Here is a 72,089-nt window from a genome sequence, read left to right on the forward strand (position 1 = left end):
CTTGCCATGTTTCTTGGTCATCTTAAGTTTTCAGAACCGATACCATTGTTCCTTATCTGCTTAATCATATTACATCAAAATCATGACACAAAGAAATGAGTAAAACAACATCAAAAGTTTTTAATTCCAAGATTCGAGTTACATTTTTAAAATAAATAAAAAAAGAGTGTTATATGCAATAAGTTATTAATAATATATTGGTATAGTACTAATATGTTACACGTAAAGTTTAAAAAAATTGACATAATATACACACCTGCACGGATGATACAGTTCCACATGATGATGGGATAGCTACAAAAAAGGATTAAAATGATCAACATAAAAGAATCATCTAAAAAGAGGCTTAGAATATTCTATATGCGGAGGTTGAAGAGCATCTATGGCTTCCAACAAACTACCTCCCTTAAACTTGTATTATAACAACCAGAAAAGCAATCGAGCATCAGAAGGAGGTGCAACCAAGTTTTGATTTTCCATTGCACTCATGGGGACCCACGTGACATTAGAATCTCTAAAATTACAAGAACGAAGAAAAACCCCAAGTTGAAGTTTAATATTATCAAACCTTTCCTTGGAATATTGAACAACGTCCATTTTATTGATAAAAACAATGATTTGATCAACACCAAAACTTCTAATCAGTTGTACGTGCTCCCGTGTTTGACCTCCTGCACTATTGCAGCATTTACTTGTGTTGCCCCTGATATCATGTTTGGGACAAAATCTTTATGCCCTGTTGAATCCAGCACCACAACATGGTAACTTAGCCTCCTAATATATTTGTCCCAAAAGGTGTAGCAACCTTCCTGAAAGTGTTGACTTTCCAGAATCCACATGCCCAACCTGCAAATGTCAAATACAAGTTGTTAGCAACTTAGCATCACAATAGCAAATTTTTTATTATTATGTGAACCAACAATAAAAAGAAGGATTAAAAGAATGGATGGTATTAATGTATTATACCTTTGCTATTGCTACCAAACGATGAACTGAAGGCAATTTGAAAGATTGGATAGATGTGTGTGTGTGTGTGTGTGGATTCACCTGAAAGTAACAAATAGGATTTAATACAACTACATAAATACATTATAATAATAATTAAAAAAGATTCAGATTTTTTGAATATATGCAAGTGCCCTGCATATTTGCACCAAAAAGTATAAAAAAGATTCAGATTTTTTGAAATTGGAGATACATTCTCCTGTTATGTTTATATCATTAATCTGAAAATAATTATGTCCTATATATTACCATAAATAAGGTAGCACATGAACATGCCTGATAAGTAAACAATTTGACATATATCAATGGCATTCATTGGTTCATCCTAGTGTAATGTGTTGCAGTTCGACTAACAGTTTCTGTAACAAAATCAAGAACAAGATTGAGGCAAAGCTCCTCTTTTTCAGTGGTTGAAAAGAAAGAGTGCTTCAATGCCACAACATTTGGATGATCCAACATTTGCATAACTTTTAGCTCTCTGTTGTTGTAATGTTTGTCTTGAAGAACTTTCTTGATCGCCACAATTTCCCCTGTCTCTCTGCATTTAGCCTACACCAATATTACAAAAAATGCATCAACTTACTAGAGACTGAATTAAACCACCACCATGTTTATAGCATAATAGCTAAGTTGGCATACATTAAATTCGGTGTCATGGTGACGAACTAATGCTTCCACATAGTATCCTAATCCTGCAGCGGTTTTACATAATTTATATAAGTTGAGTTTGGTATAAAGCATCACAAGGAGGGCATTTACGTCTTTTCACAGACAAACCTGGTTCAATGGGAACGGAGGTTGTTAAAGTGATACTCAACCTATCTGAAATGACCTCAGCTTCAAGTAATCGCCCAACATCAGAAGGTTCAGGAGCATAAATAGGTTTTGTGGCACCTAAAAAGTACAAAATTTAGATGACTTTTATAAAAAATAAAAATTAATCCAAAAACATAATCTTAATACCTGAATTAAGAGCCTTTTTCCACCTTCAGAAGCCAAAAGATACCATTGGATAGAACATTCTAGAAGCTCTGGGACTTCATCAAAACATGGATGAATCTGCAAATATGAACCTAAAGATTTTGTGCCATCTAATTCAAATCAATAGGGTCTATTTTTCTCTCCCTGTTTGCTCATTGCCAACAGAATACAAACAAACAACAAAAAATAATAAATGAATAATAATAATATAAACAAAACATCTATGATAAATAATTAAGACTGATTATTAAAATTATTTAACCTCTATCTGGAGCTTCAGTGAACAATTAGACTTATCTGCTAGTTGACTTCGTAATGCCTGGAGCTCATGTTCCATATCCATAACCTGTGAGAAGATGATATTTAAAACTAAACTCCTAAAACATAAGAAACTAAATAAATGAAAAGGTCAAAATTAATAATAATAAAAAATGCACCAAAATCAAATGCAATTAGCATGGTGTACCTTACTAGGCTGATGCAGCATCTTGATCCTTCTAGCCTCTTGTACTTCCTTCATTAGTTCTTCCACATCCTAAATATATACAACACATATAGATATAGTCACAATAAAACTATATATATAAATAGTATAATGGCTTTCAAATCATCATCATGAATTAGCAATATAACTCTATAAATATCTTGACACTCAAAAAGAACAAAAAGAAAAGATGGTAAAACTGATAGTAGCCATATAAAGTTTGTCCAATATTAAAGTGAAACTAAATTTATGCTAAATTGCCTTGATAGTTCGTTAGTGTGCAGTATGTTGGCCAAATTTGATTGTCCATATTCTAATTCCTTTACCCAAACATTATGATAATCACATACCAAAATGGTTGGTTAACAATTGGGTTCCCATATGAGACGAATTCTCTGTTCTTCAAATATCACTAGTGAAATCAAAATCCATATGTGCCTGATTTCATTAAAAAATGTGAATCGCACATATCAAAGCATTTATGAGAAGAAAACAACAAATAAAAGGTAAAAGAATTTGTTGACAAACCTAGGTCGGTGGAGTAGAAACCTAGGTCACAATTGATTTCCATTGTAGGCTTTTGTTACCAGAGTATGTCGAGTGCGAGGAAGAACAAACCTTGTATCACCAGGAAACATAAGTCGGTGCCATCTAGGGATCGAATGGTTCATAAAAAACTGATGTAAGCTTGAATAAAAGTAGAATCGATGAGAAAGTAGACTGCCCAAATTAAAACCTTATCCAGTAGAATCGATTTGAGAGAGAGTGTTGGATTTCTTGCTTCCCTTTCCTGATTTGCTTACCCTTCGGTTACCCTAGTCGATCGATTCAAGATTTCACAAAAAAAAACCCTAGGTCGCGACTGATAGAGACAAGAAGGATTGTTCGAAGGTAGGATTGGATCCGATTTCAAAGAGTAACAGTAATTTCACTAAAAACCCTTTCCCGGTTCGTTTGACCTTTGATTTACCTCAGTCGATCGATTCAAGCTTTCAATATAAACCCTAGGTAGCGACCAAGAGAGACAAGAAGGCTTGGGCGATGGTAGGATTGAATCTGATTTCCAATAGTAACAATAGATTTCAAAGAGGACTTGGAAATCATAGAGCTTGAATAATTAGGTCAAAATATGGAAAGACAGTGGGTGGAAACAATGGAGAGGAGAACATGAGGCGGGGTTTTTAATTTTTTGGGAATTCATTTCCCCTTAGCTGTTAAAAACGAAGCACGCACGTTTAATGAAAAAAAATTATAAAACAACATTCTTAGACGATACGCTTATATGATAGGTGCCCTCCGTGTTTTTTATTTTTATTATTTTGACACTAAATTTAGGGGCACGCAAAAATGCGTGTCCCGAATCCCTCAACTTTTGGGAGAGATGACATTATTTTTAGGGTACCCACTATTGCGTATCGTGAAACAGTGCGTGTCATGGATTGCGCGTCGTAAAATGTTGTTTTTCTAGTAGTGAACGACTTTGAGAATTGCAAATATCACAATTGCTATCTACTTAAATTCTACTTAGTGAAAGAATTTCCTCACCATCATTTTCATGAATTGGAGAGAAACCTTATGACACTTAGATTTTATGGTGTATGTGTTCTTATCCATGTGAATTTGTCAAACCATAAAATCACAAGACTAGGTTAGTGACAAATCCTAACCCATATGGATTGAACTTGTGCAATCTTAACTTCTTGCCACCTGGAAGCTTAAGGGCCTACCATTGCTTCCAAGTAGCTATGCAAACAACTGAGAACATGCAGAACTCAAATGTATAGCCAACTTAACTGGAATGGGCACAGAAATGTCAACACGATAGGTTATAAACCTCTAGTTGTGTGCTAGTGATGAAATACAGGTTTTATTCTTGATTACTTCTTGAAACCCTTTCAGGATCTTTTAGACTCCCACTGTCTCCTTGACTTATAAGACTTTCTTGCCAAATATTCAAGAGATAGTGTGGATTCTAATCAAGACAAACACTTAATAGAATTGGCCTAAGTTGGTCTTTATTTTATCCAAAACATCACAACTTACCAAATTCAAATGTACAAGAGTAGAAAACCTTTTACTCTTACATTTCACTAGTGTCAATAAACCTTCTTTAAGATGTGTCACTCAAGTTACATTTGTGGTGGGCTTGATCAGTGCACAAGAATGTTTACTCGATCCCTTAGTCCTTTACTTGACTCACACATCCATGTGAACAAGTAATTAGTCTTAATTTTCCAATGCTTGAAAGTTCTCATTCATCATACTATATAACTTGCATGATTCCAAGTTTCTATCCAATTGAAACTTGGGTGATGAGAATCTTTCCTTATTTGGAAAATTTAGACACTACCACAAATGAAAGAATCAAATTCATATTTCCACTCTTGCTATTAATGGAATCATATAAGCAACAATTTTTTTCCTTTTCACAAATGCCATTGTAAGGATATTTTAAAATAAATAAAATCAATTTTTTTCCTTTTATTTAAAAAACTTTGCGGAAAAACTTTCCTTACAATGCAAAAGCACATGAAAAACTTTGTTGTTATCTATTCCTAAGCAATATATGATAACTCCTAAGCAACCGCTCAAAATTCTGATCACAGAACCATACGATCGAGATCCATCTTCGCGATCAGAATCAGCATATACTTCCTTTAAGTTTCTTCACTTTTCTTTGATTCTTAAAACATCAACATGTGACACAGTCACATCATGTAACAAGAATCTCATAATAGAAACTTAACAGAGTTAGATAGTGGACTTCACCTGAAGTAGAGTCAATCTTCTTGACTTGATCAACCTTATGATCTTTCAGGTAAATAGGCAGCTTCGCAATCAATGCCCCTTCCTTTGGCAAGAGAAACATATGGACTCACTGGGAATGGTACATGGGACTATCGCAGACTTAGCCTTTCTCTTTACCATTTGGTCAACCTAGTTGACTATGGTCAAACCCTTTCTTTGGGATGAGAAGGCTTTTCTAGATATCCAATGTTACCATTGGCAATTTACATTGAGAAGTTGATCTCCTAATCAATTTGATTTACTAGTCCTCCAAATCATTGTTGATTTAGCAGCACCAAGCAACTAGATAAGATCATTAAGGGTCATGTCACAATCTGTTTCATAGTAGTCCCAAAGGGACTCACTATGTGACTTAGAAAGTGATTGAACATCCAACTTTCTCAAGAGTTTGACACCCAACTCTCCCGACTTGTCAATATGTGACTTCATCTCCAAGATGCGATCACACATAGACCTTGCTTGCCAATAGGGCTTGAGTGACCTTGAACTTCTGGGATAGGGAGAATAATTGGAGGAGGTGGAGGAAGTGAAGTTCCAAGAGATTTGGGAGGATCATAGATGTCTAAACTAGACATATTTTGGGAGATATTCAAGATAGTTGATCTAAAGTCCTTCATATAACACCCAATATGGAATATTAAGGCTAGGACCCTACAAACTATTTTATAACTTGGAAGAGGGATACCGTAATCCAAGCTATAAAATATTTGAAGGTAGGTGAATGACGATTCACTAATTTCCACCAAGATAAACCAAATGTATTATTAGGTTTTAATTGGTTTTGAAACTCCTAGATTCTTTTGAGTTTCATTGAACTTTTCAAAGGCATGTTTCAATCTCGAGTGTGCCCCTCAGGTTTTGTGACTGGGATGCCGAGGATCACAAAACAAGGTTTGAATAACCATGCAAATATACTTGGTACCCTTAATATTTACCCCTAAATCGATGTGCCGGTTAACCACACACGATCCACCGATACTATGATAAACATTAAGTTACCATTTGCCTACCTTGTTAAATTAAGCTAGTGTGCCGGTTAACCACACACGCTCCAGTAACTGACTTAAGCAAAGTGCAAAGTGTAATTTCATGGGTTAGCACCAAATTCACATTTTCCTAAGTAACTAAGATTGGGTTTAGTTACTTAGTATTTATCATTAATACTTTTAATGAAGGGAGAATTATAGTCCTTGTCCTACCCGTTCGACTAATGACCCTCCACCAGTCAATGAAGCGGTGGGTGAGAGTGGACACCCATTAAACTGCCATTTTATAGGCAGTAACCTTATACCCCCTTATAGACCGACTTCGTGAATGAGGTCTACTAATGGTAAGACGACTTTACTCTTATACATATATATAAATATTATTAACTTGTAATATTATAAAGTATAAGGGTTGAATTTTAACTTTTAAAATTCTAAGGGTTTAACTTGGAATTAAAGTATTCATAAGTGAAAACTTTACAAATTCCAAAACTTGAGGGCAAGTTTTTGAAACTATTCAAAACTTTTCATTTCATAACTTATGAGTTTAATGGTTCATTAAAATGAAGACTCTTCATTTTTTATGCAACCTCTTATTCTTTAATAACACTTTTAAAGAAGTGACTATTAAACATCCATAACTTGAGGACAAATTATGGAGTCATAATACCATTTAATGAAAAAGACTCTTCATTTTTTTTATGTAACCTATAGCACTTTTATGAGTTTTAAGATTCATAAATGTGACCTTTTATGTAACTTGAGGACAAGTTACAAAAACACATTTTATGAACTACCTCTAGATTAATTAGGATTGAAAAAAACTAAAACACAAATTTTTTTCCATTAATCTAAACTAACTCATAAATCAAGGAAACATAAAACTTTTGGTAATCCATAACTTATGGAGTTAAATGCTTGTTTTATGATGAAACTTTTCATGTTCCATAACTTAAGAATAAGTTATGGAATTCTTTAAAACATTAACACCAAATTTTGTAACTCCATAAAAACTTTGAATCAATTTTTTTTAAAACCTTTTCATATCCATAACTTATGGAGGTTTCAAAACACTTAAGATCACAACTTTAAAAAAACTTTTGAGCTGCAAAATTTTATGACAAAATTTGTAACTCCTTAAAACATTTAGATCAAAATTTTAAAACTAATAAAATAATCATATCATTTTATCTTTTACTAAATTTGACCTAATTCAACTCATATAGCAAATGATTCAAATTTTACAAATAATTAGTTTTTCACAAAACAAGTAATTATCTTAAAATTTGACAAACTTCATGTTTTTTTTTCTTTTTTTTTTCAACTTTGAAAATCAAACATTTGCATGAATATAATAGAAAACACCCATGACTCTGATACCATTGTTGGGTTTTAGTATACTACAACATCCTATGGTGCACATACAACCCTAAATACCTTGGATCTATGTTTTCTCTATTATACATGCAAATATGAAGTTTCCAAGATATTACCCTATACTAGCATACAAATATCATATACTTGGGTAATAAAATAGATATAATACATAACTTTTTTATGTAACTTGGCTTCATGAAGCTTGAGTGCCTAGTGCCCCAAGTGTGGCACGTCAAATGGTTCACACAACACCATGAACACTTGGAATAACCTTGAGAATAAGGATACTTTGGTTCTCTCTAGTGAAATCGGCCTTGCCCTTTTGTGTCACACACTAGTGCCAATTTCACCAACCAAGGACATCTTTATATAGTGTGGAGATTAGGGTTAAACCCATGACCCTACATTTCATATGATCCATGGGTTAAACACTCCATGGACTATCCATGAAAGCTTAGCCTAACCTAAATGAACTTGGCCCATCACACATATATATCTAAGAGTCCATATTTAATTAGTTCCTTTTGATCACTTAATTAATTATAAATTAATTCTTGATCAATACTAATTAAATAATATGATTATATATATTAATATATTAGAAATTATAATATATTAATATAAATCACTAGTATCTTTTTTTTTTCTCATCTTGTATATCCAATTGTCTCGATGCCATGCAACCCAAATGGAGCATGTCGGGTCAGGTCAAGTACATACGAAATATAGTTATGGACTTAGACACTAATCCAACAATAACTTGAATCTATGTTTTCTCTATTATACATGCAAACTTGAACTTTCCAAGGTATTACCCTAACTAGCATACAATCATTGATACTTGGGTAATATAAACAAGCTAGAAGACATACCTTTTCATGTAGCTTGATTCCATGGAGCTTACGAGCCTAGTGCCTCAAGTGTGACACCTCAAATGGTTCATACAACATCACTAACATCTTGGAATAACTTGAGAGAAAAGGTTCCTATGCTCAAATCAGCTAGCCCTCATGTGTACACACACTAGTGCCAATTTCTTGAGCCATGGGGTCCTTATATATGATGGCTATTAGGGTTACACCATGTAACTCATGTCTTTCCATATTCTTCATGCTCCATGGGTTAAAACCTCCATCGAGTATCCATGGGTTAGTCCTTGGATTTAGCCCAACATGAAGAACTATGGATCATAAGCCCACATATATAAGAATGAATGATTTACACAATCAATCCCCATATATTTAATTAGTCTCCTTTTGATCACAAAATTAATTCCAAATTAATTCTTGATCAATACTAATTAAATAATATGATTTCATCTTAATATATTAGAACTTATAATATATTAAAAAATCATAATTATCCTTTTCTCACAAAAGTCTATCCAAATTGTTCCGATGCCATGCAACCCAAATGGACCATGCCAATCGGGTCAAGTACATACCAATTATAGTTATGGACTTAGACACTAATCCAATAGTCTCCCACTTAAATAAGTCTAAAACTATTATTGCGTATGACTTCAAAACCCAACTAGCAATCGTAGCTCTTAAAAGCTGCTGTCAAACTCTGAACAAATCATTGACGCGTCCATTAGATAAGGGATCATATATTCCTCCATTCTAGATATCATATGGACTGAGACATGGATTATAATCATTCTCTCTGTCCATTTGTTGTTTACTGATTTCCGATTTATGACGACCGACTAATTGAACAAATCAAAACTGTAACATCCCGGAAATTCAGAAGTATAGTTGAAGGGATAAAAGTGTAAATAAGAAGGTATACTAGGCGAGTCGATGGGTAGACTCGGCAAGTCGAGTCGCGTTACGGGTTGCGTGTTAAGTGACCAACTCGGCGAGTCGCATGGAGGGACTCGACGAGTTGGTGCTGTATGGAGAAAACCCTAATCTCGGGGGTTGTGCCCTATATAAAGAACATATCATCCCTTCTTCAGTCTCCTTACCACCCTTGAGAGCCTAAAAACTCTAGAAATCGAGTGGAACTCCATTGATAGTGAAATTGGAGCTTTAGGAAAGGTAATCTTGAAAAGGGGAACTTGAAGACTAAGGGATTCAGCAAGGAAGTGGTAGGTCTACTTCAATGGGAGTTTGCATTGGAGGTAATAGATCTGTTCTTGAGCTTTTGTGCATTTGGATCTATCATTTGTGGGGTTTTTGGGGCATGAATGAGGTCCATCTCGAGTTTGGTGTGAGATCTGAGGTTGCTACCTCAGATCTAGGTTTGTTATGACCCAAGGAGCCATAAAGTCTATGTTCAAGAGATGTAGGGGAAGTTCTTTTGTCCCAAACCTTAGCCCAAGAGTGCTTTATGCTTAGATCTCTTTGGATTCACATAAAGTTTGCCACTTTACGTGATGGATGGGTTGTAGGGGAGTGGATCTATGGTTTGGAGCCCCTGCATGGCTTGGAAAGCCACTGTATGAATTAAGAACTAGAGGTACTCGGCGAGTCACATGGGTGAACTCGGCGAGTTAGATGAAGATGGGCAGGAACTCGACGAGTTGGAAGAACAACCCGGCGAGTATGTTGAATGTTGCCTTGGACTCGGCGAGTCTGTTCTTGGACTTGGCGAGTCTGGTTGTGGAGTCCTAACCTTTTTGGGATGAGCTGTGAATCGGTGAATCGAGGGATGACTCGGTGAGTTGAGTGGGAAAAGACTCAGAGTTTGTTGGACTCGGCGAGTCTTGGGGCGACTCGGCAAGTTGAGTCGTGGATTGGGAGTTCTAAGTATAGGGACTCGACGAGTCAGCGGGTTGACTCGGCGAGTAGGGTCAGTCAGGAAGGTTGACTTTGGCTGAGGACTTCGACTTTGACCAAGAGTTGACCAGTTGATTTCCAGGGGTATTTTTGGTAATTGTTGGCATTTATTTTGAGTTTATTGATTTGGTGTTGGCTAGTGGTGGAGATCGTGTCAGTGGTCGGAGCAGCTTGCTCTTATCTTTTCAGTCGACAGTTGCAGGTGAGTTATCCTCACTATATCAACAGGGTCTACGGCACCAAGGCCGACCCTTTATCGGATTGTAATCCGGGCATCGTTGTTATGTTATTTCTTTGCTATGTTTGCATCCTGGTAGTTAGGATGGTATATGTTAGAGACCTGGTTAAGGTCGGTATGCTGGTATATAGGATGATGCTATGCTAGTGACCGGTTAGGTCGGTATCCTGGTTAGGATGATGTTATATTATGTGATCTGCTAGATTGGTTTGACTGGATGTGAATTGTTAAATGTCTGTATGTTATGTGCACATGGTTGTTCGACTGGGGTTGGGTTGAGGCGGGTCCTGCTTTGTGCTGTAGGCCAACATACCCAGGGAGGACCGGTTATCCCGAAGGCCCATCGAGCAGTCCGGATAGGTTGTAGGCCCCAAGAGGGCGGACCAGACGTTCCGAGGCTCAGAGAGTAGACCAGGCCGACTGAAGGCCCGGTGCGGGCGGACCAGTCATGCTGCAGACTCAGAGAGTGGACTAGGTGGATTGAAGGCCCGGTGTGGGCGGACCAATCACACTGTAGACTCGATGTATATGGCTAGACTCGGAGGGTGGACTAGGTGGACCAAAGCCTTGGTACAGTGGACCAGTCACACAGTAGACCCGAAGCGCATGGCTGTTCTGTGTTCTGTTATGTGTATGGTATATGTGGTTGGTATTTTGGGGGTATCTCACTAAGCTTTCGGGCTTACAGTTGTGATTTAAATGTTTCAGGTACTTCAGGAGACCGTGGCAAGGCAAAGGCGTGATCGTACTGATCCTCATGTTTATGTTTTTATGATGTGGTTCTGGGAAGACTCTGATAATAATTGTATTGAAAACCTTTTTGTAATAACTTAACGAAACTGGGTTGTTTTTGAAAAGTTTAAATTTGTTGGAATTTTTAGAGCGTTGCAAGTTGGTATCAGAGCCTTGGTTTGAGTGAATTAGAGGAACATTCGTGTGAATCCAGTCTCAAATCAAGGAGAGTTTTCAAAAGAGAATTTAAAATGATTTTCAAAAATGAGGAAAGGAGGACGCGGAGGTACGATCAGCCGGAGCCAGTAAGTAACCCCAAAATACCATACAAGTTATCTGTTTATGTGATATGATAGAACAGCAAGCTAGTACTAGGCTAGGGATCTTCAGGAATTACATGATAGAGTTGCTTGAATTATGATGCCTGCTAGCCTAGTGTTTTCTTTCTATATGAGATTTCCAGTGTTCCTCTAGAAGTGAGGGTTAAGTGCTTGTTATGTATGATCACCACTAGGGTGTTATGGTGATACTTGATATAAATATGGGTAGGTGTGGAAGGTAGTATGGGCCCATACTACTAAAAGCACAGGACCCATACGCATATCAAGGAAGCCACAACCTCTAGGGTGGGGTTGGGAGTTAGTTCCCGGGGTACTGGGAGAGTGCCTGATGTTTTGCGATATTTTCAGTATGGTGGTTACGTGGCATGATGGAAGCGGATCTGGATCGGGATCGGGAGCAGGAGAGGGCGGTCAGGGTGGGTCAGTACCGCCCGAGGTTATTGGTCAGATGAGCACAGACGAGTTGGATGCTAGGATTCGTGAGATCCTTCATGATGAGGTTGCTGCGATGTTTCGGGCGGAGTTGCCAAAACTGTTTGGGTCGATCAAGACCGCTATGGTTGAGTATTTTTGTAACACCCCGAGATTCAGGTGCATATCTTTCATCCTTGTTCTTTATTGTATTGTCATGTTTAGTCCTTTAGTGGAGAATGTATAGCAAGTGAGTATGCTGGGCGTACCAAGGGGGTACGCTGCATGTACTCACGCGCTTAATTTGGACGTGGAGTCGGCAAGGTACGCTGGGCGTACCTAGAGTTACGCCGGGCATACCCGACCCAGGTGCAAAAACCCTAATCCTCCTTGTGCACTATTTAAAGGGTGTTATGGCTCATTCCTTAGCCTCCATATCAGTGAGTGAAACCCTAAAATAGAGCCCCATTGTTCTTAGTGTGTGAGAGTGTTGATTTGAGCTTGTTGGTGCTTTAGAGGCTTGGTGAAGAAGAAGGAAAGGAGAACTTGGAGGCCAAAGCTTGAGGTGCCATTTTGGATCTGAGATCTACAGAGGAAAGAGCTACTCTTGGAGGTGTAAAGTTCAAAACTTTCCTCTTCTTTTGTTTGTTGTTGTATGTGTCATTTTTAGGGCTAAAAACCCCAAAGGTGGAGACTTTATGAGTGTAAAGTACTCCATGGTCCGAGATCTGTCCCTTTTCAGTGTTATCAGTGATTTAGAGCCGTAAAGTTCCCTTCTTGGATGTTACTTTGGAGTCATGCATGTGTTTTAAGCTTTCTAGAGTTGAAGGTTGGATCATTTTGGGAGTTAGTGACTTGTTTAGCCATGCAAAGGCTTAAAATCATCAACTTTATGGATTAAGGGGCTTAGAAGGGGTCAGATCTAAAATATGGACGTAGGTCTTAACTGATTAAGACCTCAAGAGCAAGAGGGCTGATGAAGGGGAGTACGCCGAGCATAATTCCTAGTACGCGCCGCGTACTGGGAGGCACTCCCCGATTCTGTGGTGCAGCCGGGTATGCCCAGCGTACACATTTGGTACGCGCAGCGTAACCTGGAGAGTTGACTTTTGGTTAACTTTTAGGGTATGGTCTATTGTGGGGCCTTTGAGCTATGGGAGGGGTAAAATGGTCTTTTACCCTTCTGAGAGTGTCATAAGAGAGCATAGTCTAGCCTTGAGAGTTATACTAAATAGAGTATTATTTTTATATGATTAGACGGAGGCTAGGCCAGCATTTACCGAGTCAGAGATTTACCGAGATACCCGAGGTGAGTCTTCTCACTATACTTTACCTAGTGTGGTAACAGAGTTAAGAGACAGAGTATTATAGATTTATATACCAGTGTGATTGCATGTTATTATGTGTTGTGATTTATTGTGATATGTGATATGCATGATTCAGAGTTATAGAGTTGGGACTTTCGGGTCCCTAGAGTTAGGGCCAGAGGGCCCACAGAGAGTTGGGGCTGGAGGGCCCCACTGAGACACATTGACCAGAGGGTCAACAGAGTTACAGCCTCGAGTGACTATTATGTGATTATTGTGGTATTTTGGGGAAACTCACTAAGCTTATGCTTACATTATTCAATGTTATGTGTTTCAGGTACCAGTGATGACCGCGGGAAGGCGCCGGCTTGATTCGTACACACATATGGGAATTGGATGTATTTTGATCTTGGGAGACATTGTGATTTGAAAACTTGATGTTATGACGTTTTGTGAACGAATTGTTTAATTAAAAATGTGTTTTCAAAAGTGAAAAATTGTTTTAATTTTTACGGTGCTACAAGTTGGTATCAGAGCCTAGGTTTGAGGGATTCGGGTGCACCTTCTGTCGTATCTGAACTCAAACCGAGGATTTGAGAAAAATTTTGATAATAAAACAAGTTTTCAAAAGAAGAACTTGCGAGATAAAAAGAGCAGAGTCGTGTGTACGAACAGCCAGCGCCCGAACGGTGATTTCCCAAAATACCATCATTATAAGTGTTATAATATATGATGTAATATGTTATCTGATGAGCTATGATATGCATGCTAGAGTAGACTAGGTATTCTTATTAGGACTAGAGTGGCCTGATATGTGATGCTTGAGTCTAGGAGTCTTGCTGCTATGAATATTTCAAAGTGGTTAGGTAGCAGCGAGGAGATTTTGAGAGATCTGTTGCGAGTATCATATGATTAGAGAGAGTACAGTGCTTGGGACTTGGGACTCTGGGAGGAGGACTTGGGGTGGATGCTGATGCGGTGTGGACGGTAGTATTGGGCCCATACTACTGAAGACACCGGGTCAGTGCACAGTCCAAGTAAGAATCTTTGGATTACCAGGGAACAAGTAGGATGGAGTACTCGAGTGTGAGTATACTCAAGCGAGTCCCTGATATTATTCTTATGTTGTATTTCAGAGAAAGAGAGATCATGGTTGGGACTCGCCAGACATCAGGGACCAGTGACACGAGGGATGAGGAGATCCGTAGGATCGTCCAGGAGGAGGTGGCTACGGCCATCAGGGCAGAGATACCAGAGATGTTCGGGTCTATCAAGACCACGTTGATAGAGACATTTGATGAGAAGTACGCTGCTCTTTCTGAGGCTGCTGTTGCTGCAGCCATAGCTGCGACGAGGCCGCAGGGTGGTGATGCGTTGCTGTTCCGAGAGTTCAGCAACACGAAACCACCAGAGTTTGACGGGACCCAGGACCCGATTGTGGTGATGAGATGGATTTCAGACATAGAGGGGTGTTTCTTCACTTGCTCATCTCCTGAGCATTTGAGAGTCTGGTTCGCGCTGAACCAGCTTCGCTTGGGGGCAAAGGACTGGTGGAAATTTGTGACGGCGCACTATACGCTTGCTGAGCTTGCAGTAGTGACCTGGGAGAGGTTCACTGCTATGTTCCAAGATGAGTACATTCCCCAGGTGGAGAGGGAGCGTTTGGCCCATGAGTTTCTGACCCTCAAGCAGGGCACTGAGTCTGTTACTGTGATCACGAGGATGTTTCATGAGCGGGCGATGTTCTGCCCAGAGCACGTGTCCTCCGAGCAGGCACGTATGAGTCGATATTTGAGTATTCTGAGGAGGGACATACGTGAGTTCGTGGCGAACTCGACATACCGGACATTTGCCGAGCTTCAGGAAAATGCCCGGAAGAGGGAGATAGAGCTGGAGACTCAGGCTAGGGAGGAGGCTGAGTCTCAGGGGATGGATCGGCAACCGGCGTAGTCCCAGTCGGTAGCCAAGCGGGCCAAGCCCGCCGATTCGAGATCAGGGAACTAGAGGGGCCGCACTTATGGCAAGTGCGGCAAGAGCCACGACGAAGTGTGCAGAGTAGGGTCTTGCTACAAATGTGGCAAGGAGGGGCATATGGCCAAGGACTTCCCAAGGGGTTTGCAGTATGTTTTGACTGCAACCAGACCGGACACCGGAAGGCAGAGTGTCCGCAGTTGCGAGGATCAGCACAGGGAGCACCTCAGGGATTTGCCACTGCCGCCATCAGAGCTACCGAGAGTCGGACAGTGAAGGCCGAAGCGCCGAGGGCACGAGGGAGAGCCTTTCAGTTGACCGCGGAGGAGGTCCGCGCAGCGCCCGATGTCGTGGCTGGTATGTATTCTTTCATGTATTTATTTTGATGTTGAGATATTGTGCTTATATTATGTTATGCGTAGGTACTTTTCTTGTGAATTCTGTACCTGCCTTGGTGTTATTTGACTCGGGTGCGAGTCGGTCTTTTGTATCTTTGGCTTTTAGTCAGCATATCAGTGTTAGTCGTGAGGCGTTGAGCCGGCCTCTAAGAGTTTCCATAGCTGATGAGAGGGTGATTTATGCCACAGAGGTGATCCGAGAGTGTGTATTCGAGATTTTCAGTGTTGAGTTCCCGCTTGATTTGATTCCTATTGCGATGGGTGATGTCTGTGTCATTGTGGGCATGGACTGGTTGAGTAGATTCGGTGCGGTTATCGACTGTGAGCGACAGCTGGTGACCATACGAGACCCTAGTGGGGGAGTTCTTACAGTGTACGGCGAGGGTACACGTTCTGGGTCAGCGTTTTGTTCGGCCGCTAGGGTGAGTCAGTGTCTACAGCAGGGCTGTAAGGGCTTTGTGGCGTATGTGATGGATACGCGGGTTGATTCAAGGAGACCGAGGTCAGTTGAGGAGGTTCCGATAGTGCGTGAGTTCCCGAATGTATTTCCACAGGAGTTGTTGGGTGTGCCTACCGTGAGGAAAGTGGAGTTTAGTATCGATTTGGTTCCGGGGGCCGCGCCTATTGCCAAGGTGCCCTATCCTTGCACCTCCAGAGATGCAAGAGTTATCCTCGCAGCTTCAGGAGCTATTGGGGAAGGGGTTTATTCGGCCGAGCAGCTCGCTGTGGCGAGCGCCTATCCTTTTTGTCAAGAAGAAGGATGGTTCACACCAGATGTGCATTGATTACCGGGAGTTGAACAAGATGACGGTCAAGAACCGTTACCCGTTGTCGAGGATCGATGATTTGTTCGATCAGTTGCAGGGAGCATCTTGGTTCTCCAAGATCGATTTGAGGTCGAGGTATCATCAGGTAAGGGTGCGAGATGAGGACATCCAGCATACAGTGTTCATGACTCGTTATGGGCATTATGAGTTTGTGGTGATGCCTTTCGGACTCACGAATGCCCCGACAGTGTTCATGGATCTCATGAACAGGGTGTGCAGGCCAATGTTGAATCGGTCGGTGATTGTGTTCATCGACGATATTTTGGTGTATTCGAGATCCAGAGAGCAACATGAGGAGCATTTGAGGGAGATCCTCGGAGTTCTGAGATCGGAGAGACTTTACGCCAAATTCTCCAAGTGTGATTTCTGGTTGCGAGAGGTCCACTTCCTAGGACACCTCGTTAACCAGAAGGGGATTTTGGTCGACCCGGCCAAGGTGGAGGCAGTGATGAGTTGGGAGGTGCCGAGGTCACCATTCGAGATCAAGAGTTTCTTGGGGTTGGCAGGCTATTATCGGAGATTTATCAGGGATTTCTCCAAGATCGTCGTGCCACTCACCAGGTTAACCCGAAAGGGTGTTGCTTTTTCATGGGGACCAGAGCAGCAGACCTCCTTTGAGACGCTTCGCCAGAGGCTATGTGAAACCCCAGTGTTAGCCCTCCCGGAGGGGATGGAGGACTTTGTGGTGTATTGTGATGCATCGATCTTGGGGTTGGGAGCAGTGCTGATGCAGAGAGGGCATGTGATAACATATGCATCGAGGCAGCTGAAGCCTCATGAGACGAGGTGTCCCACCCACGATCTTGAGTTGGGGGCAGTGTTGTTCGCCCTCAAGATTTGGCGTCACTATCTGTACGGGGTTCGGTGTACGATATACACGGACCACAAGAGCCTGAAGTATTTGATGGATCAGCCCAACCTAAACTTGCGACAGAGGAGGTGGTTGGACGTGGTCAAGGATTATGATTGTGAGATCCTGTACCACCCGGGCAAGGCTAATGTTGTAGCTGATGCACTGAGCCGCAGGGCGGAGAGCACCCCGTTGCGAGATGTATGTTTGAGATTGACCGTGATAGCTCCGGTGTTGGACGCAATTCGTGGGGCACAGGCTGAGGCTGTGCAGCCTGAGATGCAGAAGAAAGAGCGAGTTGTTTGGTTGGTATCGGAGTTCGTTACCGATGGCCGGGGGCTTATGACTTTTCAGGGGCGTATCTAGGTACCGTTTGTGGGAGGGACGCGTACCATTTTGATGGAGGAGGCTCATCGGTCGAAGTTCTCGATCCATCCTAGGGCCACTAAGATGTATTTAGACCTGAGGAGGGAGTATTGGTGGCCATGTATGAAGAGGGATGTCGCAGGGTTAAGGCCGAGCACCAGAGACCGCATGGTAAGCTGCAGCCGTTGGAGGTTCCTGAATGGAAGTGGGAACAGATTACCATGGATTTTATTACCAAATTGCCAAGGACTGCTAGGGGAGTCGATTCAATTTGGGTGATTGTGGACAGGTTGACAAAAAGCGCCCACTTCCTTGCTATCAGTGAGAGCTCTTCCGCAGAGAAGTTGGCAGAGATATACATGAAGGAAGTGGTATCTCGGCATGGAGTGCTGATCTCGATTGTCTCAGACCGAGATGTGCGTTTCACTTCCAGATTCTGGAAGAAGTTTCATGAGGATTTGGGTACTAGGCTGCATTTTAGTACCGCATATCACCCCCAGACTGATGGACAGAGTGAGCAGACAATTCAAACACTCGAGGATATGCTCCGGGCGTGTGTGTTGGATTTCGGGGGGAGTTGGGACACGTATTTTCCCTTGGCAGAGTTTTCCTACAACAACAACCATCATTCGAGCATTGGTATGCCACCCTTTGAGCTGTTGTATGGGAGGAGGTGTCGGACTCCCATTTGCTGGGGTGAGGTCGGGCAGCGTGTTATGGGTAGTACAGAGATTGTGATGCAGACGACTGAGCAGATACAGCAGGTCAGGCAGAGGTTATTGACCGCTCAGAGTCGTTAAAAGAATTATGCGGACAGGCGCCGGTCCGAGCTCGAGTTCCAGGTCGGCGACTTTGTACTCCTGAAGGTCTCTCCTTGGAAAGGAGTGATCCGATTCAGGAAGAGGGGCAAGTTGGGGCCCCGTTATATTGGTCCTTTTCGGATAATTGCAAGGGTAGGCAGGGTAGCCTACCGGTTGGAGCTACCTGCAGAGTTAGGTCAGATCCATGACACTTTCCACGTGTCGCAATTGCGGAAGTGTATAGCCGATGAGTCGGCAGTGGTACCATTGGAAGATATTCAGGTGGATGCGAGCGTGAATTATGCTGAGAGACCGGTGGCAATCAGAGATCGGAAGATCAAGGTTTTGAGGAACAAGGAGGTGCCTTTGGTTTTGGTTCAGTGGCAACATCGGAAGGGATACGAGATGACTTGGGAGTCAGAGTCGGAGATGCGAGGGCAGCATCCAGAGTTGTTCGAGGAATGAGACTTCAAGGACGAAGTCTAGTTCTAGTGGGGGAGAATTGTAATACCCCGAGATTCAGGTGCATATCTTTCATCCTTTTTCTTTATTGTATTTTCATGTTTAGTCATTGAGTGGAGAATGTATAGTAAGTGAGTACGCTGGGCGTACCAAGGGGGTACGCTGCACGTACTCACGCGCTTAATTTGGACGCGGAGTCGGCAAGGTACGCAGGGCGTACCTCGAGGTACGCCGGGCGTACCCGACCCAGGTGCAAAAACCCTAATCCTCTTTGTGCACTATTTAAAGGGTGTTATGGCTCATTCCTTAGCCTCCATATCAGTGAGTGAAACCTTAAAAGAGAGCCCCATCGTTCTTAGTGTGTGAGAGTGTTGATTTGAGCTTGTTGGTGCTTTAGAGGCTTGGTGAAGAAGAAGGAAAGGAGAACTTGGAGGCTAAAGCTTGAGGTGCCATTTTGGATCTGAGATGTACAGAGGAAAGAGCTACTCTTGGAGGTATAAAGTTCAAAACTTTCCTCTTCTTTTGGTTGTTGTTGTATGTGTCATTTTTAGGGCTAAAAACCCCAAAGGTGGAGACTTTATGAGTGTAAAGTACTCCATGGTCCAAGATCTGTCCCTTTTCAGTGTTATTAGTGATGTAGAGCCATAAAGTTCCCATCTTTGATGTTACTTTGGAGTCACGCATGTGTTTTAAGCTTTCTAGAGTTGAAGGTTTGATCATTTTGGGAGTTAGTGACTTGTTCAGCCATGCAAAAGGCTTAAAGTCATCAACTTTATGGATTAAGGGGCTTAGAAGGGTTCAGATCTAAAATATGGACGTAGGTCTTAACTGATTAAGACCTCAAGAGCAAGAGGGATGATGCAGGGGAGTACGCCGAGCGTAATTCCTAGTACGCTCCGCGTACTGGGAGGCGCTCCCCGATTCTGTGGTGCAGCCGGGTATGCCCAGCGTACACATTTGGTACGCGCAGCGTAACCTGGAGAGTTGACTTTTGGTTGACTTTTAGGGTATGGTCTATTGTGGGGCCTTTGAGCTATGGGAGGGGTAAAATGGTCTTTTACCCTTCTGAGAGTGTCATAAGAGAGCATAGTCTAGCCTTGAGAGTTATACTAAATAGAGTATTATTTTTATATGATTAGACGGAGGCTAGGCCAGCATTTACCGAGTCAGAGATTTATCGAGATACCTGAGGTGAGTCTTCTCACTATACTTTACTTAGTGTGGTAACAGAGTTAAGAGACAGAGTATTATAGATTTATATACCAGTGTGATTGGATGTTATTATGTGTTGTGATTTATTGTGATATGTGATATGCATGATTCAGAGTTACAGAGTTGGGACTTTCGGGTCCCTAGAGTTAGGGCCAGAGGGCCCACAGAGAGTTGGGGCTGGAGGGCCCCACTAAGACACATTGACCAGAGGGTCAACAGAGTTACAGCCTCGAGTGACTATTATGTGATTATTGTGGTATTTTGGGGAAACTCACTAAGCTTATGCTTACATTATTCAATGTTATGTGTTTCAGGTACCAGTGATGACCGCGGGAAGGCGCCGGCTTGATTCGTACACACATATGGGAATTGGATGTATTTTGATCTTGGGAGACATTGTGATTTGAAAACTTGATGTTATGACGTTTTTTGAACGAATTGTTTAATTAAAAATGTGTTTTCAAAAGTGAAAAATTGTACGGTGTTACAATTTTGATGAGCGTTATGCAGCTCTTACGGAGACGGCTGCCGTGGCAGTTACAGCAGCTGTAGCAGCGGCAGGGGGAGGAGCCCGTAGAGGTTTTCAGTAAAGGGACTTCGATAATATGAAGCCCCCTACCTTCGATGGAGTTCAGGACCCGATTGTTGCTATGAGATGGTTGTCAAACGTGGAGGGGTGTTTCTTCACGTACTCATGCCCTGCTTATCAGAGAGTGAGGTGTGCTCTGAACCTGTTGAGGCTCGGGGTGAAGGATTGGTGGAGATTGACCACGGGGTCATATCCGGATGCGCAGAGGGCTGCAGTTTCTTGGGATCAGTTCCGGGAGATGTTTAGCACTCGTTATGTTCCGTGGGTTGAGAGAGAGAGGTTGGCTCAGGATTTCTTGGAGCTGAAGTAGGATTCGGAGTCGGTGACGGAGATCACCAGGATGTTCACTGAGAGGGTGTTGTTTTGCCCTGAGTTTGCTTCGGAATAGGCTTAGATGTCCCAATATCTGAGTATGCTCAAGAGGGATATCAGGCAGTTTGTGTCTACGCAGAGGTGCGAGACCTTGTTAGAGTTGCAGGAGGCCGCCAGGCGGCGTGAGTTGGAGATTGAGTTGCAATTGCGAGAGCAGAGGCAGGCTCCGGTGCAGTCGCAGCCAGAGCCGAAACGGTCCAAGACCGTTGATTTTATATTGGGAGATTAGAGCAGCCGTGCTTGTGGGAAGTGTGGGAAGGGTCATACCGGAGTTTGTAGGTCCGGTGGTGCATGACGCAAGTGTAGGAGAGAGGGGCATTATGCGAGGGATTTCTGTCAGTCAGCCCCAATTCAGAATATGAGGATTTGTTATCATTGTCATCAGGTTGGTCACATGAGGGCCAACTGTCCACAGCTTGCTGCAGGACCGGTGCTGGCTCTAGCACCGGCCACTTTGAGGATTGCGAGTGGAGGTCAGGGTGGAGCAGAGCCCCCGAGGGCTCAGGGGTGTGCTTTTCAGCTTATAGCAGAGGAGGTCAAGGCAGAGCCAGATGCAGCTGCGGGCATGTTTCCTTCTTGATATCTTGTTATCTTATGGTTGTTATGGAGTATTATATCTGCTAGTCTTGTTCACATAATGTATGGTATTATATTCGTTCGATCTTTCGGGTTTATGGTATTACTGAGGGTTCGGTAGTTAGAGGTTGAAATCAGTTAGCATCAAAGGGATTGATGGTCAGAATTTGGTTGATTGGTCTTGTTGTCGGGTATAGCAATTGTGTTTTGACAAGTGTTCAGCGAAGAGTCGAACTCCCTTAGAGTCCGAGATGTGCGATGTCGGAAGAATGATTTTGTGGAGGTTGCTCGTTTGAGAGGGAATCAGTTCATGGATAAGCGGAATATGTTGTGTGGGGTTGTTTAAGTGATGCCGGTTGGGTCACCGGTGGTTGGTAGCCAGTTCTCTAAGTGTGGAGAATTGGAAAATTCTCAGGAGGATCGACAAGTATTTGAGGTTGATTAGCTGATTGGAAGTCAGCGGTGTTTCAGTTAGCCAAGAGTGTGGGCTGGTATGAGTAAGTGGCAGACTAGTGGGGGCAGGGAGCAGACCATGGATTCAGGAAAGATAATGCTTGATGTTAGGCCTGGGTTAGGCCATGGAAAGGATTCTGGGATCGGAACGAGAGTTCGGAACCCCTAAGGGGCTAGAACAGTATGAACGGGAAGGATTTCCTGTAAGGGTAGTTGGACTGATGTATGATAGTTGAGCAGACTAGGAAGACTGAAGGCCAGAAGGCGTACCAGTCAGGTCGAGGGCTCGAGGGAATGGTCTAGACAGGTTGAAGGCCCGGGGAGGCGGTCCAGACATGTTGAAGGTTCTGAGAACGGTCCAGACAGGCTGAAGGCCTAGGAGGGCGGTCCAGACATGCTGAAGGTTCCGAGAGTGGTCCAGATAGGCTGAAGGCTTGGAGGGACGGTCCAGCCATGCTGAAGACTCTGTACGTGTTAGTGGATCGGTATGAGGAGAATGAGGAAATACGTCTCCAGGGAATGATGATTGATATGGTCTGGCCCCAAGTGTTGATCAAGTTAGTGGAAAGTAGTGCATAGACTCGAGAGTCCTTGCGAGAAGATTCAGAGCATGTGCGATGCACAGAGTAGCGGTTACTCTAAAAGGGATAGTGTAGAGTGGGGTGTGAGCACTGTGACACTTTTCTGAAGTGGCAAGGTTGGCAAGTAAATTTCCTTGGATGAGGAAAGAGAAGGATACATAACTCCGGGAGGAAGTGTTAGTTCACGGAAGTGAAAGCCGTAGTGAGAATGGATGATTGAGAGTATTTCAATTATGGTTGTTAAGCATTGTGATGATACCAGCGGTATGCGAGCACATCCGGATTGGGTGTCTGTTGAGGTTGCGGATGAATTCCCGGTGGTATAGAACCAACGGAGTTCGGAGGGGAGGCAAGGATGGAGCCTTGGAATTTCAGTATGGTTGTGATCAGGAGGTTATGTATGTAGCGGTAATTCATCCTGGGGATGTTTGGAGGTATCGTCAGTGTGTCGGGTTTTCCAGCCCAAGGATGTTAGAACAGGTTCATCATGCGTATGTGATTGCAGAGGAGAGCTCATGGGAGTTGCTCAGGAGCTGAAGGATGTGTCATCCTGTTAGTGCGGAAAGAAAAGAGTTGGATTTGGAATGGAAGTGGGATGAGTCCCAGAAATGAATTCGATAAAGGTTATGCTAGTCGAGGAAAGGGATAGCAGTTTGGTACCGGGTCTGGACCCGGTGGTTCAAGGTGATGCCTAGCTTCGTAAAGGGCAAGTGATGGTTATGATCTGGGGTGGTGAATGTATCCTCGGGTGATCATTGGTTAAGGAGGGTTGTTAGCAGAGAAAGAAGTCGGTGGTCGGCTTGAATCAATTGTTGTGACTCTGTAAGAAAGAGTTGGTCTTTATAGGGGTTTGATAGCAGTGTTTGGAAGAACCTAAGTTGATTGAGATATCGGAGTCCGCAATGCGAGGGTGTGTTCTGAAGTGTATGCAGCGGTAAGCTTCGAGGACGAAGCCTAATTTAAGTGGGGGAGAATTGTAACATCTCAGAAATTCAGAAGTATTGTTGAAGGGCTAAAAGTGTAAATAAGAAGGTATACTCGGCGAGTCGATAGGTAGACTCGGAGAGTCGAGTCGCGTTACAGGTCGCGTGTTAAGTGACCAACTCAGCCATTCGCATGGAGGGACTCGGCGAGTTGGTGTTGTATGGAGAAAACCCTAATCCCGGGGGTTGTGCCCTATATAAAGAACATATCATCCCTTCTTCAGTCACCTTACCACCCTTGAGAGCCTAAAAACCCTAGAAATTGAGTGGAACTCCATTGATAGTGAAATTAGAGCTTTGGGAAAGGAAATCTTGAAAAGGGGAACTTGAAGACTAAGGGATTCAGCAAGGAAGTGGTATAGACTCGAGGTCTACTTCAGTGGGAGTTTGCATTGGAGGTAATAGATCTGTTCTTGAGCTTTTGTGCATTTAGATCTATCATTTGTGGGGTTTTTTGGGGCATGAATGAGGTCCATCTCGAGTTTGGTGTGAGATCTGAGGTTGCTACCTCAGATCTAGGCTTGTTATGACCCAAGGAGCCATAAAGTCTATGTTCAAGAGATGTAGGTGTAGTTCTTTTGTCCCAAACCTTAGCCCAAGAGTGTTTTATGCTTAGATCTCTTTGGATTCACGTAAAGTTTTCCACTTTACGTGATGGATGGGTTGTAGGGAAGTGGATCTTTGGTTTGGATCCCCTGCATGGCTTGGAAAGCCACTGTATGGATTAATGATGTCTCACATAAAGATATGATATTGGACCAGTCTTTTGCTATGATATTTCTATTTCTATTTGCCATGTTCTCATAATTCAGATTATGAAAAGGGATGCCGTAATCGTAATCGAATTTTAGAACGCAAATAATTTTCCCATATATAGATCTTCCTTATGTTGAACCATTCCAACAAAACATTCATATACATACTTGACTTAATTTGATTAAAATCTCATGATCTAAGCTTTTAGATTTGAAATGAAGTACAATTTCATCTCCCTTAATTATAGTAAAACAACTTTTTCCCAATTGAAACCTTTTGTTTTCTATAATTAACATTGCTAACTTGCAACACTTATTATAATTATCATGCTCCCATTTGCATGATGATTATTTGCATAACACTTATGCTCCCACTAGATTTGACACGTACTCAAAAATTAGCTGGACTTCTAGAAATCAATACTTTATTGACTTTCTTACCAAAGTTCAGATTTTTTATACGAGATGCTTTGATAAAACTTTATCAAAATCTGACACCTTTCCTTAGATAGCTCTCATGTGTGTCTAAACAATTTCAGAACTATGAAAAAGGGATGATGTAATCATAGTCTCAATTGTTTAGACCTTTGCCATTCCCCACAAGTCCATGTTAGTGTGCCGGTTAACCACAGACGCTCCACTAACGACTTTGAGAATGCAAAAATCACAATTGCTATCTACTTAAAATCACTTAGTGAAAGTGTTTCCTCACCACCATTTTTATGAATCAGAGAGAATCCTTATGACACTTAGATTTTATGGTGTATATGTTCCTATCCATATGAATTTGTCAAAACCATAATCACAAGACAAGGTTAGTGGCAAATCCAAACTCATATGGATTGAACTTGTGCAGTCTTTACTTTTTTGTCACCTCAGAGCACAAGGGCCTTCCATTTCTTCCAAGTTGTTATGAAACCAATTGAGAATGCTCAGAACTCATATATAAAGCCAACTTTAACTGGAATGGGCACATAAATAGGAATATGTCAACACGATAGGTTATAAACCTCAAGTCGTGTGCTAGTGATAAACTATAGGTTTTTCTTCTTGATTAGATCTAGAAGTTTTTACAAGATCTTTAAGACTCCCAATGTCCTCTTGACATATACGACCCACTTGCAAAATATTCAAGAGATAGTGCAGATTCTTTATCAAGACAAACACTTCACACAATTGGCCTTAGTTGGTCTTTGTTTTATCCAAAACATCATAACTTACCAATTTCAAATGTACAAGAGCAGAACACATTTTACTCTTACAGTTGACAAGTGTTAATAAACCTTCTTTAAGATGTGTCACTCAAATTACAATCTTAGAGTATGACTCTAAGACTTGTTTTGGAACGAAGTATGACTCATCTTCTTGATTTAACCATTTCAACAATTCACGATTCCTCTTCTTAGCCATAGGAATGCACTATGATTTTCTTAGAGAACCAATTGTGACATGGTTTCTTAATCATTAAGATGATCATAAAACATGATACTAAAGTACTCTCCCATCTTTTTAGATTTGGGAAACTTTTATCTTTCTGCCTAATTTGATTCTTCTCATTCGTTCTGCCATACATCGAAACTTTTACAATGTTTCAGAATTATACTTAAACTTGTATGTAGAACCATATCTACGAAACTTTAGTAAATCATGACGAATAGTCTTTTTGATATTTTGTGGTGGACTTGATCAGTGCACATGAATGTGTACTCGATCCCTTACTCCTTCACTTGACTCACATATACATGTGAACAAGGAATTAGTCTTAATTTTCCAAAGCTGAAAGTTCTCATTCATCATACTATACAACTTGCATGATTCCAAGTTTCGTTCCAATTGAGAACTTGGGTGATGAGAATCATTCCTTATTTGGTAAATTTAGACACTACCACAAATGAAAGAATCAAATTCACATTTTCATTATTTCTAGAAGCATACAAATATAAATTTTCAATAAAAGCCCTTGCAAGGAGATTTAAACTAAAATAAAATCAAAATTTTATTTATTGATAAAATGTGGAAAAACTTTTCCCTTACAATGCAACTTCAAATGAAAACTATGCTATTACATATTTCCTAGCAATCTATCATAACTCTTAAGTAGTAGCTCAAGAATCTGATCTTCGAACCATGCGATTGAAATCCATCTTCACGTTCAGATTCAACATACTCTTCTTTTAAGTTTCCTTCCCTTTGCTTGATCCCTCCATACATCAAAATATATTAATAATACCCAAATATGAACTTAATTGAGTTAGATAGTGGACTTACCTAAAGCAAAATCAAACTTTTTGACTAGACCTTCTCTCAGATCTTTCAGGTAGTTAGGGCAGCTTCGCAACCAATGCCCCTTCCTTTGGCAATAAAGCCATATGGACCCTTTGGGAATGGTACACTGGACTATCTCAGACTTAGCCTTTCTCTTTAACATTTGGTTAACCGAGTTGACAATAGCCGATCCCTTTCCATTGGGAAGAGAAAGTTTTTCTGGATATCCAATGTTACCATTGTCAATGTCTATGGAAGTTTGGGAAGTTGATATTCTAATGAAATTTTTTTTACTAGTCCTCTAAATCATTGTTGATTCAGAAACACCAAGCAAATGGTTAAGATCATTAAGGGTCATGTCATAGTCTTTGACATAGTTGTCCTTAAAGAACTCACTATGTAACTTAGCAAGTGACTGAAGAACTTAGTCAACATCCAACTTCCTTAACACTTTGACACCCAACTTTCCCGACTTATCAATATGTGACTTCATCTCCAAGATGTAAGCACACATAGACCGTGCTCACCAATAGGGCTTGAGTGACCTTGAACTATTCAAGAACTTGTGGGTTAGAGAGAATAATTAGAGGAGGTTGAGGGAGTGAAGAGTGATTTCCGGGACATCATCTTCATTAGGAAAGCTTGTTCTAAGATTTTTAGGAAGATCATAATTGTGTGAACCAGACATCTTTTGGGAGATATTCAAGATAGTTGATTTAAAGTCCTTAATATAACACCCAATATGAAATATTAAGGCTAGGACCCAACACAATATTTTATAACTTGGCAGAGGGATGTCGTAATCCAAGCTATATAATATTTGAAGGTAGGAGAATGACGATTCACCAATTTCCACCATGAAAAACGAAATAATTTATTAGGTTTTAATAGGATTTGAAACTCCTAGATCTTTTGAGATTCATTGAACTCTTCAATGGCATGTTTCAATCTCGATTGTGCCCTCTCAAATTTTGTGACTGGGATGCCGAGGATCACAAAACAAGGTGTGAATAACCATGCAAATATACTTGGTACCCATAATCTTTATCCCTCAGTCGGTGTGTCGGTTAACCACACACACTCATGATAAACATTAAGTTACCCTTTGCCTACCTTGTTAAATCCAGGTTAGTGTGCTGGTTAACCACACACGCTCCACTAATGACTTAAGCAAAGTGCAAAGTGTAATTTCATGGGTTAGCACCAAATTCACATTTTCCTAAGTAACTGAGATTGGGAATTCATAATACTTTAGTTACTTAGTATTTATCATTAATACTTTTAATGAGGGGAGAAATCTAGTCATTTTCCTACCCGTTCGGCTAACGACCCTCCACCAATCAAGGAAGCGGTGGGTGAGAGTGGACACCCATTAAATTGTCATTTTATAGGCAGTAACCTTATACCCCCTTATAGACCAGATTCGTGAATGAGGCCTACTAACGGTAAGACTGAATTTGTTCTTATATATATATATATATATATATATATATATATATATATATATATATATATATATATATATAAATATTATTAAGTTATAATACTATAAAGTATAAAGGTTGAATTTTAACTTTTAAAATTCTAAGGGCTTAATTTGGAATTAAAGTATTCATGAGGGAAACTTTACAAATTCCAAAAACTTGAGGGCAAGTTTTGAACTGTTCAAAAACTTTTCAATTCCATAACTTATGTGTTTAAAGTAGTTTTAATGAAAAACTCTTCAAGTTCCATAACTTGAGGTCAAGTTATGGAAGACTTTAAAGCATTTAAAAATGAGACTCTCCATTTTCATAACTTATGGAAATCTTATGACTTTTAATAATCATAAATGTGACTTTTCATATAACTTAAGGACAAGTTACAAAAACACATATTATGAACAACTTTTAGATTAATTTGGATTGAAAATATATTATCACATAACTTTTCTATTAATCTAAATGAACTCATAAGAACAAGATAATTCAAATCAAACAATTTTCATGTAGTTAACCTAACCATTAAACTAATACCAAACATGAATCTGTTGACAATTATCTATGTAATTGGATTAGCATGAACATTACCACATCAAAAACAAGTTTACAAGTTTAAAAACAGCTAGGGTAATGTTCCTAGTTCAATTCCAGCCAAAAAACATGAAAATCTGCAAACTGGAAGCACAACTCGTTGAGTTCCCCCAAGGAACTCGTCGATCTCATGCCTTATCACATGAACTCGGTGAGTTTTTGGCCAGAACTCGTCGAGTTTACCATTTTGGGCAGTTTTCGGTTTTGAAAAACAAGTTTGCATAAAGTATAAATAAAAACAAGCCTAGGCTCTAATACCACTGAAGGGTTTTGAGCATTCTAACACTCCTATGGTGTAAATGCAACCCTAAATACCTTGAATCTATGTTTTCTCTATTATATATGCAAACTTGAACTTTCCAAGGTATTACCTTAACTAGCATACAATCATTGATACTTGGGTAATATAAACAAGCTAGAAGACATACCTTTTCATGTAGCTTGATTCCATGGAGCTTAAGAGCCTAGTGCCTCAAGTGTGACACCTCAAATGGTTCACACAACATCACCAACATCTTGGAATAACTTGAGAGAAAAGGTTCATATGCTCAAATCGGCAAGCCCTCATGTGTACACATACTAGTGCAAATTTCTTGAGCCATGGTGTCCTTATATATGGTGGCTATTACGATTACACCATGTAACTCATGTCTTTCCATATTCTTCATGCTCCATGGGTTAAAACCTCCATGGAGTATCCATGGGTTACTCCATGGATTTAGCCCAACATGAAGAACTATGGATCATAAGCCCACATATATAAGAATGAATGTTTTACACAATCAATCCCCATGTATTTAATTAGTCACCTTTTGATCACAAAATTAATTCCAAATTAATTCTTGATCAATACAAATTAAATAATATGATTTTGTATTAATATATTAGAACTTATAATATATTAAGTATTAACAAATCATAATTATCCTTTTCTCACAAAAGTCTATCCAAATTGTTCCGATGTCATGCAACCCAAATGGCCATGCCAATTGGGTCAAGTACATACCAATTATAGTTATGGACTTAGAAACTAATCCAACAAAACCTCCTATCACACCACAACCTCGATCTTGATCGGGTCGACCAAGATACCTTTTTGATTGACGATGTACCCTAGGAACTGCACCTCGCGCAACCAAAAATCACATTTGGAGAATTTGGCATAAATCTTCTCCATCCTCAGGGTCTCCAACACCTCCTATAAATGTTACTGATGTTGCTCCTTGGTCTTGGAGTAGACCAAAATATCATTAATGAATACTATCACAAACCGATACAACATTGGCCCGTAAACTCGATTCATGTGATCCATGAATGCTGCTGGTGCATTGGTGAGCCTGAATGGTTTCACTACGAACTCGTAATGACCATAAAGAGTCCTGAAGGTTGTCTTCTATACATCACCAAGATGCACCTTGAATTTGATCAAACAAATCACCAATCCTCTGAAGTGGGTAACGGTTCTTCACCGTTAGCTTATTCAACTCCCAGTAATCGATGCACATTTTGTGTGAACCGTCCTTCTCATAGAATCGGTGCTCCCTACAAAGAGCTGCTCGGACGAATAAAACCCTTGTCTAGCAATTCCTGAAGCTGCATAGACAACTCCTACATCTCTGGTGGTGCCAGGCGATATGGTGCTTGTCTATCGGAGCCACACGAGGAACCAGATCAATTTGAAACTCAACCTTCCTCTCAGGAGGCACTACTGGTAATGCTCAGGAAACACATCCGGTAAATCCTGAACAATGGGCACCTCGTTCATCGTTGTAGAGCCCTCAAATCAAGTGTCTGCGACATTAGTTAAGAATCCAAAACAACCCTGCTGAAGATACCTCCTGGCTCATGCAGGTGAACAGAGATCCGGTCCATGCAAGGTTCCATCTCCAAGAATTACCAATCCCCCCACTTGGGGTTCGAACCCTCACTACCTGCCGCTCGCAGTCAATCATGGCCCCATTGGGTCCCGACTAATCTATACCGATAATAATGTTTGATATTCTCAAAGGAATCGACATCAACTCAATAGAGTATCTCTCACTAAACAGATTCAGGACACTCCTGCGATGAACCCTTGACACACTCACGGTACGATCATCCGCAACCTCAACCTCTAGTGGAAAATCCAAAGTCCTGGGAGCATCAAGAACTTCTTGCTAAGTGTAAGAGATACAAAATATCGGGTAGCACCTGAATCAAATAGAACATGAGTAGTCATACCATTGACCAAAAAGGTCCCTATACAAGATCAGAATAGTCATAAGCATAAATAACGGAAACAATAAAAGATAAAGATAAGTCACATACTAGTAACCACATCTGGCACTGCATGAGCCTCATCAATGGTCATCTAAAATGCCCTGCTCTTCACCACAGAAGCCTCTGCCTTGCCCTGGAGGCCATTAGTAATCCTCAAGGTGGCTTGCACAGGCACCTCGACTGCTCCTCCTGACAATCTCAGACAATCGGCCTTTTTATGGCCGATCTAATTGCAATGAAAGCTCATCAGAGGACTCCTGGCGAAGTCCCTACTCATATAGCCCGATTAGCATAACTATAACAACCTGAACTCGCCGCTTGGCATGACCTACTATGTGGCTTGTCATACTTGTCGTAATGGCCCCGTCGTAGCTGGCCTTTGGTACGTGCATCGGAAGTCTTGGGACTTTTAGCATGACCCATAGCTGTCTATACCTACTGCGGCTTCCACTTCGTCTGAAACTCCAACTCAATCTCTCACTCACGAGCCTTCTCGATCATATCATTCAGTGTCTTGCACCCCAAAAAGCTCACAAACTCCTTGATATCCTCTCTCAACATGTCATGGTATCTCGTCTTCCCCATCTTCTCATTTGCAGCATACTGCGGGACCAATAAAGACCTCTCCCTGAATTTAGCAGTAATCTCCGCCACAGTCTCAGTAGTCTAGCGAAGGTCCTAGAACTCCCTCACCAACTGCTGAACCTCAACATCTGGTGCAAACTCCTTGTGGAATCTCTAAATAAAATCCTCCCAGGTCATGACTGCCAGTGCCGTTGACCACACAGATTGGCTAACCTCCTTCCACTAGTCTTGTGCTTGATCTCTTAACAGGTAGGATGCAAATCCCACCTTTTCCCCATTAGGGCAAAAACTTGACCGCTGAGCATTCTCCATGTCAGTGATCCAACATCGACTAGCAATGGGGTCCTTAGCCCTAAAGAACTTAGGAGCTCTACAGACCTTGAACTCATGGAATGAGGGAGTTCGGGCTCCTATCTGACTTATAATAATCTCAGCTCGAAATGACCTCAGCCTCTCATCTATCAGCTCCATAATCCCCTCCTTGATTGTACCGAACAACATAGGAGTAGGATACAAGATGCCGCGAGTAATCTCAGCCGAAATAAACTCGTGCATTTGACTCATCAATTGTCACACCCCCAAACCGGAATGGTGGAAACGTTTGGGGGTGGAGGAATTCATGTACAATATCACAACAATTAAACAATAGTAATCAAAGTAACATTAACCATTGCATTGATAATATAGTGTTTACATTTTGCTTGCAACATTGTTTGTATTACATCAAAAAGTATAGCAAAAACTATAGATGTGACACCATGAATGCTTCATCTTCTAAAAAACCTGTAATATACCTATCTACCGGTTCCATGAGAATACAAGTGATTTTGAAAGTGTATCAACATTTTAGTTGGTGAGTTCATAAGCATTTTTGTTTTAGTGACCGATCTCTTTTCTTTGATTATGTCAGTGTGTTCCTCCATAAATTTAATATTTTCTATTATAATTGAAAATGTAGTCTTAGACCTTAAGACCAATTGTACGTTTGTTACTAAACTCTGAAATATCATAGTGTAGTCTTATTATTAAATAAAACCATATCAATGAATGTTTCCCAAAATTGTATGATATACTGTATTAAGGAAATAGTGTACTGCATTGAGAAAATAGTGTATTGTATTGTTTTTGTATGCAAACTCTTTGTATGTATGTGCCTAGAATCCACCAGCTGAACTGGAAAGTAGTGTATTGTAATGCAGTTCTATTATAAAAATAAAACCTTTGAAGTAATGTTAATCCCGTAAACAATGTTTGAGTTGATACTATTGTGAGTTTTTTATAACCATGCTAAAATGACTAGTGGCCTCCACGACGTTTTTTAGGCGTCGGAATGTTATGACATTTGTCACCCCAAGCCTGCCGGCCTAACTGTAGTTAGCAGTTCAGGTGCGGGATTGTCAGTCCCATATAGATCTATACACAAATTCACGCTCTCCCTCAACGAGACACTGGTTATAATTTATAGGATTTTAACCTATACTCTAGTGGCTACAATGAAGTATTGCCACACAATCCTGTATTAACTAGTTTACATATAGTGTTATAGTGTTCCCTTGTACTTGAAAATGTATGTATTACCTTGTAGTAGTGTACTTGTAATGTAAAATGATTATACTTAAATAATTATTTTAGTAGAGTATCCTTGAAATAGTGAAATAGTATGTATGTTCCATAAACTATACATGTTATAGTTTATATAGTTATTCCTGTATCGTGTTCTTGAACTTAGTAGAATAGCGTAGTGTTTTCCAAACTATACCTATTATAGTTTGTATGTAAGTTCCGTGTGTACTTAAATAATTATGAAAATAACCCTTTTGCTCAGCATGTTACAAAAGGGTTCAAGTTTTATACTCACATATAAAACATATATTATTGTAATTAAAAAGAAAGTCAGACAAGTGAATTTTCCCTAGGCCCACAACCAAACAAGGAACATGAGTTAAGGTGAAAACACCAGTCCTAAGTCTGTTGAATCATATATATATATATATATATATATATATATATATATATATATATATATATATATATATATATATATATATATAAACACCAGTCCTAAGTTTGTTGAATCACACACACACACACACACACACACATATATATATATATATATATATATATATATATATATATATATATATATATATATATTTGGGTGAAACAATAGTTGAAATAGTTGAAATAGTTCAAGTTAGCTCGTAACAATTTAAAATAGCTTGAAACGGTTTTGAAATCGTTTGAATGTTAACACAAGATTTCTTGTGTTTTACTTGTATTCCCCCCCCCCCCCCCCCTAAAAACATTGAAAAATAGTGAAAAAGTAGGGGTATGAACTCACCTCGAATGTAAGCCTGTGTTTGGATGTGAAGTGGTAGCGATGATCCTCGGGTTAGAACCCGCGTGTGTAGACATGTCCTAATAAGAATTATACACGATATCGTATTTAAATTAATAAAATATTAATTTAAATAATATAAATTAGAAATTAAGTGTTAAACACCACTTAACTATATAAGAAATACTTGCAAAAAGTGCTAGGAATTAATCGAGGGGTTTCTTAGCTTTCGGTGTTCCTGGGGGTCTTCGTTGTGCTAGGTGTTTTCGATGTGCTTGAAGATTTAAAGATTATTGTTGGTGTTCTTGGTGAATTTATGAAGATTTGAAGATGGGATGATGATTTCGGTTGAAGATTTGAAGGTCTTTGGATGGTACTTGAGAGCAAATGGGAGTGTTTAGGGTTTGGAAAGTTGAGAAATGAATTGTGTTCACGATTGAACACATTTATATAGAAGAGGATTTTTGTCTAAGATCCACCGGAATCAAGGTGATTTTGGTCTAAATCCTACCAAGAACAAGGATGTTTTCGGTCCTTAAGGTTCAATCAACGATGAGATTTCGGTGAGGGTTTGTGGTCCGAAGGTGGGACCTTGTGAGGGTTTTCGGTGGGGATAATTTCGGTTCACATGAATTCATTTTTGGTGATTTCGGCCAAGGTGTTTTAAATCTCAAATACTTAAAACATTTATAAAATAATTTCTAGATATTAAATTATATTTAAACCTTGTAAATTTAACCAATTGACAAAATGACTTTTATTTAGCAAGATTGACTTTTATTGTCTTGAAAATAATGGGTTGTTACATTATCCCCCCGTTAGAGGGAATTTCGTCCCGAAATTCTTTATATATAGATCACTCATGGACTAGGGAAAAGATGCGGGGATTTTTTGTTTCATCTGATCTTCTCGCTCCCAAGTGAATTCAGGTCCTCGCCTGGCATTCCATCGGACCTTCATTATTGGTATGCGACTTTGTTTCATTCATTTGACTTCGCTATCCATGATTTCTACTGGTTCTTCCATGAATCGCAGACTCTCATTTACCTCAATTTCTTCGAGTGGAATCGCAAGAGTCTCGTCGGATAGACACTTCTTTAGATTTGACACGTGGAAGACAGGATGTATTTTATTAAGTTCTTGAGGTAGTTGGAGTTTGTAAGCTACTGGGCCAATTCTAGAAACAATCTCGAACGGCCCTATGTACCTTGGATTTAGTTTTACACGCTTTCCAAAGTGTACCATGCCTTTCCAAGGTGAGACCTTTAACAGAACACGGTCACCCACCTGGAATTCCAAGGGTTTTCGTCTCTTATCTGCGTAGCTCTTTTGTCTATCTCTAGAAGCTTTCAGTCGTTCTCAGATTTGAACAATCTTCTTAGTCGTTTCTCTTATGATCTACATGCCAGTGAGAGTGCTGTCAGGAACTTGCCCTCTAGCCAGTTACGTGTCACCTACTTCAGCCCAGCACAGAGGGGATCTGCACTTGCGACCATAGAGGGCTTCGAACGGGGCAGCCTTGATACTAAAGTGGTAGCTATTGTTGTAGGAGAGCTCAACCAGTGGAAAATGGGTATCCCATGCTTTACCAAAGTCGATCACACATGCTCTCAGCTGTTAGGATTTATACAAACAATCCTATGTGTGCATGCAACCCTAGTTGGATCTATGTTTTCACTATGAGACATACAACTTTATGAACACAAAATAAAACCCTGGCATGCTTCTATATTTTTCGAAAATCACATAGAAGTGTAGTAAACATACCTTTGTTGTTATAAAGCAATAACAACTAGTTTCCTTGATCTCTTGAACTCTCTTGAACTCTTGAAAGCAAGCACCACAATTGTAGTGCCTCTAATGGCTCACAAACACCTTGAAGCAAGAAGGCAACTAAGAGAGAGAAGGGAATGATGCTAATTTCGGCCCTAGGGTTTCCTTGGAATCAAGTGGCCTTAAATTGAAGCATAGGGCATGTATTTATACTATAGGGTGCTAGGGTTTTAGTCAAAACCCTAATGGACAGCTTAGCCACCAAGCAGCCCAAGGAACCTTATGGAATGAGGCCTTGGACGAAAATATGATGATCCTTCATCATAATTTCGTTCCCCCTTAGTCCATTAGGTTTCCTAGCCCAAAACTCAACTATCACACATTTGACAGTTTATACCCTTTTATTTAATTAATCTCTTTTAGTCACCAAATTAATTCCTAATTAATTTATGACTAATACTAATCAAATAAATATGATTTCTCCTTTAATATATTATTCTTATAATATATTAATAAATCATAATATCTCCTCTCTCATATCAAATTACCTTGTCAAGTTGCTTTGGTGAAGGCAACCCAAAAGGACCATGCACACTCGGGTCAAGTATATACCAAATATGGTTACTGACTTAGACACTAATCCAACAGTCTCCCACTTGGATAAGTCTAGTAACTATATCTCACGTATAATTTCCGTACCCGATAGCAATCGTAGCTTTCAATAGCCGCTGTCAACTCTGACCAATAATCTGTCCTTTAGATAAGGGATCGTATAATCCTCTGTTCTAGATATCATGCTAACAATACTTATTGTCTAGCATTCTATTTCTTGATTTTTGATTTGTTCGACATAGAACTCAGTTGAACACATCAACTTTATCCTGACCGGGCCCGGCACATAAGTCAAACCAAATCATCAAGTGGCCGAGATATCGCTTTTATCCTCACAGAATAAAAGGAACAGAAAACGTTGACTAATATGCCTTTATCATTTACTAGTTAAACCACACACAATAATACGTTTTATAACATCAAGTTACTGATGCGTTTTCGCATTATCAATGTATAATCAACTAATAAACAATAACCATATCTCTAGGTTTAAAGATTATATGATATTATCATCTTGCGATCACTTGTGATAACATTCATGAAGTAATACCAGCAAGTGTGGGTCTATTTCAATGCTCAATACAGATTTCATAAGCACTCATAAACTTTGCAGCAAACCTTTGCTATGTCTAAAACTTTTCAGACAATCCACAAACAAATTTATGACAATCTTCCTTCATATCTACTTCCAACATATGAGCGATTGTGAACTGTTCGAATAATCTTATTATTCAGGAAGTCAAAACATGCAAAATCGACACAATAGATAAATAATCAACACAAGATAGAAACTTTCTTATAAATAACACACCTTTATTTAATCATCATTTGTTGAATATGACATTATCTATTACAAGTTTTTCTACCTATCTAATCTAAACTAATATCGTCCTTCAGCCCTACGCTCCTAGCGTGCTGCAAATGCTTGACCCTACTCAGTCCCTTTGTAAGGGGATCTGCTGGGTTATCTTCTGACGATACCCTCTTCACAACGAGGAGTCCCTCTTCTACCCGATGTCTAATAAAGTGGTATTTCCTGTCGATATGTCGAGATCTGCCATGATCCCTTGGTTCCTTGGTTAAGGCAACCGCTCCTTCATTATCACAGAAAATTTCCACGGGCTCTTTTATGGATGGCACAACTCCAAGGTCTCCAATGAAGTTCTTCAACCATATAGCCTCCTTTGACGCTTCGCTCGCCGCAATATACTCTGATTCGCACGTTGAATCAGCTACGGTCTCTTGCTTGGAACTTTTCCAAGTCACTGCTCCTCCATTTAGGGTAAAGACCCAGCCTGACTGCGATCGGAAGTTATCCCGATCCGTCTGAAAACTAGCATCACTGTACCCTCGTACCCTTAAGTCATCACTCCCACCGAGGACTAGAAACCATCCCTTGGTCCTCCGAAGGTACTTAAGAATATTCTTAACCGCAATCCAATGTGCCCTACCAGGATTCCCTTGATATCTGCTGACCATGCTTAAAGCGAAGGCCACATCAGGGCGAGTACAAGTCATAGCGTACATGATAGAGCCTACTGCGGAAGCGTAAGGTACTCGGCTCATATCAGCTATCTCTGTCTCTGTACTCGGGCTCTGAGTCTTACTCAGCTTGGTATTGCTTTGGATTGGCAACTCCCCTTTCTTGGAATTTTCCATACTAAAACGCTTTAGTACCTTTTCCAAGTATGTATCCTGACTGAGTCCTATCAGTCTCTTTTCCCTGTTTCTTACTATTCTTATTCCCAGAATATAAGCGGCTTCTCCGAGGTCCTTCATAGCGAAGCATTTCCCAAGCCAGGACTTGACTTCCTGCAAGGTTGGGACATCGTTTCCTATGAGTAGTATGTCGTCGACATACAATACGAGGAAGCTTACTATACTCCCACTGGCTTTGACATACACACAAGATTCATCTTCGCTTCGCAGAAAGCCAAACTCTTTAACCTTCTCGTCAAAACAAAGATTCCATCTGCGAGATGCTTGTTTCAATCCATAAATAGATTTCTCAAGCTTGCATACTCTATTCGGATGCTTCACATCGACAAAACCTTCTGGCTGATTCATATAGACATCCTCAGCCAACTTTCCATTAAGGAAAGCGGTTTTCACGTCCATCTGCCATATTTCATAATCATGAAACGCAGCTATGGCAAGCATCACCCTAATAGACTTTATCTTCGCAACTGGTGAGAAGGTCTCATCATAGTCAACTCCGGGAGTTTGAGTAAAGCCCTTCGCAACCAATCGCGCTTTATAAGTATGCACTTTCCCATCCATGTCCGTCTTCTTCTTGAAGATCCACTTGCACCCGACTGTCTTACGACCCGGTACATTATCAACCAAATTCCAAACTTGGTTGTCGTACATGGACTGAATCTCGCTGTCCATAGCCTCTTTCCATTTTGCAGACTCCGGGCCTGCCATGGCTTCCTTATAGCTGCTAGGTTCATCCAAATTTACCAGTGTACTATCACTAATAAATGTATCCCCTTCAGTAGTAATATGAAAACCATAAAACTGGGGTGGAACACTAGCCCTAGTGGAACGTCGAAGAGGTAAGGACACGTCAACAGGTTCAACAGGAGTTTCCTCCTCAAGTTGAGTGCCAGTGTCAGAGGTTCCTTCATCGCTTTGATCTTGAATTTCTTCAAGTTCAATTTGCCTCCCACTGTCTTCTTGGCCTATCAATTCCTTTTCTCGGAAAACTCCTCTTCTAGCAACGAAGACAACATTGTCACTCGGTCTATAGAAAAGGTAGCCAAAAGACTTTTGCGGATAGCCGATGAAATAACACTTCTCACTGCGAGGTTCTAGCTTGTCGTGAGTCTCTCGTCTTACGAAAGCCTCACAACCCCAAACCTTGATATGTGCTAACGAGGGAGCCTTCCCTGTCCATATCTCGTGAGGAGTCTTGGAAACCTTCTTAGTGGGAACTAAGTTAAGTATATGGGCGGCAGTCTCTAAGGCATACCCCCAGAAAGCTATTGGTAACGAAGTCCGACTCATCATAGAACGAACCATGTCCAACAAGGTCCGATTACGTCTCTCAGCCACACCATTCAATTGTGGCGTTCTCGGAGGCGTCAATTGCGAAACGATTCCACATTCTTTTAGATAGTCGTGAAACTCAAGACTTAGGTACTCTCCTCCTCGGTCTGACCGAAGCATCTTGATTTTCCTGCCCAGCTGATTCTCCACTTCATTCTTAAACTCTTTGAACTTTTCAAAGGTTTCCGACTTTTGCTTGATCAAGTAGATATATCCATATCTGCTATAATCATCTGTAAAAGTCACGTAGAAGCGGCAAGCATCCCTTGTGGTGGATCTAAAGGGCCCACACACATCGGTGTGTATGAGATCCAATAAACCCTCACCCCTTTCACAAGTACCAGTAAAGGGTGACTTGGTCATCTTCCCAAGTAAACAAGACTCACACGTGTCATCGTCCCTAAGGTCGAATGACTCCAACACTCCATCCTTTTGGAGTTGGGCTATGCGTTTCTTGTTGACATGGCCAAGACGACAATGCCACAAGCATGCTTTGTCTAGACTAGTAGACGAATCAATATTCAAAACATTATTTCCAAAATTATCAACAATCATCACTGATTCATAAATCCCATTACAAGGTAATGCATTGAAATAAAAGACACCATTCAAATAAACATTAATAGAACCATTACTATTATCAAAAGAATATCTGAAACCTTGTCTAAACAACCCATGAAAAGAAATAATGTTTCTTGCCATATCTGGCGAATAACAGCAATTCTCTAAATCTATTCCTAACCCATTACTTAACACTAAAGAATAAACACCGACTTTGGTCACAGGCGACGATCTTCTGTTTCCCATAATCAGGTTCATCTTCCCATGCTCCATCTCCCTACTTCTTTTTAGGCCCTGTAAATCAGAACAAATGTGGTAACCACATCCTGTATCAAGAACCCATGAAGTAGCAAATGATGAGTTATTAGATTTAATAGAATACATACCTGCAAATGTGGGCTTGATCTTCCCATCTCTTATGTCCTGCAGATATTGTGGGCAGCTTCGCTTCCAGTGGCCCTTTTGGTGGCAATAGAAGCACTCGTTGAAGTTTGAACCATCAAATGTCACTTTCTGACACAAGTTCATCAACGAGAATGACCCAGAAGCGTTGTTGTTGTTGTTGTTAGCAGACATCTGAAAAAGAAAGGGACAAAGCTTGATTAGAAATGAATCCCTAATTAAACACCCAAATGAGAAATTAGGGCTAGGATCCAACAACATTATTTACAACTTAGAAAGGGATGCCGTACTCTAAAAGTAAATAACTTGAAGGTAAGTGAATGACGATTCACTAATTCTCACCATGAAAAACGAAAAAGCAATTTAGGTTTTAAATGTATTGAAAACTCCTAGATCTTTGAGATTCATTGAACTTTCAATGGCATGTTTAAATCTCGATATGCATTTCACATTTGCGACTGGGATGCCGAGGATCGCAAACAAATTTGTGAATAACCATGCGAATTAACGTGGTGCACTCAACGTCACTATCACCTAATCAATGTGCCGGTAAACCACACACGCTCCATTGATCTATGACAAACATCGAGTCACCCTTCGCTACCTATGTCATCCCCAAATTGATGTGCCGGTTAACCACACGCGCTCCATCAACGTTTGACAAGGGTACGAAGTGTAATTCCATGGATTAGCATCATTTTCACATTTTACCCTAAAGTAACTAAGAGATGGGAATTTGTAAAACAATGTAGTTACTTTAATATTTCCATTATACTTTTAATGAGGAATTAAGTGCCCTATCCTATCCGTTCGGCTAACGACCCTCCACCAGTCAAGCAAGCGGTAGATGTGAGTGTACATCCATTAAGCGCCATTTTATAGGCAACAACCTTATACCCACCTTATAGACCGACTTCGTGAATGAGGCCTACTAGCGATAAGACTAGCTTATTCTTATACATATATAATAATTAATCTTATAATATCATAATCGTATAAGGGTGTATTTTAAAGCATTTCAAAATACTAGTATCTTAATGTGTATTTAAAATTTTCGGATATTAAGGCTATTTAATTTAAAAAATTTTAAACACCAAGAAAACTTTGATTTAATAATTATCAAAATTAAACAATTAATTTGAACTATTAAATCTTTCAGGTTTATCATAAAATTAAATTATTAATTTAATTAATCCTTTTATCCCCTAGATTTTTAAATATATGGAAAGGATAATACAAGATCTTCAATTATCTAGTTTAAACAATTAAATGGATAATCATAAAGATAGCAATATCCAAATCCCTAAAATCTTGGGATCTTATCTTGGGGGGCAAGGGATTTTCGAAATCCTTAGGGTTTCTTAACCCTAATTTTCGAAATATGGAGGCTAGGCAAAAGAGTTTTAAGAACCCTATCAAAAATCGCCAACTAGGGTTTTGCAACCCTAATTTGCGAAAATCACCAAGCCTTAGGGTTTACTTGCCATAAACCCTAATTTGTCAAATTCATAATATGCATCAAATCCAATTGAAAACAAAAAAACAATGGCTCTGATACCACTGTTAGGATTTATACAAACAATCCTATGTGTGCATGCAACCCTAGTTGGATCTATGTTTTCACTATGAGACATACAACTTTATGAACACAAAATAAAACCCTGGCATGCTTCTATATTTTTCGAAAATCACATAGAAGTGTAGTAAACATACCTTTGTTGTTATAAAGCAATAACAACTAGTTTCCTTGATCTCTTGAACTCTCTTGAACTCTTGAAAGCAAGCACCACAATTGTAGTGCCTCTAATGGCTCACAAACACCTTGAAGCAAGAAGGCAACTAAGAGAGAGAAGGGAATGATGCTAATTTCGGCCCTAGGGTTTCCTTGGAATCAAGTGGCCTTAAATTGAAGCATAGGGCATGTATTTATACTATAGGGTGCTAGGGTTTTAGTCAAAACCCTAATGGACAGCTTAGCCACAAAGCAGCCCAAGGAACCTTATGGAATGAGGCCTTGGACGAAAATATGATGATCCTTCATCATAATTTCGTTCCCCCTTAGTCCATTAGGTTTCCTAGCCCAAAACTCAACTATCACACATTTGACAGTTTATACCCTTTTATTTAATTAATCTCTTTTAGTCACCAAATTAATTCCTAATTAATTTATGACTAATACTAATCAAATAAATATGATTTCTCCTTTAATATATTATTCTTATAATATATTAATAAATCATAATATCTCCTCTCTCATATCAAATTACCTTGTCAAGTTGCTTTGGTGAAGGCAACCCAAAAGGACCATGCACACTCGGGTCAAGTATATACCAAATATGGTTACTGACTTAGACACTAATCCAACATCAGCATGTCTTCCAAGGTTTGAATAATTCTCTCACTCCGCCTGTCGGTTTGTGGATGGTAGGCTTTACTCATGTCCAACCTAGTTCCCAGATTTTTCTGTAGCAACTGCCAAAATATTAAGGTGAATCTACTGTCTCTATCAGACATAATAGAGATTGGCATGCCATACAGTCGTACAATCTATTTGATGTAAGTTCTGATAAATTTCTCCATCTTGTATGTTTCTTTTATTGGTAGGAAGTGGGTGGACTTTGTTAATCTGTCGACGATCACCCATGTGGTGTCCTGACCACCCGAGGTCTTGGGCAACTTGGTTATGAAATCCATTGTAATCCGCTCCCATTTCCACTCAGGTATCTCTGGTTGTTGCAATAGATTTGAGGGCTTCTGGTATTCTACCTTAACTTTGGCGCAAGTTAGACATTTTCCTACATAGGTAGCAATTTCCGCATTCATGTTCGGCCACCAATAGAGTTTCTTTAGATCCAAATACATCTTATTTGAACCCGGATGAACAGAGTATTGAGTCTTGTGGGCTTTGTTCATGACAACTTCTCTATAGCCACCAAACTTCGGTGACCAGATCCGGTTCATGAGATAATGAACCCTGTCACCCTTGATTTCTAAATTCTTCTCCATTCCTCTTAAGGCCTCATTCGCCACATTTTCAGGATTTAAGGCTTCTAGCTGAGCCTCTTTGATTTGTGTGGACAACTGTGAATTAATGGTCATGGTTAGTGCCTTTACTTCGCGGCCTGAATACTCCTTTCAACTAAGGGCATTTGCTACTACATTGGCTTTGTCGGGATGATAAAGAATTTCAAATTCATAGTCATTAAGTAGTTCTACCCATCGTCTTTGTCTCATCTTAAGTTCCTTTTGGTCAAGTATGTGCTGAAGACTTTTGTGGTCGGTGAAAATAGTGCACTTTGTACCGTAGAGGTAGTGCCTCCAGATCTTCAGAGCAAACACTACTGCTCCTAACTCAAGATCTTGAGTGGTGTAGTTGACCTCATGCGCCTTTAGCTGTTTCAAGGCATAGGCAATCACCTTTCCTCGTTGCATAAGCATACAGCCTAGCCCCTGATTGGATGCATCGCAGTATATTACAAAATCTTCTGTCCCTTTAAGAAGAGACAATACAAGTGCGCTGCACAGGGCTTGCTTTAGCGTTTGGAATGCAGTGTCTTGTTTTTCTCCCCAACTAAAAGTTACGCCCTTCCGAGTCAGGGCAGTAAGCAGTTCAACGATTCTGGAGAAATTATATATGAACTTGCAGTAGTCGCCAGCAAGTCCTAAAATTTGGCGGATCTCTATTGGCGTTCTAAGTGCTGACTAGTTCTATATTGCCTTTATTTTGGAGGGGTCCACGTGTATTCCTTCTTCTCTAACCACATAGCCAAGGAAATTTACCTTCCTAATCCAAAACTCGCACTTTGAGAATTTCGCATAAGGCTTTTTCGCCCTCAATGTTTCTAAGTATATCATCTATGAATACTATCACGAATTTGTCTAGGAAGGGACTGTTGGATTAGATGTCTAAGCCCATAACTATTATTGGTATGTACTCGACTCGAGAGTAGCATGGTTCATTTGGGTTGCACTTCACATGAACAAGTTGTATGGATAGTCTTTTGAGAATAGTATGTCTATGGTTTATTAATTTATTCTAAGTTATAATATATTAATATGAAATCATATTATTTAATTAGTATTGATCAAGAATTAATTTAGTGATCATAAAGGAACTAATTAAATATGGACTCTTATATATATATATATATATATATATATATATATATATATATAAAATGGGCCAAGTTCATTTAGGATGGGCTAAGCTTACATGGATAGTCCATGGAGTTTTTAACCCATGGATCCTATGGAAATGAAAGGTCATGGGTATTAGGGTTTACATAAATGTAACCCTAATCCTCCATACTATATAAAGAGGCCTTTGACACATGAAATGGAACTAGTGTGTGAGTGAATACGAGTGGGCCAATTTCTAGTGTGATTACTATTCCCTAAAGTGTTCCAAGGTCTTTTGGTGATTTGTGATTCCACTTGAGGCATCCACATTATTGGTGCTAGGCTCTTGAAGCTCCAAGGAATCAACCGGAAGAAAAAGGTATGTCATCCCACTAAATTTTATATTACAAGTACCCCATAGTATGTTAGTTAGTATGAGAACCTTGGAAAAATCATATTTGCATGTGTAATAGAGAAAACATAGATCCAAGGTTTCTAGGGTTGCATGTACACCATAGGAGTGTTAGAATGCTTAAAACCCATCAGTGGTATCAAAGCCTAGGTTTGTTTTCAATTATACTTGATGCTACATGTTTTTCCAAAGTTGAAATTCTGCCATTTTTTGCATCTGGTTGCTCACCATGATGTGGAAGTCTTTACCATGACGTGGTGATGCCCCAGTATGCAGAGTTTCAAGGTTTTACTTGGTATTGGATGAGGACCATTACCCTAAACTATTTTTTGAACCTAGGAACCTGTTTTTCAAGAAGGTAATGTTCTTGCTTGTCCAATTGAAAGGTGATTGTCAAAATTTCATACTTTGTTATAGTTTATATGATTAATCTAAATTACATGGAATTTGTTTGATTTGAATTACCTTAATCATATGGGTTTAATTTAGAATTTAAACATTCTTGTTGGTTGAATTGTTGTTCTTGATGATTTTAATGGACTCCATAACTTGTCTTCAAGTTATGGAATTCCAAAAGTTTTCTTTTAAATGGATCATTAAAAGTCATAGGTTATAAAAATGAAGAGTCTCATTTTCAAGAACCATTAAACTCATATGTTATGAAGTTGAAACATTTTTCAATAGTTTCAAAACTTTCCCTCAAGTTTAGGAATTTGTAAAGTCTCACACACACTTTAATTCCAAACCTTAGAGTTTTAAAAGTTAAAATTCAACCCTTATACTTTATAGTATTATAAGTTTATATATATATATATATATATATATATATATATATATATATATATATATATATATATAAGAGCAAGTCAGTCTTACCGTTAGTAGGCCTCATTCACGAAGCTGGTCTATAAGGGGGTATAAGGTTGTTGCCTACAAAATGGGTATAAGGCCTCATTCACCGCTTCCTTGATTGATGGAGGGTCGTTAGCCGAATGGGTAGGATAAGGACTATAATTTTCATTAAAAGTATAATGATAAATATAAAGTAACTAAACCTTTTATAAATTCCCAATCTTAGTTACTTTAGGAAAATGTGTAGTTGGTGCTAACCCATGAAATTACACTTTGTACCTTACCAAGTCTATGGTGGAGCATGTGTGGGTAACCGGCACACTAACATGGACTAGTAAGAGTGGATAAGGGTGACTTAATGTTTATCATAGTTCGTGGAGCGCGTGTGGGTAACCGACAAATGGATTAGGTGATAAAATAAAGGGTACCAAGTTAATTTGTATGATTATCCACACCTTGTTTGTGATCCTCGGCATCCCAGTCACAAACTTGAGAGGGTACAATCGAGATTTAAACATTCCATTGAAAAGTTCAATGAATCTCAAAAGATCTAGGAGTTTCAATCCAATTAAAACCTAATACCTATTTCGTTTTTCATGGTGGAAATTGGTGAATCGTCATTCACCTACCTTCAAATATTTTGTAGCTTGAATTACAACATCCCTCTTCCAAGTTATAAAATATTGTGTTGGGTCGTAGCCTTAATATTTCAAATTGGGTGTTCTATTAAGGACTTAAATCAACTAACTTGAATTTCTCCCATTGTAGATGTCTAGTTCAGACAATTATGGTTTTCCCAAATCCCTTGGAACAACCTTTCCTTATGAAGATGATGTCCTGCGATTGGATCATGGAAATCATACTTTTCTTCATCCACTCCCTCCAATTATTCTCTCTGACCCACAAGCTCAAAGACTTGAAAAATTCAAGGTCACTCAAGCCCTACTTGCAATGAAACATGAAGATGGAAGGCCTATGTCTTCTCACGTCTTGGAGATGAAGTCACATATCGACAGGCTGAGAGTGTTGGGTGTCGAAATCTCAAGGAAGTTGGCTGTTGACTGGGTTCTTCAATCACTTCCTAAGTCGTATAGTGAGTTCATTAAGAACTACTATGTGATAGACCACGACATGACCCTTATTGATCTTACTTATTTGCTTGTTGCTACTGAATTAGAAATGTTTTGGCGCACTGGAAAAGTAAATTTAGGTGGCCAAGCCTAAATTTGATGAATAAGTACAAGCGAACGTTGACATATGTGAACGCAACCAATAACTTGGTTGTTATAAAACATATTGTAGTGTGTAATTTGATGAGTAAGTACAAGCTAACATTTGGGTCGAAGTTTATCCATTCCTTTTACCCATGGAAGGATAAAAGAGATATATGTAGGCCCCTCGATGATTTAGTGATGACACCCCTAAGTGCTTGGCCAAGCCTGAAGTGATTTGATATGTTCAGTTAGTTAGTCGTCATAAATCGGAAATCAGGAAACAACAAATGTACAGATAGAATGATTATAATCCATGTCTCAATCCATATGATATCTAGAATGGAGGAATATATGATCCCTTATCTAATGGACACGTCATTTGACTAGGTCAGAATTCAGCAACGGCTTTAAGAGCTACGATTGATATTCGGGATCTTGGAGTCATACTTGAATAATATTTTTATACTTATCCAAGTAGGAGACTGTTGGATTAGATGTCTAAGCCCATAACTACTATTGGTATGTACTCGAATCGAGACTAGGATGGTCCATTTGGGTTGCACTTCACCGGAACAATTTGTATGGGTAGTCTTTTGAAAATAGTATGTCTATGGTTTATTAATATATTCTAAGTTATAATATATTAATATGAAATCATATTATTTAATTAGTATTGATCAAGAATTAAGTTAGTGATCATAAAGGAACTAATTAAATATGGACTCTTATATATATATATATATATATATATATATATATATATATATATATATATATATATATATATATATATATATATATATATATATATAGAATGGGCCAAGTTCATTTAGGATGGGCTAAGCTTGCATGGATAGTCCATGGAGTTTTTAACACATGGATCCTATGGAAATGAAAGGTGATGGGTATTAGGTTTTACATGAATGTAACCCTAATCCTCCATACTATATAAAGAGGTCTTTGGCACATGAAATGGCACTAGTGTGTGAGTGACTAAGAGTGGGCCGATTTCTAGTGTGATTACTATTCTCTAAAGTTTTCCAAGGTGTTTTGGTGATTTGTGATTCCACTTGAGGCATCCACATTATTGGTGCTAGGCTCTTGAAGCTCCAAGTAATCAACACAAGAAAAAGGTATGTCATCCCACTAAGTTTTACGTTACAAGTACCCCATAGTATGTTAGTTAGGATGAGAACCTTGGAAAAATCATATTTGCATGTATAATAGAGAAAACATAGATCCAAGGTTTCTAAGGTTACATGTACACCATAGGAGTGCTAGAATGCTCAAAACCCATCAGGGATAGCATACCCGATTCCTGAGATCCATGAATATCGCGGGTGCATTTGTTATACCGAAGGGCATTACTACAAACTCGTAGTGACCATAACGAGTTCGGAATGCTGTTTTAGGAACATCATTTTCATGGACTCATAATTGGTGATACCCTAATCTTAGGTCGATCTTTGAAAAGTAGCTCGCTCCTTGGAGTTGATCAAATAGATTGTCTATCCGCGGGAGAGGGTATCAGTTTTTAATGGTAAGCTTGTTTAGTTCACGGTAGTCTATGCACATGCGAAACGATCCATCTTTCTTTTTCACGAACAAGACCGGTGCTCCCCAGGGTGAAGAGCTCTTTCTGATGAATCCCTTACTGAGTAGTTTGTTTAATTGGTTGGATAATTCCAACATCTCAGCTGGTGCTAGGCGATACGGGGATTTTGCTACGAGGGTAGCTCCAGGAATCAAGTCGATTCAGAACTCGATTTGGCGTTCGAGAGGAGCTCCTGGAAGATCTTCGGGAAAGATGTTAGGAAATTCACAGACTTCTAGAATGCTCTCAATGTCTTTACTTCATGCTTTTCATTGACTATTTGAGCCAAGAATGCATTATATTCCTTGCGCATATATTTTTGGGTTCTGAAGCAAGAGATGATGCGAAGGTTCGTACCGGGTTTATCGCCATAAACGACGAGCGTTTCACCACTCGGCAAATTAAGGTAAATGGCCTTTTCGTAGCATAGGATATCAGCACGGTGGGGACTCAACCAATCCATGCCGATGATGACGTTGGAACTTTTTATTGAGACAGGCATGAGGTCGATTTGAAAAGAATAGTCGTTTAGAGTGAGGGTACAACCTATGTATACGTTGTTAGTGATTTCTATTTTCTCGTTCTCCATCTCGACGGTGAATGTTTCGTTTAGTGATTGTGGTTTTTTTGAGTAAATGTTTAAATTTATGGCTTACGAAACTCCTCTTAGCACCAGTATCAAAGAGTATGCATGCAAAAGAGTTATCGAGAGGGAACGTACCCGTGACTACCTTGGGATCTGCTATGGCTTCTTCCTATTCTATAACTAGCACTCTTCCCACGCCGCCCACATTCTTTGCTTTCGGGCAATCCCTCTTGTAGTGTCATGTTTCGCCACACCCATCACAAGCCTGGCTTACTCCTCCGTCGGGGGTCTGGGTGGTAGGTTGAGCTGGTGCCTTATAGAAACGAGCAGTGTGCCCCTTTATGTTGCAGTTATTGCAATGTAGCTCCCGATAGGATCCGTGATGATGAAAATTGCATTTGCTGCACTTCGGGAGATTCCCAACGTATCGACTGGGAGGTGCTAGAGTAGTAGGAACTGTAGCAGCTTTGACTTCCCCAATTTGTTTTTTCTTTAAGGGCACTTGAGATGACTTCCACCTAAAAACATTGAAAAATAGTGAAAAATTAGCGGTATGAACTCACCTCGAATGTAAGTTCGTGTTTGGATGCGAAGTGGTAGCAATGATCCTTGGGTTAGAACTCGCGTGTGTAGTCGTGTCCTAATAATAATTATACACGATATCATATTTAAATTAATAAGCTATTAATTTAAATAAAATAAATTACAAATTAAATGTTAAACAACACTTAACTATGTAAGAAATACTTACAAAAAGTGTTAGGAATTAATTGAGGGGGTTTCTTGGCGTTTTCGATGTTCTAGGGGTTTTCGGTGTGCTAGGTGTTTTCGGTGTGCTTGAAGATTTGTAGATTGTTTTTGGTGTTCTTGGTGAGTTTATGAAGATTTAAAGGTGGGATGATGATTTCGGTTGAAGATTTGAAGGTCTTCGGATGATACTTGAGAGCAAATGGGAGTGTTTACGGTTTGGAAAGTTGAGAAATGAATTGTGTTCACGGTTGAACACGTATATATAGAAGAGGTTTTTGGTTTAAGATCCACCGGAATCAAGGTGATTTCGGTCTAAATCCCACCGAGAATAAGGCTGTTTTCGGTCCTTAAGGTTCAACCGAGGATGAGATTTCAGTGAGGGTTTGTGGTCCAAAGGTGGGACCTTGCGAGGGTTTTCGGTGGGGATAATTTCAGTTCGCATGAATTCATTTTTGGGGATACTTAAAACATTTATAAAATAATTTCTAGATATTAAATTATATTTAAACCTTGTAAATTTAACCAATAGACAAAATGACTTTTATTTAGCAATATTGACTTTTCTTGACTTTTATTGACTTGAAAATAACGGGTTGTTACATCAATCGGTTCTGTGCCTGAGCCAGAACCTGAACCTGATCCAGAGCCAGAACCTGCTCGAGTAATCTGCACCATCGTCAAACTGAAACACAACATACAAACAATCAACATATGACTCGAGGGGATTTTCACTACAAAGGCCACTATAGAGTTCCCATGCCCGTTATTGTCTCAGGTACAAATCTTGTGCTTCCATTAGTACACGCACAATACTAACTTTCATACCTACCTATACCTTCCTCAAGAGGTGGCCTGATTCCTCCAAGTCACCATACTAACAATGTAACAATCTTATGCTTAACAACATACATATCCTAGACTCTCCTAGGAAATCTCAACTTTCTCCGCTTGTAATACCAAGAACCTCAATTAACACTGTTGGTTGCCTTATGCATGCAAGTTATACACAACTAGAATCACATAGACTGTCAAATGATGGCTCTAGCCTAAGTCCATAACCAAACAAGGAACTGGAAATGAGGCAGAATCAATCATGCTAGGGCTATATAATCCTAGTCGTATACAATTTTGAAAGCATACACTTAGCAACTAACTGAGCCGATATCAATTCCAAGTAATGCACAACATCAAATTCCTCTAAGCTATAAGGCATCAAACAATTTAGACAATTCTATAATATGATTCCTGAAGGTATCCTTAGCTCTAATCTAGCGTGTAATTCTCATATCAAGCATACTACTCATAACACTTAAGTATGGGTAATCTTGGGAACCACTTACTTGAGCTCGACTGATTACACGCATCACACCCATTTTCTTAGTAAAAATCTTTTTAGAGGTTCAGTTTCATTTATCTTTAAAAAGATTATCATTTCCTCAGTTTGAACTCTGATACACCCAAACGTGTGCCCGAATCCCTCAAACCAAACCTCTGATACCAACTTGTAACGTCCCAAAAACAGTGATAAAAATTTTCATTTGGACGTTTATCAAATCGTACATAAATTGTTCAAAATCAAACACCTAGTTATAATATTCAAAAGATCAGATTACAATTATTCAAAATGTGGAAATCATGAGGGGAGGATGTTGTGCCATCATGTCGGTCCCTTCCCTTTCAAATCGGAAATACTTGAAACCATAAACATAAACTATAAACACAAAGCTTAGTGAGTTCCTCAAAGTAACATACACCAATACATACAAGTTCCATGGGCAACCCCATGGTCTTTCCTTATAATGCTGACGGCTAAATCCCGGTCTTATATACAATTGTCCGAGCCCAAATCCTGGTCTTTCATACAGTTGCCATGGGCCACATCCTGGTCTTTCATATAATTGCCAGGGGCCAGATCCTGGTCTTTCATGAAAGTATCACACATACAACTAGCATTCTACATAACAAAGTAATGGGCTGGCATTGGTGCCTTCGACCCACGGATACAGTGAGAAAACTCACCACATATACATATAAGCAAACTGAATAGCACACTACTCTGAGATCAACTCTACCAGTCACCTCAATGAATTCAGTGACATAATCTTAGCATACAGATCAAAATACCTAAAATATCCCTATGTTAAACCCTAGTCAAAATCCAGGTTAAAGTCATTAAGTCAACCGAGTTGACTTAGTGAGTATGTTGGGCGTACACAACACGAATGCGGGGCATACAATATGGTTAACCAAAATCGGGGAGCTGACCACGTACGTGCAACGTACCCCTTGGTACGCCCAGCGTACGCAGCTACCTTGAACGTTATCCATTTAGTTCTTAATCCTTAAGCACTTATGTCCAAAATCTAGATCTAGACCCTAAAAGGTGATCTTAACCATAAATTTTCGAACTTGATGGTTTTTCATGGCTATTAAGACCTTAATAACAAAAACCCTAACTTCTTGAACCATTAAGACAACCTAGACCATGAATGGGAAGAATCCAATGTCCAAGATCACATTATTATGAAATAACACACACTAAAATATCTGAAAGGAAAACTCAAATGTCTTGGAGTATTCCATACTCATACAGATCAAGATTAGGACAAACATGTGCCAACTTTAAGCTAAAACTAGATCTAATTGAAATACTCCTCAAGATTGGAGCTTTATACGTCCAAAAGATGCACAAAGGGAAATGGATGCTGGATCCAAGGCCTTAAGTGAAACACCACAACCTCAAGGTTGTTCCTTCTTCTCCAAAAGGTCCAAAATGACACCAAAAGGCTCCTCAAGCTTCACAAGGCACTCATACACTTTAGGGTTTCGAAATGAGGAAGGAGGCTGAAGATAAGAGAGTGCATGAGGCCATAAATATTCTTAAATAAGGTCCAAACCCTAAAAATTAGGATTTGCACAATGGCTACCTATGCCTAGCATACTAAGAGTATGCCTAGCATACGCACACAAGGCCAAAATTATGGAAATGCCATTGGGGGCCAATCTTGCAAACAAATTATAATCCAAGGGTCAAAAGAGAATACCTAAAAAATTAGATGTTACATTGAAATTGACAACCGGAGAAAGTTGAGTTTGACCACGAATTGACTAACTTAGGTAGGCCTAGGACTAATAAGTCATAAAAATGGTTGGGAAGGACTAAATATGGAATTGATCAATGTTTAGTTGCAAGAATTATGAGACGGTTTCCATTTTGTAAAAATTAAAAGTTGTGTGACCAAATTGGGATACCGAGAACTTGAAATAAGGCCCCTAAAGCTACTATTCCATGTCATATCTTGTGGTGAATGACTTGAGAGTGTGGGAAGAAGGATATGTTGATTGTATGAGGATTTCAACCATTGAGTTGGGATCCAAGGAGTTTTACGCCAGATTGAAGTTAGATCTGAAGTCTTCTAGTGTTTCTAGGTTAAGTTCTCCACAAAAACCATCCATATTTGAATTAGGGTTTTGGTGAGAAGAGATATTCCTATTTTTAATTGAATACTTATAGCTAGTTTTTTTTTTACTAAACCATTATATAATGTTCTTCAATGTTCTAAAGGTTGAAACATCATTCCTATTTGATGAATTTGAGTTTGGGTAAACTCCAACCATGAACCTTAGTTATACAGTTATGAGTGAGGGAATTGATAAGCAAGTAATTTAATTGAACTATATGACATATGGTGAAATTGATGTGTCAATCCCAAGGCCGATGCTCAAAATTATGAAATATGAAGATCTAGGGCTTTACACACACACACACAAACACACACACACACACACACACACACACATATATATATATATATATATATATATATATATATATATATATATATATGAATTATATTACCATTTTAGTTCATTTTCCCTACCAAATAGTAATCGCCTTATAATTTTAAGTGTAACAAGTACTAAATTTAAAACCCATGATAAGTCTGATTGTATGACCAACTCAAAAAAAAGTATCTTTGTTTCTTAACCTTTCCACCACAAATGTTCGTACAAAAGTTAAAACTCATATGTTTTGAATTTCTTAATCTTTTCATTTTCAAAACCAAAAAATATTATTGATTAACACGTTTTCCTTAACGAGTTCTATAACTTTTTTCTTATTGCTTTTTTACACAAATCAACATTTAAAACACCTCTCTCTCTCTCTCTCTCTCTCTCTCTCTCTCTCTCTTTTGAAATTTCATAAGACTTGATAGGTATTGTGCTATAGCTTATCATAATTTCGATCTTTCACGTTAGGATCACATCATTTTACCCACATCTCCACCTCATCCCACAAAAATGATATGAGTGTTACCACACTTCGCCACATTTTTTTTACAAATGTAATCTATTAATTATATAAATATTTAAAATACAAATTTATAATAATAAAAAAAGAAATATTTCATTAATTTAATTAAAAACAATTACATAGCTAAAAACGATAATTAAATTAAAACACCACAAAATAAGACTAATTCAAAAAAAATTTGCACAATTTCCTATCTAGTTCTCAAAGCCATCTGAAGCTCGTTTCAAGTGATATGATCAATTTTACGCATTAAAAATTCCATATCACAAGTTTTTTGTTTTTCTTCTCGCGCTCTTTTCTTCTCCTCTCGAGCTTTCCTTTTCAACTTTTCGAAATTCAAATTATCAAGTTCAAAACTATTTGTCACCTTTCGTATGTCGTTTCTTCTTTCGACTTCAGATGCATTAAAAAAGACCCTATCTTTTTCCCTTTTTTCAACCCATCGGGCGGACTACTTCTTTGAGTTCAAGTTGATCCTCTTCATTCAAATCAATCCCAAAATACACATCCAATGAAGTAGTGTAACTTGTCTCAGAAATTTTGGTTCTTTTCGCACCACTTTTTTTTTTTTGCTACCATACTCTTTTACCCAGTTTGAGGTCGCGACTAAAAATTTCCACACATCGATAAATTCGAACGACCTCTTATTGTTATCGGTTTGAAAATTTTTCAGCATCGTCTCGAAAATAGTTTAAAAACTTTTATGCTGATATTTTTGTGTGTTTCTGCTTATAGGATCCTTCGAAATGTAAACCCATGATTCTGCTAATTTTTTTATCTTCTTCCGGTGTCTATTGTTGAGTGGGCGACTTTTATTTTCTAACTGGTTCCTTCCCTCGTCTTTTGGATTTGGATGGTTCGACTTGGGTTTCCCACACAATTTCGGGTTCAGATTTGGGTTCTGGTTCAAGTTTGGTTTCTTGAACAAATTCGACTTTCGGTTTTGAGTGTTGTATTCTCGGAAAGTATTCGGAGAGAGGGGAAATTATTTGGAACATGGTTGGGCTAAGGGGTTAGATTGTGTAATATTGTTATGGTATTTGTTGTTCGTGAAAGTGTTGAGGTTGGGGTTGGAGTTGGGATCAGGGCAAAATCATTGAGGGATCAAGTTGTGGTCGGTAAACTGATGGATTCAAATGAAAAACATTTGCAATCAGTGTTTTTGAACCACTAGCACATAGTTTGTTTCGACCAGATCTAGGGTTGCGATTTGGATGGAGGGTTGTTTGGATTCATTTTTTTAAAACACAAAGGGTTAAGTTTTTGTATGAATTAGATGTATTGTGGTTAGGGGTGGCAACTCTCGACCCAACCCGTAACCCGACACGAATCCGACACGAAAATAAGCGGGTTAGGGTTGAGATTTCTGACCCTCCAACCTTTCAACCCGCTAACCCGTTTATTTAATGGGTTGGGTTGGGTTACCTGTTTGGGTTCGCGGGTCAACCCGCCAACCCGCCTAATATATTTAATTATCTATTTATTTTAATTTTTAACAATCTAAGATCATATTATACTATTAGTTTCTATTTATCATATCCTTAAATTTTAATTTGGTATTCGTTCGTAATTTCGTATATCATCAGCCATATGTTTGGGCAATGTGGCATTGTGTTGTGGGCTACTGTTGGGCTTGTATCTCATGATCTCGTCATCCATCTTTGACCTTGACTCCTTGATTGTTGACTGTTGAGTCCTTGTGCAGCCAGCCATTACGTATTTGCGTGCCCTAAAAAAGAAATCATTCCTCGCCCGCTTCGGTCTCCACATTCACGAATGATTGAACGAAGGATAAAGATTAAGGAGTTAAGGACTGATCTTCGAAGGAAGCAACATCACGAACTCACGATTTAATCACTCATCGGGGCGATCCTCACCTGCTCCTCATTCGCTCATCGTTGTTCACACTCACTCTTGTCAGCTTCGACGTTTTCGACCCACCTTCCTTTCTCTCTACGGTAAGTAACAATCTACACTCTACCGTATGTTTGAACAATTGCATTTTTCATGAATGTTTTGATTTTTAGAGTTTTATTTGGAAGTTTATGACTTTATGTTTAATGTTTATTTTGGATGTTTATGACTTTATGTTTAATGTTTATGACTTTTAGACTTCATTTCATTTGGATTTTTCCATTTCATCTTAAAATGTGTTGCTTATTAAATGGGTTATACGGGTTGGGTTCGACCCACTGACACGTGAACCCGCCAACCCATATATTTATACGGGTTATATGGGTTGGGTTTGGTTGATGTTTCCAACCCGTCAAACCGTGACTCGCCAAGCCATATATTATATGGGTTGGGTTGAATTTCTGAATTTCAACCCGCCAACCCGTGCCCCATCAACCCGAACACAACCCAATTGTCAGGCCTAATTGTGATGGTGTGAAATATGTGACATGGAGTACGGTAGTTATAATGGGTTTTAAAAAAAAATAACCATTAAAAATGGTCTCAACAATGTTAAAAAAATGGTTTGGTTAATCTTGTCTGGTAGTCTTACCGCACCTTCCACAACCAGAAGGTGTCATATTCACCACACCACCGCGGTCTACAACAATACCCTCTCCGCTCGGTCTAAACATTTAGATTGTCAAAATATAAAAGTGTCCCTGTTTAACATGTTTTCCCTGATGAGTTTTACAACCTTTTTCTTGATTTTTTCTTCACAAATGAACATTTAAATATCTCTCTCTCTCTCTCTCTCTCATGACAAGACAAAAACGAGAGACGTTTAGACTTTAAAGAAGATGTTTTGACCATTTGATTAAAAAACTATTCATCATTCTCACAAAAGCAAATAGATACTTAGGTGTTGTTTGTTTTTAAACGGTAACTATTTATATAAGTATATGAAGGCCAAAAGTTTACGGTATGCAAAAAAAAATTTGAAAAGTTTTATTTTCTTGAATTAAATCAAATTGATCACCAATATACAATTCGAGCACCGATAGTCTAAAAATCATAATAAAATACATGTGAATATTACAATTGCTAAATGTAAAGTTGGACATGTTCATTTAATGTGAACACCAAAGTAAATGAAATAAGAAGTCTAACAGACACAAAAACAAAGAAAAAAACAAACAAGTCGACCAAAAACGAAATCAAGAGAAAACTAGAAAAAAAATTGAGAAAAAAAACACAAATAAGAAAACGTGAAAACAAAAACAAATCGAAAAAGATGACAAATCTTAAAATGGAAGGCTACAAAAGTCTTTTTCATACAATAAGTGATAGTTTGCAATATATATATATATATATATATATATATATATATATATATATATATATATATATATATATATATATATATATATATATATATATATATATATATATATATATATAGTGTAAAGTGAATATACCTAACAACATTATATAAGCTTAGGTATCTAACTCCATAATACTACATCAGTTTGTATCATATTTATATTGTATTTGCCTAAGGTTCTTAAATTTCAACCCCATAACTTGATTACTTCCAAAAATTTTGGACTTTCATCAATATCTTTCGTTTACATCACGTCTTTCTATCGAATACCACTTGATGGGCTTCATATCCTACCGCTACAAATGAAAGGATGTAGGAAAAATATAATGATAAATTTCCAAATTTTTTTGAAGTAAATCAAGTGTAGGGACAAAGTTTAAGAACCTTGGATGATTGCAATGAAAATTTTATGCAAAATGACGTAGTTTGATGAGGTTAGGTACCTAAGCTAATATAAGGTTGTTAGGTATATTTACTTTACCCATATATATATATATATATATATATATATATATATATATATATATATATATATATATATATATATATATATATATAGGCTTAGGGTCAAATGTGGATCATAAATATTGTGTGAGTGTGTGACTAAATTTTGGTCATTAGATTAAAGAAAATGAAAAGTGGTGATCTGACGGTACATTTTATTAACATGGACTAGCATTCACTATATAGCTACACTTAGTTAATTATAATGGCAAGTATGATAATTATAATGGCAAGTATAAAATATTCCAAATTTTCTGTTAACGTCATTGACAAAGAAAAGATACATTGCCAACAGTAGTTTCTTTTGATGCAGGCGTGATCATTATTTTCCAAAATTATGATATTCGAAGTTTAATTAGTTACCATAATTATAAGGATTTAATTTTAGATATCAATTAATTTAATTAGCAAAAATTATGAAATTACCATTATTAAATGATTGGCTCAGAATTGGTTATACGTTCATACAATAATTAAGGTTTATATATGAACCTAACTCTCTCTCTCTCTCTCTATATATATATATATATATATATATATATATGTATATATATATATATATATATATATATATATGTATATATATATATGTATATATATATATATGTATATATATATATATATATATATATATATATATATATATATATATATATATATATATATATATATATATAGGAATGAGTTCTATGGAAAACAAATAACTAGGGCAACATCTACCGGAACCAATAATCAAATAACACGTGTCCATTTCTTTCTTCACAAGTAATGTATTGTGGAAGTTATTGTGGAAGTGATGTGTTGTCATGTTTTCATTGGTTCAGATATGTGTTGCCCTAATCATTCATTTTCCATATAACTCTTCCTTATATATATATATATATATATATATATATATATATATATATATATATATATATATATATATATATATATATATATATAGTAATTGGCGTTCCGAATTTGGACAAATGTGTAGATCTTTTTAGTAACCCTTTCAGTGACAATTTGAAGGCATACATTCAAACAAACACTCACAAGCCATAGGAAAATTGTTAATGCACCACAATCAAGTTTTGTCGTTTTACCAATTTATTCGCAATTTATTTATTTATATATATATTTTTTGCGTAATTCGTTCTTAAGGTAAGAAATTACATATCAATTAGACTATTATGTATCGGGCAATGGGAACATTCGATTGCATTCATGATGTGACATTTCAATAATTTAGACAAAAAGGTTTCGAAGGTAACATAAGTAATCCACTTATCCACCTCACATTAATTAACATAAAGAGCTAAATTTGTCTTCGTTCTTATCTTAGTGACCAAGAACAAAACAAAAATCCTGATGCCAAACCCCGGTTGACTGTATCATCTAGTGGAACTGAACTTCTAAGGTGTTTTTTCTTGGAAATCTTTTCTCGTATAATCATGATATCAAATTCACATTCACTGATCACGATTTTGTTGGAATGACATACTCTGAGTGTATCACCTTTCCCAAACGTTTCATGTAAAAAAGTATAAAGATTTTATTCATTGTGGGCCAGGAAAGCCCCTTTGTCTTGGATTACTTCTATTGCAAATGACGGAGACTACGATGGTTTCATTTTGTATGCCTATTAAAGTGATGGTATAATTTCTCTCTATATGGACCATGTTTGTTTAGGAATGGAAAACTTGTATGGTTATGAGCTAAAAGAAGAAGATTGTAAGGATTCATGTATTGATAGTGGGGAAAATGAAGAAGAAATTGATAACCTTAGATATGTGGAGGTGGACTTTAGTGAGGATATAGTCACTATGAATAGAACAAAGGGTGATGAGTTTTTGAGTTAATTATTTGGTAAAGAGGAGGAGACAAATGATAACAACAAAAATGATGATGCTGAGGGTGAAGCAGTACCCATTGTAAACTAACATGTGAAAATATATATAACGGTTAGGGTTTCGTATTATTATTGAAGAGAAGTACAAAATACAATGAAAGGGAAAGACATAATATATAGACTAGCTAATTAGGGTTTCCTAGCTAAAATGACCAATCATAAAACCCAATACAAGATAAAGCCCAAAATCTTATTAGGCTAACATCGAGGAGCAGTCATTGGCTTCACCCCTGAAACTCACAATGCAACAACAATAAGCATTAAGATTTCGTGAGACAGAAATTAGAATCGAGGAGCAGTCATTGGCTTCATAAGAATATCAGCAATCTGCAAAGAGGAAGGAACATAAGGAAGGGAGATAGTTCCCTTCTGGAGATGATGACGTGTGAAATCACAGTCTTTCTCAATATGCTTTGTGCGCTCATGAAACACTAAATTCTTGGCAATCATTATCGCACTCTCGTTATCACAATACAAAGGGGTAGGCTGAGAGATGTGAACACCCATATTTGCAAGAAGCCATCTCAACCAAATAATCTCACAAGTGACGATATCCATGACCCGATACTCAGATTCTTTAGAAGATCGAGATACAACATCTTGTTTCTTGCTTTTCCATGATATCAATGAATCTCCAAGAAAAACACAATAGCCCGTAGTGGACTTACGATCAAAAATATCATTATCCTAATTTTCATCACTATTGGCACGCAACTCAAGAGATGATGTAGATGGAACCATAAGAGTGCGGAACTGAGTACCACATAAATATCTCAAAATACGAAGAACAGCTCCCTAATGAACAATAGTAGGAGCAGTGACAAACTGGCTAACCACATGAACTGCATGAGCAATATTTGGTATAGTGACAGTCAGGTAAACCAAACTCCCAACAATGGTACCATAAAGGTTTGGATCTGATAACGGGACACCATTAGTTGGAGAGTACTTTGCATTACTCTATATAGGCGTATCAATTGTTCGATTATCCATGAGTCATGCACGTTCAAACAAATTTGAAATATACTTCGTTTGAGATAAAAGATAACCCTTTGGAGATTGAGCAACTTCAATCCCCAAGAAAGAACGTAGCAAACCCAACTCTTTCATAGCAAAATGGTGAGCCAAATCACGCTTTAGAGACTCTATAGCATCATGATCATCACCAATAATAATCATGTCATCGATATATAAGGAAAGAATATTCTGACATGCATTCGTACATCGAATGAATAGAGTCGAGTCATGGTTACTTGGTTGAAAACCAAGCGAAGTAATCACCGTAGAAAATTTCTCAAACCAAGCACGATAAGCTTGTTTGAGGCCATATATAGCCTTCTGAAGTAAAAAAAAAAAACTTCACCTGGTTGGTGAGCAATACCAGGGGGAGGAGACATGTATACTTCCTTATGAAGATCACCATTCAAGAAAGCATTCTTGACATCCATCTGATAAATCTTCCATTGGCGAATGGAAGAAACTGCAATCAAGGTGCGAACAGTCATCATTTTTGCAACAGGATCAAACGTCTCCTCATAATCCATACCATATTTTTGCGCGTACCCTTCCGCAACAATTCTGGATTTATAACGCTCAACGGATCCATCAGACTTTGTTTTGATTTTATATACCCAACGACAACCAATCGTGTGTTTCCCAGGCGGAAGCGGAACCAGATCCCATGTATGAGTATGATAAAGAGCTGCAAGTTCCTCAACCATAGCGGTCTGCAAAAGGGGATCAGAAATAGCCTCTTTGTAGGATGTTGGCTCAGAGAGACGATGTACATAAGCAATAAAAGAGGCAAGCACCAGCGAGTAAGAGGAATATACAAAGTCAGGAAGATTTGTGGACTTCTTATTACGATAAGGCCTCGATAGAGGGGGGTTGTGATGATCTGCAGGCAGAGGATCAGCAACAGGTGGTTGATCAATATCAGGTGGTTGATAAGCAGCAAGTGGTATATCAGTGACAAGTGGTGGATCATCAATGTCAATACTAAACGGATCAATAGTATGAAGATCCTCTCGGGTTGCATCATGTGATTGAATAGGAATGCTATAGAATGGAAACCTTTTTGATCAATACCATATCCCAGAAAAACAAAAAGAGCTGATTTTGAAGACAACTTATCTCTCTCTACATGAGGCTTCAAGACAAAACATGTACACCCAAACACTCGTAATGAAGAATAATCTGGAAGTTGTCTAAACAACATTTCACAAGGAGACTTCCCTGAAGTGTACACAGTAGGAATGTGATTAATAACATAATTGGCGGTATGAATAGCTTCTCCTCAAAACATATTGGGAACTTAAGCAGAAGGTAGTAAGGATCTGGCAATTTCTAGGAGATGTCGATGTTTTCTTTCTGCAACACCATTCTACTGAGGAGTGTCTGTACAAGATGATTGATGTATAGTGCCCTCAGATGCCAATAATTTTTTAAAATCATTGGAGTTAAATTCTCCTCCCAAATCACATCGGAAACATTTTATGACAGCAAAGTGTTGAGTATTGACAAGAACTCTGAATTCACTATATATAGTGAAAAAGTCATACATTTGTTTCATAAAATAGACCCACGTATAACGAGTGTAATCATAAATGAATGAAAAACAATAGTTAGCTCTCGATTTAGAGGTGGTCGGATATGGACCCTACACATCAGAATGCACGATATCAAAGGGAGCAAGAAAACGAGTGAAACTTTTATTAAACGGTAAAGCGTAAAATTTTCCAAGTTTACAACCACAACAATCAGAAATATCATCAAATTTAAAAGAGCCTAACACACCAATGGAAACCAAAAACTATAAACGAGACGCTGACACATGTCCTAAACGAGAATGCCAAAGATAAAAAAGAGACGATGATGGGTTTAAACGAAAAGATGACAAATCGACACTAGATGCAGCAACATCAGCAACATGTAGCTGATCCAAAGCATAGAGCTCTCCAAGCCTACAGCCTATCCAATCACCCTCCGAGACCGAATGTCCTATACATATCAGAACGTATCATAAAAGAAGATCTAAAAACTAGATTTACACAACTGACTGACTGATGCAAGATTCAAAGCAACTGTAGGAATGTAATATACATCTGTTAAAGATATATAAGGAGTGACAATAGAAGCAAAACCCTCTACTGGCATGGGTGTAGCACTAGCAGACATAACGGAGATAGGTGTACAAGAAGATAATGAAGCAAAAGATGACAAATGTGGTGACATGTGATGAGATGCACCAGAATCCAATATCCACAAAGATGATGTCATACCTGACGTGCTAGATGAAGACAAACCTGGATGAGACATGGAAGCTGACATGGTAGTTGGATTGGTAGCTAAGAACTGTTCGAACTACTCAACAATATGTGGATCCAAGGTTGATGGTGGTGTGCAATCTATTTCATTCCAAACTGAAGGTGTAGTAGTAGCGTACTGTGGTAGCCTAAAAGATGGAAATGAGGGACGTGACTGTCCAGAAGACTTGTTCTACTGTGAAGACTGAGACTGTGGTGGTGATCTTTTTTTGTTGTTGTTGTTGATTCCCCTTGCTTGTCAACAAAGGAAATTTTGCCTTCCAATGGTTCTTCTTCTTACAGAAAGCACACTCATCAAATGTAACTCTGAGAGGATTTTGGTTTGAAAACTGAGGTCGTTGTGGAATAGCAAAGAGAGTAGGAGTGGCTGTCTTGAGAGATTTGTCAGCAAGGGACTTGATACGAGTTTCTTTAGCAATCAACTCGTGAACAACTGAATCAATAGTGGGAAGAGGTGTACGATGCAAGATTGATCCATGTAGACCTTCAAAATATGAACGTAATGCCATCAAGAACTGAACCAAACGTTGCTCTTCCCTTCTATCAATATAAGGCTTAAAAGCTTTCAACACATCAGGTTCTGTAAGGGCTAACTGATCCCACAAATCCGACATAGCTACATAAAATTCCTAAACACTGAGATTGTTCTGTTGGAGGGCTCGAATATTAAACTCTAAATGATACTTCTTTGTAAAGTTAGACTGAGTATACAGCCTAGCCAAGTGATCCCAAACCACCTTTTCTGTGTCATACTTCGCCAACTGAGTACCAATAGACTGGATAATAAAATTATTAATCCAAGTAATGATCTTGGAGTTATCACTCTCCCATGAATCCAGTAAGGTTGCATAGTTATCAGCCTTCTCGTCTGTAGGTTTCTTCTTGTCACCTGTAACAATATATAATGACCGAAAAATACAACCAATTTTAAATTTTTCAAAAACATCTCGATTTCATTAAATCTTTACAAAAAGGTTTTCAATACAAAACATTTAACGTATTCCCAGAATCACAATACTACGAAATCATGAGGAGCGGTACGATCATGCCTTCGCCTAGCCACAGTCTCCTGAGAACCTGAAAAACATGAAACCACAACTGTAAGCCCGAAAGCTTAGTGAGATATCCCCAAAATACCAACCACAAATACCATACACGCATAACATGCCATAACATATTTGACCACCGTCTCGAGCCGGGCACCGGCTGTACCCTCTGATAATCACACTTAACAACCGAGAATTACCCATGAAGCATCACTGCCCCAAATCTCAACAATCACTCGACCCATAAGGGATTAGAATCCATGAACCATCGGATCCCCGATCCGAATCTCACTCTATCCATTCCGCGACGACGGAAAAACCCATTCTGAATCTCAGAGCAACTCCTACGAGTTCTCCTCTTGCAATCACATACACATGTTGAACTTTCTCCAGCACCCTCAGGTTGGGAAAACCTGATACACTGATGATATCCTCCAACATCCTCCAGGATGAACCACTAATACATTTCCAATACCCTGATCAGAATCACACTGAGAGCCCAAGGCTCTATCCCTGTATCCCTTCCGAGTCTCTTGGCTCTACATCTGTGGAATTCCTCCGCAACCTCAGCAAACTTCCCAAACCAGATGAGCTTCTAATCCACTGCCGCAAACACGCTGCTCAAAAACCATACTCGAATTACTCTAATCATAATTCTGTTCTGCCGCTTTCACTTCCGTGAACTTGCACTCCCTCTCGGAGTTACACACCTCTCTCACTTCCTATTCCAAGGAATCCACTTAGCCATATTGCCACTCCAACAAGTGCCACGGTGCTCGCCCAACGCTACACCACCCTTTTTAGCGTATCCGCTATCCATCCAACACACATACTCTGACTCTCATCGCAGGGACTCTCAAGCCCATGCACCATCTCCGCTAATCAAGATCTCTACCCGGGGCCAGACCTTCTAATGCAATCGTACTGCAACATACACAACCCATATCCTCAAACCGATCACAATACCTGCAGAGTCTTCGGCATGACTGGACCGCCTCACCAGGCCTTCAGCCCATCTGGACCACTCTCAGAACCTTCAGCTAATCTGGACCGCTCTCAGTGCCTTCAGTTTGGTTGGACCGTTCTCCGAGCCTTCGGCCTGACTGGTACGCCTACCGGCCTTCAGTCTATCCGGACCGCTCAACTAGCATTCAACATTCCGGGCTATCCCCCCCGGAAATCCTCCCATGCATACCGTTCTAGCCCTCTAGGGGTTCCGAACTCTAACTCCATCATACATACTTGATCCCGGTCTGCTCCCAGGCCCTCCACAAACAAATGCCCTAGGTCTGTATCCCGCCCCGCATGCCCGACACTTACTCCTATCAGCCTATACTCTAGGCTGACAAAACACTTGCTGAATCCCAACAGCTAAGCACTCTCAAATACTCATCGACCTGCTGGAGAATTCTCCGATTCTCCCCCACTTGGGCACTAACTATCAACCACCGGTCGCCATCACCGACCTCCCAGAACAACTCTTTCACAAAGAAAACACTTACATGCGGACTGCTTCCCACAAGCATAAACAACCTCAATGAGATCTCACATCAACACCGATCAACCGGCTCGAAGAAACTCGATCTGCATCTAACCACTCCTTAGAAAGCAAGCACTACCCGACCTGCAACCCAATATCGTGTTTCCACTAATAACCTTCAGGAATGATAACCAACGGAATTCCCAAAACAATAAACCATAACCAAAACCACAACCCGCAAAATGCCGAATACCGCATCGAAAACCACACAAAGATACCAGCACAAAACAATACACCACTATAATCACAAGATAACAAGACATCAAGAAAGAAACATACCCGCAGCTGCATCCAACACTGCCCTGACCTCCTCTGCAACAAGCTTGAAAGCACAACCCTGAGCCCTTGGGGGCTCTGCTCCACCCTGACCTCCACCTGTGATCCTCAAAGTGGCCGGTGCTGGAGCCTGCACCGGTCCTGCAGCAAGCTGTGGACAGTTGACCCTCAAATGCCCAACCTGATGACAATGATAGCAAATCCTCAAATCCTGAACTGGCGCTGACTGCCGACAATCCCTCGCATAGTGCCCCTCCTTTCCGCACTTGCGGCATGCACCACCGGACCTACAAACTCCGGGGTGACCCCTCCCACACTTCCCACAAGTGTGGCTGCTCAGATCCCCCACTCTAACATCAACGGTCTTGGACCGTTTCGGCGTCGGCTGCGACTGCACCGGAGCCTGCCTCAGCTCACGCAACTGCAACTCAATCTCTAACTTACGCCGCCTAGCGGCCTCCTACAACTCCAACAATATCCCGCACCTCTGCGCAGACACAAACTGCCTGATGTCCCTCTTGAGCATGCTCAGATATCGAGACATCTGAGCCTGCTCTGAAGCGAACTCTGGGCAAAACATCGCCCTCTCAGTGAACATTCTGGTGATCTCAGTCACCGACTCCAAATCCTGCTTCAGCTCAAGGAACTCCTGAGCCAATCTCTCCCTCTCAACCTGCGGAACATAACGAGTGATGAACATCTCTAGGAACTGATACCATGATACCGCAGCCCTCTACGCATCTGAATATGACCCCGTGGTCAATCTCCACTAATCCTTCGCCCCGAGCCTCAACAGGTTCAGAGCACACCTCACCCTTTGATCAGCAGGGCATAAACACGTGAAGAAACACCCCTCCACGTCTGATAACCATCTCATAGCGACGATCGGGTTCTGAACTCCATCGAAAGTGGGGGGATTCGTATTAGCGAAGTCCCGATACTGAAATCCCCGACTAGATCCTCCCCCTGCCGCTGCTATAGCTGTTGTAGCCGCCGCGGCAGCCGTCTCAGTGAGAGCTGCATAGCGCTCATCAAAATACTCAACCATGGCGGTCTTAATCGACCCAAACAGCTCTGGCAACTCAGCCTGGAACAACTCAGCAATCTCATCACGCAGGATCTCACGAATCCTCGCATCCAACTCGCTCGTGCTCATCTGATCGATAACCTCGGGCGGCACCGATCCGCCCGGAACTCTCTCTCCAGCTCCTGATCCTGATCCGGATCCACTCTCATCATGCCTCGGAATCTCCATACTGAAACACACCACACAAAATCTCAAACTCTTCCCATATCCTGGGATCCAACTCTCTCAACCCAACCCTAGAGATCATGGTTTCCCTGATACGCGTATGGGTCCTGTGCTTTCAGTAGTACGGGCCCATACTACCTTCCACACCTACCCATATTTGTATGAAGTACTACCACAACGCCCTAGAGAAACATGCATAGCAACGCTCAACCCTCACCACTAGAGGAACACTGAAAATATCCCATAAGGAACCCTAGGCTACAGGCATCACAAATCAGGCAACATATCACGAAATCCTGAAGATCCCTAGCCTATCACTAGCATGCTGTTCTATCAAAGCTCAAAAACAAATAACATGCATGGTATTTTGGGGTTACTTACTGGCTCCGGCTGATCGTACCTCCGCGTCCTCCCTTACTCATTTTGAAAACCATTTTAAATACTCTTTTGAAAACTCTCCTCGATTTGAGACTAGAGTCACACGAATGTTCCTCCAATAACAAAGAAGTTTATTATTCTTGTCAATCTTGGTCAATGTAGGACAACTAAGAAATATGCATTGCACCTAATAGATGGTACCCTTATTGACTACTATGCAAAGTTATGGTCATATACAAAAACCATTTTATTATAATTACAGTATCATATTATATCAACACAAGGTAGTTTACTTCATTCTACTCCATTTTATTATAATTGCATACTCATTTTAAATAATTTCCTTTTTTAATAGGGTTTGATTGAGGCAAAGAACTGCTACCATCAGTAGAGCACATGCAGTGTGCTTGGAAGATTAGCCAAAACATAAAAAAGGATTGGTGATTCGCTCTATGAAAACATATTTTAGAAAGATTCTAACGCATCTGCTGATGAAGATTATAAAGTTGCTATAAAATAGCTTGAAGTGTTAAACCCAAGTGCTCATAAGTATTTGATGGACAAAGTCCCCAAAACTTGCTCAAAGGCATTTTTACAACTAGTAAGATGTTGTGATGTTGTGGAGAATGAAATTTCATAAAGCTTCAATGCACTTATAGCGGATGCTAAGAAGAAGCTAATTATCACTATATTGTAGGAGTTGAGGTTGTACATGATGGAAAGGGTAAATAACAAGAAAATTAAAGGGAAGGGATGAGGCAATCTACATTTTCCAATAGTTACATAATTAGTGAATGATGCTAAGAAAACCGAGACACTTTCTAGATATTACCTAATGGGTTAAATTAGTTTGAAGTAAGAGGAAGTAGAGGTGATTATAAGGTAGATTTTGAAAGGAAAACTTGCTCATCTAGGTTAGGAAGATCAATAGATATGGTTATGTCCATTCTGTTGTATGTATTAGTTATATTATAGGGATATAGAGTCATATGTGAACACAGTGTTTGGTAGAATTATATATATGAAGTGATATAAGTTTAGGTTAGCAGTTATGAATGGGAGTAACTTGGGCCAAAAACATTGTACACACCTCCTATACCATATGTTCACAGAACTATGCATGGGACACCTGCAACTAAAAGAAAGAGAGATGCAACAGAAAACCAATTAAGCCACAAAAAAGATAAGACCGGTCAACCACAAAACAATAGTATCCATATAGCATCCAAGGTTGGAAAGAAGAAAAATGTAGGACTTGTGATGTAGCACCTAGTTCTTGGTACATATTATTTTGTTAAATACTTTTCATTTTAGCCTTGGATTCGGCGAGTTGAAGGTCCAACTCGCCAAGTAGAAGCGAGAAGGGACACGGGACTTAAGCGGTGAACTCGGCGAGTAGACCCTGTTTGGACAAAAACCCTAATATAAGGGTTTGCACCCTATTTAAACACCTTAACTCGGCCTCCTTAGTCCCATTTTCTCCCAGAAGACCCCCATAGCAAACCCTAGCCATTATTGAAGCAATCTAAGGCATTTGGAGTGACTTTGGTGCTTTTGTGATCCAAGGAGGGAAGTAAAAGATTAAAGGAACAAGAGGAGGCTAAAGGGATCCGAGTTTGTGCACCATTTTCTGTTGGATTAGTGTCTAAGTCCATAACTATTTTGGTATGTACTTGACCCAATTGTGCATGGTCCTTTTGGGTTGCCTTCACCATAGCAATATGTGAGATGAATTAAGGAGAAAAAGGTTTAATTATGATTTATTAATATATTATAAGAATAATATATTAAAGGAGAAATCATGTTTAATTAATATTAGTCAATAATTAATTAAGAATTAATTTTGTGGCTAAAAGCGATTAATTAAACTTAGGGGACTGGATTTGTAATTATAAGATAATTGCAATTGGGCTATGGATTACTTAATAGTATATAGGTTGGACGAATTCTATGGGGAAGCCCATTAGAAATCGTCCAAGGGATATGTTAAAGGAATCCATGGGCTGCTTAGGGCTTAAGCAGTTAGATTAGGGTTTCCTAGTTGAAAACCCTAATAGCCTACCTATATAAAGGATCCCTATTGCCCCAAAAACGTGGCTAAGACTCTCTCTAGGGTTTGTAGACGTTTTTGGCTGCCTCCTTTCTTCTCCTCTTCATCCAAGTTGCTCTTGGTGTTTGTGACTCCATTAGATGTGCAACATTTGAGGCACTAAGCTTTCTCAAGCCAAGGATTGATTGTTATTGCTATATAACAATCAAAAGTAAGATCTAAACCCTATTTTATGTTAATATGATTAATTGTATGCTAGATCTAGGGTTTATAGCTTTGGATATTCAATTGCATGTTCATTAGACAAACTAGATCCAAAAGCTATTAGGGTTTGCATGTACACCATAGGAATGATGTATTGCTCAAAACCCATCAGTGGAATCAGAGCCAAGGCTGTTTGTTTGATGTAGTTGATGCTATTATGGATTATTCTTGCTTAAAAATCAAAAATTAGGGTTTCTGGGGGCTGGACTCGCCGAGTCCATGGTGAACTAGATGAGTCCATGCTTGACTCGACGAGCCAACTCGTCAGAAAGAGTTAATTTCGGGATTTTGTGCTCCTCTGGCTAGGGGATAGTTACCAAAACATTTTTTATTGATATAAATCAGATTTTTATGATATTGGGTGATTATCTTTTCCAAAATAAAAGATAACTTCATATTAATTAAATAATTATTTCCTTATATGATTAGATTTAATTATTTGAATTATTTGATGAATTATCTTGCAAGAATTTGGACTAGGTCAAATTAGATAACCACCAATTAATTGTTAATTGTCTTATTTGAATTTTGTGATCTAGAATATTCTTGATAAAGTTTGGAAAAGTTTCAAATTACTCCCTTTAGGTTTTATAGTTTAAATTTGAACTTAAAAGTTTTGTTTTTGAAATTTAAATAAGTTAAACCCTAATGTTTTGAAATGTTTTTAAAACTTGCCCTCAAGTGCTGGAATTTAAAAGTTGATTAAAAGTTTAATTTTGAAAATGTTAAATTCTAAAACCCTAGTATTGTTTTGAAAAGTTCAAATTACACCCTTATGGTTTTATTAATTAATTAAAGTGTATAATTAAAAGAGATTTAATAAACCCATAAAGTTTTGGTTTACATTTAATTAAATTAAAAGTATAATTTATTAAATTAGACCACCTAGTATTAAGTGTAAAATACACCCTATACAATATATATATATATATATATATATATATATATATATATATATATATATATATATATATATATATATATGTAACATTAAAAGTCTAATATATTATATATATATATATATATATATATATATATATATATGAGTAAAGTGTCAGTCTTACCGTTAGTAGGCCTCATTCACATAGCTGGTCTATAAGGGGTGTTTAAGGAAATTGCCTATAAAATGGCGATTGAATGGGTATCCACTCTTACCCACCACACTCTTGACTAGTGGAGGGTCATTAGTCGAACGGGTAGGATAGGATAAAACCCTTTCCATTAAAAGTATAATGAAGTATAAAGTAACTAAATGATTTTACAAATTCCCAATCTTAGTTACTTTAGGCAAAAGTGAATTGATGCAATTCCTTGAAATTACACTTTGTACCGTTGCGAAAATGTTAGTGGAGCGTGTGTGGTTAACCGACACAATAATTGGTTCTAAGCAAAGGTAGCAAAGGCTGACTCAATGTTTGTCATAGTTGGGTGGAGCACGTGTGGTTAACCGACAGATCGAATAGCTGATTGTAACATAGGGAGCACCATGTAAGTTTGCATGGTTATTCACACCCTGTTTTGTGATCCTCGGTATCCCAGTCACAAATCGAGGGGCATATCGAGATTTAAACATGCCATTGAAAAGTTCAATGAATCTCAAAAGATCTAGGAATTTTCAATAGATTTGAAACTTAAATTTCTTTTTCGTTTTTCATGGTGGAAGTTGGTAAATCGTCATTTACCTACCTTCAAATATTCTGCAACTAGATTACGGCATCCCTCTTCTAGGTTGTAGAGTATTGTGTTGGATCCTAGCCTCGATGTTTCATTTGGGTGTCACATCAAGGATTCCAATCAACTTAATTTGAATTTTCTCCCATTTTGTAGATGTCTAGTTATGACAATCATGGTCCTCCTAAATCCCATTGAAC

Source organism: Lactuca sativa, chromosome 9 (genome assembly GCF_002870075.4).
Source record: "Lactuca sativa cultivar Salinas chromosome 9, Lsat_Salinas_v11, whole genome shotgun sequence".
Lineage (NCBI taxonomy): Eukaryota > Viridiplantae > Streptophyta > Magnoliopsida > Asterales > Asteraceae > Lactuca > Lactuca sativa.